Source organism: Eublepharis macularius, chromosome 3 (genome assembly GCF_028583425.1).
Source record: "Eublepharis macularius isolate TG4126 chromosome 3, MPM_Emac_v1.0, whole genome shotgun sequence".
Lineage (NCBI taxonomy): Eukaryota > Metazoa > Chordata > Lepidosauria > Squamata > Eublepharidae > Eublepharis > Eublepharis macularius.
The window spans coordinates 155,513,968-155,575,364 of record NC_072792.1 but is presented as its reverse complement, the minus strand read 5'-3'; the positions used below and the strand labels follow the sequence as shown (position 1 = coordinate 155,575,364).

General features: G+C 40.0%; 1 protein-coding gene across 2 annotated transcripts; it reads left to right on the top strand.

Annotated features, from left to right (window-relative positions):
• Positions 1-748: 748 nt before the first annotated feature.
• On the top strand, positions 749-57,065 carry CDK8 (cyclin dependent kinase 8). Of its 2 annotated transcripts, none has more exons than XM_054974768.1 (13): positions 749-1,135; positions 18,916-18,991; positions 20,506-20,616; positions 23,270-23,410; positions 36,463-36,520; positions 38,814-38,945; positions 41,852-41,995; positions 42,606-42,675; positions 43,449-43,521; positions 44,457-44,554; positions 48,552-48,630; positions 52,955-53,110; positions 55,806-57,065. In XM_054974768.1, the coding sequence occupies exons 1-13, from the start codon at positions 1,002-1,004 to the stop codon at positions 55,929-55,931; spliced, it is 1,398 nt and encodes a 465-aa protein (XP_054830743.1). In that variant the 5' UTR covers positions 749-1,001; the 3' UTR covers positions 55,932-57,065. The 2 variants fall into 2 exon arrangements, with proteins under 2 accessions (XP_054830743.1, XP_054830742.1); XM_054974767.1 differs by having other exon boundaries at positions 52,952-53,110.
• Positions 57,066-61,397: the final 4,332 nt, after the last annotated feature.

Below are 61,397 nucleotides of genomic sequence, written 5' to 3'. Positions count from 1 at the left end.
GCCCCAGTCTTCCTCGGTGGCCTCCCATGCTGCCCCATAACTCATGCGCGGGTTAAGCCGGGTTATCCGTGCTGCTTTCAAAGACAACACTGCTGCTAAATCCATGCACCTGACCTGATCACGGCATCAGAACAACTAGTCCAGAACCGGTGGTGCAAAGCGTCAAGCGGAAGCCGACTTATAGGAACCCTGCTGGGGTAGTTTGCCATTGCCTGCCACCCTTGCATTCTTCGCAGATCCCCCATCCAATTAATAACCAAGCTAACTGCAAATGCTCCTAATTAACTAAACGTTCTTAGTCTTTTAAGTAGGCACTGGACTTTTACTTTATTCTTCGCTGCAAATTCTTCTTTTCATTCCTATGAGGTTCGAAACCGCCTCCCCGCAACAACCAGGAAACACTCAGCCCCTCTCCCTTGCCCAAACGTCAGCTCCCGTCATGCATCGGCCAGGAGCGTGCCTCAGCCGTATGACTACGACTCCCAAAATGCTCTTGGGGAGAACCCTCAGGAACGCTTTTCCTCTTAAACTCGGACTACGTTTCCCAATCTTCCATTTGGCCTCTGCTGAGCAGTGCATGATGGGAGGCGTAGCCTGAGAGCCGGCAGGATTCCACGTGGTGCGCGCGCTCTCTAGTACTGAGGGAGAGATCCAGAGAAAGAGCGAAGGCTGTAAGGGGGGGGGGGTAGTTTTTGCGACGCTCTCTTTTTGCAGCAGCGTGGTCAGGCGCGGCTGCCGTATTCCGAGACACCGGCTGTTGTGCGGCGGGGCTCTTTAGCCGGCGAAGAGGAGAAGGCAGGAGAAGGAGGCGGCGACCCTCTCCACAGTCCCCGCGCGCGGCAGCCGCCCTCCCTCCCTCCCCCCCCTCGCCTGGCCCGGCCCCACCTGGATGGTCGGCGCCGCGGCTGCGGGGCCTCCTCGTCGTCCTCCCTGGTGCCTGCGGTGGCGGCGGGCGGGGGCTCCGCAGGGCGGGTGTCGTGTGAGGGCGGCGGCGCTGCTGAATGAAGATGGACTATGACTTCAAGGTGAAGCTGACCGGGGAGCGCGAGCGCGTGGAGGACCTTTTCGAGTACGAGGGCTGCAAGGTGGGCAGGGGCACCTACGGGCACGTCTACAAGGCCAAGCGGAAAGACGGGTGAGTGAGGGAGCGAGGGATCCGGGGGGGGGGGTGCGGAGGGTTGGCCGGCAGGCAGGCAGGAAGCCTCAGTGACCGCAGTGGTCGCCTCGCCCGCTCCCCAGCGGCGTTACCTCCCCCCTCCGGGCTTCCTTGCCTGCCACGCTGCCTGCCTCGACGCCGCTCGTCGCGGGTGGGCGTATGGCGCTCGAGCGCTTTCCAGGACCCGGGGAAAGTTAGGGGCCGTCTCCGGCCCCACCTCCCTAGCCCAGCCTCGTCTCTGACTCTTACTTTAAACACGCTCTTTGTGTGACTTCTGCGTTTGTCTGCCAGGTGCCTTCTGCTTTGGAAACGAACTGCGCGCTCCCGCACCAAATAAAAACTGGAGCCCAGTGGCACCTTAGAAGACTTGACTTCAAAGGCAGCTATCTGGTGAAATGAGCACCTTGGAGATCAACTAGATTTCCGGGGCTTTTGAGAGGCAAAGCTAATATTATACCTTACGCCTTTAGTTCAGATACTGCTCCTACCTTCTGCCTGAATAAAATCCTAGGTACATCCATATTTGAAAGTATCTGAAGAGGGGAGCTCTGACCCAAGCTCATACCCTGGAAATCTGGTTTAAGGTGCTACTGAACTTGAATCTTGCTCTTCTGCTGGAGACGCAACACAATTACCTACCAGATATAAATGATGTCAGCCTTTAAAGGCGTTGTGACAGACTGTCTCTCTGGAATGATACTACACCAAGTTAGGAGGGCTTAAATCAGAGTAACTCTTAACAGGGTTGTGCTGTGATTTCTGTTCTCCATGCCATAGGTTTATTATTATCTCTCAGCCCCTCTTCCCCGGTTTGTAAAGCCCTTGATCATCTTCTGTTTCAGCATTTTACTTCTCTTCCTTGGCCTTTAATGTGCATGAGCTCATTCGGTTGCGGGTTTGAATACTGGACTTAATTGCCATCGGAAAAGTTAATATCTACTGGCTGTTTCTGTACAGTCATTTGTGGTGACAGATTAGAACTGCTAATTGCATGCACAAGCATGCATGTGCAAAATCAACACTAAGATTCCCCTTATAATGAATAAAAAGTGGTAAGGAGTAATGGGTATTAAATTATCTTGTGTTGTATGCTCTGTTTCTTCCTGCTTATCTTCTTACAGTTGTTTTTTTCTGTGGCTTTCCCCTTAACAATATCTCTTGTCTCCGGTGTTTCCATTAGCACATTGTTAATCTCATACCTTCCCTGCTTGGTAACTCTAGTTTTATTCCTGTTTTTTTTATCATTTCTCATCTTGCATCCAACAGCATTCTATTATAATAGATCCTTGAAGTGACAGCCTGTATCCAGCTGTAGCAAACTTCTTGAATAATATTTTGATAAAGGAAGATTTCTGCATATTACAGAACCTCATGGTTATTGTTTTTGCCAAGCTGCAATGGATTTTCATGGCCTGCTCTATGATTTAGTAGTTTCTCACCATTTTGTAGTTCCTCACATTTGCCTTTGTGATAGATATACCCAGTCATTTTCAGAGCTTTTGATGATTTTTCTCTAAAACATGGTTATGCTTTTATGACATTGTGTGCGCTACTCCCTTACTATGGAAGAAATGCAAGTGGAAAGGCAGGTAGGACTGACTCACTATATGCCCCGATGATGAGGGCTGTAGTCCTTGAAGGTTTATGCTAGAACAAAAACTGGTTAGTCTTTAAGGTACCATAAGACTCTTGAATGTTTTAGAACAATACCTAGGGATGAAAATGCTCTGTCGCTGTATATGAGTCACTTTATGATTGGAAGTGAAAGGAAATTGTCTTTGCATGTGCTGTCATGCATACTGGCATCATGGACTTTAGGTTACAGGTTTGTGCAAACCTGGGATCTGTTTTGTGTTCTAAACAGTGTAGTTTCCTTTTTCTGTTCAGCTAAAAATAATGGTCAAAAAGTATGTTTCAGTGAAAAAGAATATACATTTGAATTATTAGAGAGAAATGGCAGGTAGTTACTTTTGTATTGCGTGTCCAAGGCAACTGCATGTTAAAAGGGATAGCTTTTAAGCATTTATCACCGCCGTCAGCATAAAACACATCAATGTTTTTGATTTTAAATAACTTAACAGTTCTAATATTTTGCCACTTTAAACAAAGTTTGTAAATTTCAGTTATTCAATTAGATTCAATTCAAATTATTCAGTTATAGATGAAAAGGTCTCTTGGCTTTAACTGTAAATTTTGAGCTTACTATCCTGTTTTTATTAATCTTCTTAAATCTCTAGTATTTAACAGTTTGAACATTTGGTAGTAGAGTTTCTAGTTGAATCTATAAAGATACCACTGACTGGGAAACAAACCCAAAGCTATATATTGGTCTCTCTTGTAGCTCCATCCATTTTAATATGTTCGACTTATTGAGTGTTATATTGTTGCATAGTTGTATGCATTTCAGGTTCTTCTATTGTATACTTTCTTACAAGTTCTTCAGGATCTCTTTACTCTCATGTAGATTACTCACTAACACACTTTTTTCCATTTTTGCCTGTAAGACTTTTGAAAGCATTGTTCATTGGTGTAAAAAAAAGACGTAACAACATTAAATCCTTAGCTTTTTGAAGTTCAGAATGCCATCTTGTACATATGTATGCTGGTACAGCGACTGCAAATAAAAGTAGAGTAGTTATGTATGGGTTTTTTGTCACTTCTTGTTTGTAGCTCTTATTAAATACCTACCATACTAGAGTTATGTTGGGTTGCTTCAGCATAGCTGGCTTTATTCTCCCTGTCACTCTTCCCTTTCACACAGACATGTGCTACTCCTGTTGGTTTTTTCTTCCATAGTAGTGTGATCCTGTTTTGGAGTGTATGAGTACGGGAGTTCGGAACCGCAGTTGTGTAACGTCAGTGAGTACTGAGTACATTGTCCTGAGGTAGCTTGGATTACTGTACTTTGATATGCTGGTATAGTTGTCCTCTCAGTCAATATTTGAACACCTCAGATATATTTAGGAGTAAGTATGAATGGTCATTTGCCTTTACAGGTCTGCAATGAATTTCACTTGCTGTTATGTTTCTTGTATTGAGAGCTTAGAGAGCTTTCTTAGTTAAGTTATGCTTATGCAAACCAGCAAAACTCAAAGGTAGGTGAAAGAGTAGGTTATCTCCTTTTCCTATCTATTTATAAAAATACATCGCTCAGTATTGAAAATTCAGAACAACTGGAATTTAAACTTTTCCATAATTTATTGCGGGAAGAGTGATTGCTCATCTCTCTTTTTGTGAACTATTTCTTAACTACCTACTCCCAATGATTTTGAACCAATTACTTACCTGTCCTGTTATCCCATAATAACAAAGAGCTTAAACTTTAACAGAAAGCATATTAAACTGCCGTATACTGTTAGACCATTTCCTGTACTGTTGATTCTGACTGACAGAAATCTTTCCCAGTCCTGCCTCCCTAGCTCTTTTAGGGAGCTGTACCAAAAGCTGAACTAAAATTCCTCGTGTTTCGCTTGTTTATCTATGGCCCTTCTGAGTTGGAGTGAAAAAATACTCTTGAAAGGTCACAAAAATTGAATCAATTTACCTTAAATTGTTGGTTAAGAAATGATAGACAGTAGCTCTCGATGCAATTACTTGTGCAAAACATCAAAATACGTTTGCATAAGGTCACCCCAGTATTTAAGCCATAAACCGGGGGTAGGGAACCCCTTGACACATAGCAGTGTGCCATGTCATCTTACTTGTCACTTCCACTAGGACAAGTGCGTGGGAGATGGGTGTGGCTTACATTTGTCATCATCTTCATGACACAGGTAACGACCTGCCAGTTCCAAGGCCACCTAGCGGTTAGTAGTACTGCTTTGGATTTGCTTATTCTCTGTCTGGCCAAGCACAATCCTTATTTCTCCTTTTCGTGTATTGGCATGCCAGCATCTTTGCAGGTCAGTGCACTTCGACAGAAAAAGGTTGATTACCCCTGCCATAAACCTATTACATAAATATTATGGTTTCATCCCCTTCACGAGAAGCAGGCTAGTTCAGTAACTTCTGCAACATCCATGAAACTAGCATGTTTTAGTGGCTGCTGTAAGAACACTACTTGAGTTCAGATCAATAGCCCATCAAGTTCGTTGTTATAGCTGATTGGATTTTGTCTCAGACAACTGGAGGCTACTCAGAGCACTACTGTTCTTCAAGCATTCTAATAACTTGAACCATTTAATGGTACCAGAAGATATATTATTAAAGTATTCTGGCAATGGTAATTAATATATCTGGCCATTAATATATCAATAGATATTAAGGTGTTTGTGAAACCTTTCGAACTGTCTCTGGTAGCATTTGAAATTTCAGTTGTGTGCAACAAGTGCTCCCTCCTATTCCTTGCAGATGTTTTGCACGTCTGCCTGTCATACATTCGATAGTGCTATGCAAGTTAGTAAACTTTTTTCACTCTGTAAACCATTCATATTTATCTTCCTCTTGTATTTACTTTTTCTAAGATGAAGAGACCTAATCCTTTTCCCTTTCTAGGAAAGGCATGCTTACCCCTATTTTTGTTACCAGACTTGCCCTGTACCTGCTTTGTATTGTATGTTGCAAATGTCTTTCTATGTCCTACAGTGGGACTTGTATAAGAGAATCTTGATGCTTGTTTTGTGTTAACTTTTTAAAAATGAACCATAAAAGTAGCTTTTTTGATGGGTTCAACTCATTACCCTCTTACTTCAGGGAGTTGTCACTAATGCTTCAAAGACTATTTTGATTTTCTGACAGGTGATAGCTTTGTCATCTGTAAATTGAACTCATTCTGAGTCAAACTCCTGGTCTGTCAAGGTCAATATTGTCTATTCCGACTGACACAGGCTTTCCAGGGTCTCTGGGGGAGGCCCTTCCTAGCATCTAGTCTTTTTAACTGGAGATGCTAGGGAACCCAAGACCTTCTTCATACAAAGGAGATGCTCTGCCGCTGAGCCATGACCCCTCCCCAATTGACCCATACACTTAAACCTCTCAGTGTACGTGCAAATGAGCTTATTTTCCAGGGAGGGTCGCTTCTATTCAGAATATAAAGTTTCATCTTGTAAGATTTTAATCATTGCTAGACTGCCCAGTTGGGTGCCTTTGTTCAAAAGTTAATTTATCTAGGCTGCCCTGAATACCTCCAAGTGATGGGGGCAGGGGTGGTGATAAAGGAAAAGTGTCTCGCCTGATGAAAGTTGACCTTGACCAGGGCTTGTTAATTAAAGGGTTGAGTTCTTTTCTGGGTAGGTGGTTGTGGAGTTTGCTGCCACATATTGCCTCTAGTGTGTTCATTTAGTGCTTCTGAAACCCTCCACCCACTTAGCACTTCCATAATTTACTTGCCTTGATTTCCTTTTCTGTCTACAAAGCATACTAGTTGCTGTCATGAATGAGGCTAAGACCATCATTAAAAAAACCTCCGCTGTGCAAAAAGAGTATGTGGAATGAATATGGAGTTTGTGCTGTAATCCATAACTGGACAAGTTAACTAGGTTCCAAGTTTAGAAATGCCATGTATGCTTCAGTGTATTTATGTAATTTATGTCAGTTCTTCTTAGAATAGCTGCACCTATCTGTATATTTTTAGGAAAGATGGATTTTTAGCAGGACAAATTCATATTTGCCTCTGTGCTCTGATTTGGGTAATTCTAGTGAGAATCTTCAACCTTCATTGCAAAATGCTTTTCAGAACCATTGCTGATGGTATTCTGGGCTTTTAGTGGGAATTAGAAGTAGGCACTGCACTGTAGTTAGTGCCAGTGTGGTGTAATAGAGTTTGTTACTATTTGGGCGATCCAGGTTTGAGTACCTGCTCAGTGGTGGTTTGCTTGGTAACCTTGGGACAGTCACACTCAACCTAATCTTCCTCACAAGTTTGTTGTGAGAATAAAATGGAGGACAGGTGAACAATGTAAGCTACTTGTGGTCCTCATTGAGTAGAAAGGTGGCATTTAAATGAAGTAAATAAAATGTACTGGCTTTGCTGTTTATTTATTATTAGATTACTTGCCACTCACCCTAGGTTCTTCAGTTGACTTACAGCTTTTAACATATAGCAAGTTAACTTGAAAGCAGCATGAGAACAGATAATATCAATAAAATTAAATTGAAATATTAAGATACATGGCTCAGCACCATACCACTGTCAAGACTAGCTCAAAAGCATATAGTTAACTTCCAAAAGCCCACCTGAACAATTCGGCCTTGCATGTCCTGTTGAAACTCAACAAATCAGAAAGAGCCCAGGTGTCATCAGAGAGTGCTGCAGCTGAGAAGGCCCTTCCCCTTGTGACAATTGACTGGGCTGTCCTGGAGCAAGGCATCTTCAAGAGGATCTGAGAAGATGACCGAAGAGGACACTTAGGGTTATAATGGGAGATGTGGGATTGCATAGGTATGAGGGTCCCAGACCATTAAGGGCCTTAAAGGTTAGTAGCACCTTGAAAGATTTCACAGGGTAGTTCCAGAAAGTGGTACTGGAAAAACTGCTCTCTTTTTTGTGGAATTGTTCTTGGAATATTTTAAAGTTCTTTTTTATCTCCCAGCATGGAAACAACAGATGAGGTTGTTCAAAACAGTACATTAGGAAAAATAAGAATATTAATCTATAAAGGCAAAATATTCTGCTAGTGTTGAGAAGCACCTACTCTAATGATGAAAACGCTATCTAAATAATAGTCTTCAGCTGATGAGAGTTCCAGTAAGATTCTCTGTGCTAAACAAGTAGTCTATTATAACATTAACCAACAGTTCTGCTGTGCTAAACAAATAGTCTACTGTAACATTAACCAACAATATCAGTCTAGTTCTAAAAATGTGATCCTGGCTTAAAAAAACACTAAACATAGAATAACAAAAAAAAAAAAACATGGAATAACAGTAAGCTTTCCTCAGTAATCACTGGCACTATTCAACCTAGCATGCAGCTTAAATGTTTTATATTTTATGCTATATTCAGTCTTTTGTTGAATATACTGAAAGGTTCAACATTAAGCAACTGTTTGTGTGTATATTTATTTAACCTGGCCTAAAATCTTTCTTAAATTACCCAGCAATTCTAGGAATGCTTTTCTACTAAGCCCATTGAATAGAATTGAGTACAAATATTATGTCCCTTTGAGTTGTAAATGGAGTACAGTTGGTGATGTAGTCGAAACAAAATACTTTCAGCATTTAGTGAATTACAGTGAGAGCTTCTGTTGTTGAAACTTCCTCCTGTTCTGATTAACAGTTCCATCCTTTTCAGAGGACTCAGTTAATGACAACTGGGCTAAATATCTTGCTGGATCAGAACACCAATTTTTGTTGAAGAGTGACTATATCAATTTATATTATTGCCAAAAAATAAAGATACTATGAAGTATAGTCTCTATCTGTCAAATAGAAGAGGCAAACCCCCCACTTCCTTGAACTTTTAGTCAGTGACTAAAGTTTCAAAAGTTTTTTTAAAAAAATCAGACTTCTATGCAGGAGAACTTTGCATTGCTGAGTAAAATGCTTACTTAACAGTTTTTGTTTTCTCAAGCATTAAAATGCACAATTTATGAGACTCCTGTTTCTGATCAGATTTGTTGAGATATATTTTTAAAACCATAGGGGCTTGCTTCATTTGAAAGTTGATGTGGAGGAAGTTGTACTTTGTAAAGGTAGCATAGTGGCAGGTGGAAGATGTATCATGCTTTGTGACCACATCCTGAGAACAGCTTCTAGTGTTACAACTCAGCTTATCTTTGATCACATTTTTATAAGGTAAAGAAGGGCTTTATGGTTGAGAGACTAGATCAGATATGCATAGATTTTGCAAACAAGACTAATTTAACTTTCTAAGAATTATCACAATGCAGTACAAGAAGTAATATACTCTTAACAGCCTGTTCTAAGACTTTGTATTTGTGTATTTTTCATTAACTGTATATTTACTGTGCTGCTCAAAAATACTGAGTCTCTTATAACATGTAAACATTTTGAGCAGGTCTCAAGATTAATTGCAAGTAGAGATGGGATTTATCTTCTGAGATGGGGCTTTCTTTCCCAGTAGAATCGAAGAGTATCTAACCAGATGACCCCACAAGTCCTAAAAACAGGGAATGGAAGCAAAACCCTTTCTTGTGTCCCCTAAGATTGGTATTCAGAAGGTTAATGCTTTTGAACGTGGAAGTTCTGTTGAGCTATTAACAGAGTTATTCTTTCTAACAAGTTCCCACGAATCAGTGAAGGATTTCTTCTGTTTAATGTTTTATTCCAGGGCGGTCCCTAAATTATTCCTACACAATTAAAAACGTCAGCATCTTTCTGTGATATGAACTATTCTGTGAAGCTGTTTAGATTCCAAGATGGTAGTCTTCTACTATTCTATATGTATGGGATTCCTGTGAAGCCAAGATTTTGGTAACTGATTTGAAATCCTGGGAATCTTGACTGTTATGGAGAAGGACCCTTAATAGAGATGGGCAGAAACTGGAAAAAAATTGAACCATGCGGTTCACGGCTCGTCGCATTTCATGGCGATAAGGATGTATTGTCATTGTTATGGTCTCTCACCGCAAATACATTCATTCATTCATTTCATGACCCACGATCTTTCACGAACCTGCCCCAGTTCATGAACTGGTTCGTTTGGTTCGTGAAAATGTCACATCCGGGCCAGCAAAAGGCCACTTCTGGGTCAGCAGAAGGTCTGCAGGAAGTCTATCCCCTGTTTCCTAGGAAACTGATTGATCTGCGCCAGGCTGTCTACAGTGACGAGCCAAAAAATGAACCAAACGAACCAGCCTAAAGTTCGTGGCAGCTCATCAGAAATGGGATCTGACGAACCACTGGTTCGTGAACCATTAACTTGCCTGGTTCGTGCTGAACTTTGGTTCGTATTTCGGTTTGGGCCCATCTCTAGTCCTTAAGGTTTCAGTGACTTGTTAAAATATGCAGCAGATATCTCATTAATCTAATAGACTATGTTCACATGACCAGGATCCATTGTTGCTTAAAAAGGTAAATTTCCAAAAGACACAAGCTATTGACATAGTCAGCAATGTGTAAGTTCCTCCTTTGCTTGTGATGCTCTGTAGATAGATACCAGTGCATCTACAAAAGGCTGTGTTATTCAGAGTGGAGTCCTCTGTGCCCTGAATGCCACCATGCTGTGCTGTTTCCTTGGGAGGACACTCAACCATTCATTACCATTGCCCTTCACATATAGCATTATTGTGCTAAACTTTGCAAAAACATCAGCTATCAAGTTTAAAATACGTGTATTGTACTGACTCAATGTAACCATTCTAGGTATGACACAGGAATAATTTAAAATACCAAAAAAAACCCCCCAAATTCAGAATTAAATGTGTAAAACATGGGGAACATCCCTATATTGTTACCAATAATTCCCCAGTTCTGAATTCAAAATTTACTCTGCTGTAATACAGAATAAGAATATAATTGATTACTGTAAAAATTTCCTCTGAATACTTAGTGTTATTTTTTTCTATAAAATCTTCACATAAAGGGGGGGCAATATTGTAAGAGGAAGCCGTCTCTGCAGCAGCTGAAAGAAACACAAGTGGAGCAAAGGTGTAGGATCTTAAGCATCTTTAGATTTATATAAGAATTATTCCAATAAAAATAATTTCCAAATAAAGCTTTGAATTTGCTTGAATATAACATTTAAACACAGATTTTTCCCTCAGTTAAGTATTTCATTTCAACTACTTGTTGCTGTTGGGGCAGAAAATTAACACTGAATAAATGTGCTAAATTGAATCATGCTCTACCTACGGCATTGGAAATTTTTCCAGGAAACTTCTTAGAATTTTATTCTCTGCAAATCTCACACCTTTTGCCTTTATATTATCTTGTTTGTTTCTACTGATATTTGCCAGTTGATCCTTCTAATTTCATTGTTGCGGATCTTGATGGTTTTATTGGTTTTATATTTTACTTATATTGTAAAAGGTGTTGGACAGCTTCATTCTGGAGAGGGACAGCATAGAAATGTGCAAAATAAATACAGATGGCCATAGCGAGCAATCCAGGATGTCTAAGAGTGGATCCACTTGACCCAGAAGGTATTATATAGTTCAGCAAATCCAGACCACAGCACTACTGTAGGATAACAAAGAAGGATGAGACAGTTCTAATGTTTGCTGGGCCAATCCTAAACAGGTCTACTCAGAATTCTGTTTGGGTCAGTTCAATGGGGCTTACTCGAAGAAAAGCACTCTTAGGATTGCACTGTCTCCAAGCTTGAAAGACCCAGTCCTTAAAGGACACAGCACTTGACAGACACTGAAAGAAAAGTGATTTGTTGTACTTGTGATTCAGAATATTTGTTTGAAAATACGAGGTGTTTGCATTTGTTTGTCAAGATGCATTGCCACAAAGTTCTTAAAAAGTAGCAGGAAAAGAAGATACAAGTTTGCTATCTGAAACAGTGGTTGAGTTTTGCTGACTCCTCCTCAGACCTCCTGATAACTCTTCTGGGAGTCCATTGTACCCCAACAGCAGCAGTACAGGGTGGAGACATTTTTGCACTGCAAAGAGGGAGGAGGCAGAATACAAGTCAGATGATAGAAGTCCTTTCTGTCAGCAGAGATTTCCATGGAGGTCCAAGCTACATTGAAAGGCAGGTAGATGTACAATGCTAGGTATTCTCGAAGATACCTGAGAATGTGTACAAAGAACATCTTTCAGTCAGGAATAATATCTTTGTTTACGAACATTACCCCTCCAAATGGGTCTTGCTTAATGTGTTTAGGATGCATTCTCTGCTCCTAGTGCAGAAACAGCAAGATGTTAGCATGTTAAGCTGCTGTATGAGTCCATAGTCATCATGGAAGATCATATGGTTTGGGTCTCTTATGCCATGCGCTGTGATGCAAAAAGACAAACTTTTAGGACAAGAAGTTTTTCAGATACTATCAAAGATCTGCTTATGCCAGTTATTTTAAGTAGCTAATCTGGAGTAATGTCATGTTACAGAAACATTAAGTGGCTTTTGGGGAACCAATACTACTTATTCCTCTCTACTTAGCACATAATGCTGCTTCTATTTGAAGGAAGTCTATTGTCCTGAAGCCAAGGTAGTAGCTTCTAATCAGTAGCTTCTAATCAATTTGTTTCTGCAGTGGGAAGGCATATAACTTGCCTTGAGTCATAGGATTTATTTTAGTCCTGTAGATTTATCTTTTACAATTTTATATTTAATTTAGTCTCCTTGATGCCATGGTTGTGTATTTCACAGTGGGATCCCAGTTGTTTCACAGACACAACACTGTATGCCTTTGTATATGCAAGCATGAATGTTTCAGTTCTAATTTATATAGATTCTTCTTCCCCTGTGTTTAACATGTTGGAGGGCTGTGGCCAATATTCATGCTCATAAGCATGATATACAAATTAAACTTTTGAGGGAGCATGTGATCTGTGCCTTATGGAGGTGTTTGTGCTGTTAAAATAAAATTGCAGATGCTAATCACATGTGATCTATAAGTTCTTCGGTGATCAGCTTAAATGTATATAAAACAAGCAAAGGGTTAATCTAATGAACATGAGATGCAAAGGTCATATTTTAATGTATCAGCAGGGAATATTTCTAACAGCGCGCATGCACACGCGCGCGTGTGTGTGTGCATGCGTGCGTGCGTGTGTGTGTGTTTCATTTTTTCTGTACCTGTTCGCAGGCCTTAGCAACTCTGGGCACTAATTCATTAGTTTAGATACTGCTCCTACCTTCTGCTTGAATAAAATCCTAGGTACATCCACATTTGAAAGTATCTGAAGAGGGGAGCTCTGACCCAAGCTCGTACCCTGGAAATCCGGTTTAAGGTGCTACTGAACTTGAATCTTGCTCTTCTGCTGGAGACGCAACACAATTACCTACCAGATATAAATGATGTCAGCCTTTAAAGGCGTTGTGACAGACTGTCTCTCTGGAATGATACTACACCAAGTTAGGAGGGCTTAAATCAGAGTAACTCTTAACAGGGTTGTGCTGTGATTTCTGTTCTCCATGCCATTTATTATTATCTCTCAGGTTTATTATTATCTCTCAGCCCCTCTTCCCCAGTTTGTAAAGCCCTTGATCATCTTCTGTTTCAGCATTTACTTCTCTTCCTTGGCCTTTAATGTGCATGAGCTCATTCGGTTGCGGGTTTGAATACTGGACTTAATTGCCATCGGAAAAGTTAATATCTACTGGCTGTTTCTGTACAGTCATTTGTGGTGACAGATTAGAACTGCTAATTGCATGCACAAGCATGCATGTGCAAAATCAACACTAAGATTCCCCTTATAATGAATAAAAAGTGGTAAGGAGTAATGGGTATTAAATTTTCTTGTGTTGTATGCTCTGTTTCTTCCTGCTTATCTTCTTATAGTTGTTTTTTTCTGTGGCTTTCCCCTTAACAATATCTCTTGTCTCCGGTGTTTCCATTAGCACATTCTTAATCTCATACCTTCCCTGCTTGGTAACTCTAGTTTTATTCCTGTTTTTTTATCATTTCTCATCTTGCGTCCAACAGCATTCTATTATAATAGATCCTTGAAGTGACAGCCTGTATCTAGCTGTAGCAAACTTCTTGAATAATATTTTGATAAAGAAAGATTTCTGCATATTACAGAACCTCATAGTTATTGTTTTTGCCAAGCTGCAATGGATTTTCATGGCCTGCTCTATGATTTAGTAGTTTCTCACCATTTTGTAGTTCCTCACATTTGCCTTTGTGATAGATAAACCCAGTCATTTTCAGAGCTTTTGATGATTTTTCTCTAAAACATGGTTATGCTTTTATGACATTGTGTGCGCTACTCCCTTACTATGGAAGAAATGCAAGTGGAAAGGCAGGTAGGACTGACTCACTATATGCCCCGATGATGAGGGCTCTAGTCCTTGAAGGTTTATGCTAGAACAAAAACTGGTTAGTCTTTAAGGTACCATAAGATTCTTGAATGTTTTAGAACAATACTTAGGGATGAAAATGCTCTGTCGCTGTATATGAGTCACGTTATGATTGGAAGTGAAAGGAAATTGTCTTTGCATGTGCTGTCATGCATACTGGCATCATGGACTTTTCAATATTTTTATCAATGATCTGGATGGAGTGGAAGGGCTGCTCATTAAATTTGCTGATGATACCAAATTGGGAGCGGTAGCAAACACCCAAGAAGATAGAATTAAAATTCAACAAGACCGGAATACTCTGGAGAAGTGGGCAGCTGTGAATAGGATGCAATTCAACAAAGACAAAGTGCACAGTATTACATCTGGGCCACAAAAATGAGAAGCACAAATACTGGATGGGGGATACACTTCTGGGCAGTAGTATATGTGAAAGGGATCTTGGGGTAAGAGTGGACTGTAAAATGAATATGAGCAGTCAGTGTGATGCGGTGGCAAAAAAGGCTAATTCAATCCTGGGTTGTATCAAAGGGGCCATAGTGTCGAAATCGCAGGAGGTCATAGTCCCTCTCTATACTGCCTTGGTCAGGCCACACCTGGAGTATTGTGTGCAGTTCTGGAGGCCTCACTTCAAAAAGGATGTGGACAAAATCAAGAGGGTACAGAGGAGAGTGACAAGAATGATCAGGGGTCTGGAGACTGAGCCCTACGAGGAAAGTCTGAGGGCCTTGGGAATGTTTAGTTTGGAGAAGAGGAGGTTGAGGGGGGACATGATTGCTCTCTTTAAATATTTGAAAGGCTGTCATTTGGAGGAGGGCAAAGAGTTGTTCCAGTTGGCAGCAGAGGGTAGGACGCGAAGCAATGGGCTAAAACTACATGCACAAAGGTACCGGCTGGATATTAGGAAAAACTTTTTCACGGTCAGAGTAGTTCAAAAGTGGAATCAGCTGCCTAGGGAGGTGGTGAGCGCCCCTTCACTGGCAGTTTTCAAGAAGAGGCTGGATGAATACTTGTCAGAGATGCTTTAGGCTGATCCTGCACTGGGCCGGGGGTTGGACTAGATGGTCTCTATGGCCCCTTCCAACTCTATGATTCTATGGTCATTGCAGCCTGTTTGCTTATAGCTCCTAAAGCTCCTGTGGCCCTCAGCTTGTGAACTCTATTACAGAGTTTAAAAGGAGGATGAGGAAAGGGGAAGTTGGCCCCTAAAAGGAATGCTCTGCAAAACCTCTTGCACAGAGTTTTTTAAAAAAATGTTATTTTTGAATTTTTTAACAATATGCAATAGTAAAAAAATAAATAAATAACCATATAAGTATATAAACAGTATGAATATAAACATGTGCTCAAGACAGCGTATCAATTGCCTTGGCAGTATTTACAATATATGTAGTAAAGACAACGAAAGAACATAAAATTTAATAAATTGCTATAACTTTGAGATTGTCAGATATTGACTTCAAGTATTTATTTTGCTTTTCCATATAGTCCAGAAAAGGCCACCATTTCTCATAGAAATTGGATTGGAAGTTCTGGTTCTCAGTGGCTGAGATGCAGTCTGTGATTTTCTCCATTGTGAGAAATTCCCATAATTTATTAATCCAAAGCTGTATTGTGAGTGGGACTTTGGATTTCCATGATTTTGTGATTATGGCTTTGGCCGCACTGATCATAATTGAAATCAGATCTTTTCGGATTATGGGGATGTCCTCCTTTCCCCACAAATTAAGAAAAACAAGTTCAGGACATGGTTGAATGACATACCCAGTTATTTTCCCAATCATGTTGAAGATAAGGCTCCAGTAACGTGAAAGCAAAGGGCAATTCCACCAACAGTGGAAAAAAGAGCCTGTTTGTTTGCAGCCACACCAGCATTGTAGGTCGTATGAAGGATTTATGTAGTGTAGCTTGAGTGGGGTTAGGTACCACCTGTTGCACAGAGTTAATATGTTGTTACGATATGAGGACTGCTGTAAATAACGCTCAGTGGCTGCTCTGGCTCTCTGTTGCCTTTGTTGGGAGCTTCTGCTTTTTCTTGCTGTAGCTGGGAGAAAGCTGAAAGCACGCAGTTGGCTATGCTTGGCAGGGAAGTCAAAGATGGAAGAAATTTTTTTCATTAGTGGGAGTGGGGACAGAGAAATGGAGGAACAGATTTTAAAACGGCAAATGAGATTCAATGTGAACCAATGTAAAGTGATGAAGGTGCAGAATCCAAACAAACTGTGGCTTTATCAAAACACAAAGTTCAGTACAGGCACTTATCTTAAAGCCGGATAAAAGCAGGAGCGACGCGCTGGTGTGTCTGCTCAGGACGCCATCTTGCCCCCTCCCCTGTAAAGTGGTGTATTTTAAACAAACCAGAAATAATACTGCTACTCAAATAGGCAGTCTCCTAATTAGTTGGGGGAAATTAGCTTAAAAGAGCAAGATGGGATAACTGGGATTCATCACCAATAAACCAGCCAATGTTCAGCCAGAAATAAATAAAAGGGCAAACCTACAATCGCACACAGAACACATACAAGGTTAACTAAGACAAAATCAGGGAGGAGAGGAGAGAAAGTAATTTGGGGGAAGGCTATAATTACCAATCTCGAAGATGAAGGTCTGCGGAGGCAGCAGTGAAATGACCAGTGTTGAGAAGGCTCAAGCAGATTTGGGGGTGTATGTATGGGTCCCAGAACACACAAACAACCTGATGGCTAGGGACTCCAGATATAAGGCAAAATATTCCCCGACATATTCATCCCCAAAACGATACCTTGATGGGTTTTTCAGAGGTGGATAGGAGGTGTAAATGATGCTTGATGACCCTGGGAGTACCGGATAGGAAAAGCTACCAAGTTTGGTGAATAGTGTTAACTGTTGCTTAATTAAGGTAAATGGGTGAGGGGATGTGAGGCCAGGTGTGGATGGTATTAGTTGAGAGCTTCTTAGGATAACCATTGTCCTAAATTATGCATCTCTCTGGGACATGGAGAAGCCATGAGTCAGTCAGGTACTCTGACTCCCTTCTAAAATATTTTCTCAGGCTCTCACCTGGCTGGCATCCATTTTTTTTTTCATTTTGGTCAGGCAATGTCTTGTACTTAAACTGCCCCTTCCAGAAGTGACGTCATTGCGCAGGTGCTGGAGTGGGCGTGCACTTTGCACATGTGTGAAAAAGACTTCACTGCTGGCATGAGGTAAGTGCCAGTTCCCCCTCCCTCCCACTGGGAGGGTATAGGGACCTGGCAACCCTACTTGTGGCCTAACAGGGAAAGACAGAAACTTTTCTTCTTTAACTGTAGTTGTATTCTTCACGAGAACATCTGTAGAGGGTTAAACACTTTTAAAAGAAATAATTCTCCTCAGCGTCAAAGAACAGCAATTGGAGATCCTATTTCTGTTGTGGCAAAAAGAGAATAGAGAGAATAGCGCCCCTCCTGGTCATGTGATGTTTTGGCGGGAAAACGCCAATGGTAGGAGGAACGCTCCTACTCTTCGAGAAAGCTCTGGAAATCTATGTGGCTGGCATGCGTGTGCAAAGTCCCAATGTGTGCCTGCACAGAAGTCACAAAGAAGAACTACATATTTATATAAAGTTGACATTTTGTGCCTATATATACTTCAGAAATTTATTGACAGATACATTTCAGATGTTTGATATGGACACCACTGGAAAGAAGTGCAGAGAACTTTTGAAATAAAAGTACATTGTGCCGCCTGGTTGAATAGTTCTCCATATTTTTATTCCAGCTTGAATCTCAGTGGGAAAAGCAGAGTATAAATGAAATAAAATAAAGTAAATGAAAAACAAGGCAAGCCCCTGCCCCAAGGAGCTTACAGGGTAAAATTTGAAACAAGGAAGATGACAGAAGTGAGAGATGATGGAAGTGGGGGAATACTGGGAAAAGGGGGGTTCATTCCAATAATGTGTACATGGGCCTAGTTCTGGTTGGGCTGTGCCTCTTCAGGAAAACATCCTCACATACACAACACATTTGCACTCCATCTAAAAGAAAAAGAGGAAGAAGCAATTCTGCCCTTTATTCAGGAAGGCATTCCAGAGCCTTGGCTGGCCAGCTGCAGTAAAGGCTCTGCAACTAACTGATGTTCTTACCTCTATACCTCTTAGAGTAGGTCCTGACTCGCTGAATTTAGGGTGGCCAACTGGTACAGAGAAAAATGCCCTGTCCCTTTAACAGAGGCTTAATGTGTGGAAATGTACTGCTGAAGTTTTTTATGGCATGGAGGTAAATAACATCATCTGAAAAATAGCATCTCATTAATCTTCTATTAGAAGAGCCCTGTGGCGCTGTGTGGTAAGCTGCAGTACTGCAGCCCAATACTGCTCATGACCTGAGTTTGATCCTGGCAGAAGCCAGGTTCAAGTAGTCGGCTCAAGATTGACTCAGCCTTCCATCCTCCCAAGGTTGGTAAAATGAGTACCCAGTTTCCTGGGGGTAAAGTGTAGATGACTGGGGAAGGCAATGGCAAACCACCCCATAACAAGTCTGCCAAGAAAACGTCGTGATGTGATGTCCCTCTACGCGACAGTAATGACTTGGTGCTTGCACAGGGGACTATACCTTTAAAATTCTATTAAAAGGACACAACGTTTTTCTCCAAGTCAGTTGGCAACCCCATTTATAACTTAGAGGCAACATTAAACTTGCTGAATATGACCGAAAAACTGTATTTGGTATGAGTATGGACTCCTTAATTTTTGAGCAGGCTCCTAGGTCCAAAGAGACGTTGTCAAGGCCTGCCTGCTTGTCATTGCTCCCCATTCCCAGTACTAATCTTCTGTGGGGGAAATGTGGATAGAGAATTCTAAACCATGCTCAACTGCTTTCTTTGATTGTACAATACACTTCTTGATGTTTGTTTTCTTCTTTCATAGGAAAGACGATAAAGATTATGCTCTAAAGCAAATAGAAGGTACTGGAATTTCTATGTCTGCTTGCAGAGAAATAGCAGTAAGTAATGTTAATCCAAAATGAATCTTTCTGGAAGTGAATACAGCTTAATTTATGGCTTAATGTAAAACATATCTGTTCTGTGATTGGTGTCCTTATGTATGCACATCTGTCTAGCATATATAGATATGTGTATGTCCAAGAATAAACAATGATATATTTATATTCTATATAAAAGTACCACCCTGATGTGCATAGCCCAGGAGAGCCTGATCTCATTGGATCTGAGAAGCTAAGCAGAGTCGGCATTGGTTAGTAATTGGATGGGAGACCTCCAATGAAGAGTTGCAGAGGCAGGCAGTGGCAAGCCGCCTCTGTTAGTCTCTTGCCATGAAAATCCCACCAGGGATCACCATACTATGTACTTGAGAGCAGGATTTCATTTCATAAAAGTATGCAAAAGATAGTAGCCTCTCTGTACTTGGGAAGGAAAAACTGAGTGTGATGGGAGTGGCAACAGCAAACCACACTTTCCAGCTCTTGTACCCTAAGCAACCTTCAGAGTAACATGGTTGCTATTGAACAAAGTTCAAAATTCAAGATGTTCTCACAGTTCAGTTATTTTTACTGAAAGATCATTTTTTTTTAAATTGGTGAATTTCTTAATCTGTTGAATTAAGTAGATAAATGTAAGCAGTGTGATATTAGCCATTCAGTTATTTTACAATATACATGCTTTAACTGCAACATTTTAGTTTGAATGCAAAGGATAAGGTTATGTTCAGTACAAAAGAACATTATATTTAAGCTTAGGCTAAACCTAGTATCTTTGTAGAATTATGTGGCGTTATACAAATGGAAATGCATACGACTGTAACGCTTCAAACAATTCCAAATATCTTACAATGTGAATATGTATTTTGGGCACTGAAATAACTTTGCAAGAGTATGTTTGTGCATGCATGCTTCATAAAATATTCAGGAAGTTAAGACCTGTTTTGTGACTTGTGCTATAATACAGCGGTTTTGAGTATTGGACTAGGATCTGGGAGACCCAATTTCAAAATCATTGAAGCGTGTTTGGAGCAGTCAGTCACTCTTAGCCTAACATACCATTCTGGTTTACTATGAAAATAAAATGGAGGAAGAAAATTATTTAAGCCGCTTTGGGACCCATTTGGAGAAAAGCAGGGTATAAATAAATGTGTTTGTGAAGTCTTATCCTTATTTCAAAAAAAGATACATTTGAGCTCAGGGGAACAAAATCTGTTTTGATTTTCTCATATGAGAAGTGCAGTATGCCTGGAATATAAACTTAAGATTTTTTAATTATAAGTATTTAAACTTAAATAGTACTATTTGCATCCTAGGGGAAATGCATTTGGCCTAGTTTAAGTCTATAAAGAATTTCTTAATTAAAATGAAACTCTGCTGCTTTTACTTGTGGATTTAAAAGCTTCAAAGATTAATTCTGCAAAACATGCTTATTTTTAGGGCTTTAAATTATAAAAAAAGTCAGTTCTCATCTCTGGTTTGTATGGATATCTTTCTAATGGATAGCGTTTGTTTTGCAGCTGCTGCGAGAACTCAAGCATCCAAATGTTATTTCTCTGCAAAAGGTGTTTCTGTCTCATGCGGACAGAAAAGTATGGCTTCTCTTTGATTATGCGGAACATGACCTCTGGGTAAGAAAGACTGTAGGTAATTGGATAAATTGTTCAGCAATAGATAAAACATGTACAGCAACAAAGTGCTTGTCTCTGAGGCATACTGCAATGAAAGGAAGTGGCTAAGGAAGTACAAGCCACTTTTTGTAGTGCGTCCTCTTCCATTAACTTTTTGTTCTTTGAAAATGCATGTTTGTCCTTGATTATGGCAGCTGTACTTATGCTCTCCAGACATGGCAACTGATTGTGCCCTTGGCTCCAATGACAATTTGAGCATATGGATTAATAGAACATAATAGAGATACTAGAAATTACTCCTCTCTCCAGAAGCTAGTCTTTTACTGGAGAAAGTTAGAAACTAGTCAAAAAGTTGGTTTGTGCAGTGTGTAATTGATGGTAGAGGTCTACCTTCTCTCCCCAAGTGTCCTGCCAGCAAGTCTTATTGCCCCAGGTGCCACTTCCTTCCCAGCCCCATTTTAACTGGAGATGCTAGGGATTAAATCTGGAACCTTCTGTATGCCAAACAAATGTTTTACCACTGAGGCATCGCCCCTCCCGATGAGGTTCACAAATATCTGTAAAATGAGTCTTTGGATACACTTCTATCTTAGCTTTCGAAGTCTTAGGTATCAGCATGAAATTTCTGGATGTCCAGCTCTAACTTATAGTTCAGAAGAAGTAAATGAGAAATGCTAGGCAGCACATCCGGTGTATGTCCTTGGACAATGTGTTTTCTGTATCTAGAAATGTACAGGCACTGTGAACCTTGGTGGATAAACTTCGAAGTATGTGTGATAGATGCTGCTATCAGTGACTGTAGGCGAGGCTGTCAGTCTGTGCAGAAGTTTAAAACTATGCTTCAAAACATTGTATTTCAGTTGTGCTCCTTTCAGATTTCTAAAATTTGAGTGTGCATGAAGCTGCCTTATACTGATCTAGACCATTGGTCTCACAAGGTCAATATTGTCTGCTCTTATCTGGCAGGCAGTCTGTAGGATCTTAGGTAGAAGTATTCCGCATCACCTATTGCCTTTAACTGGAGACACCAGGGATTGATCTTGGTACCTTTTGCATGCAAAGCAGATATTCTACCACTAAGCCACAAAAATCTGTTGAGCCTTGGGCTGCTACTGTGATGTACATATTCCTATGTTTATTTAGAGGAAAAATTTCTGTCCCTCTGCTTATTTGCATGACATGACTTAGAAATTAAAGCCATAAATATAAAACATCAAAACTAACAGTTAAATAAAATATCAGTACATCAAACAGCCTACAAAATTCCCAAGACAAGTGTGATAGCAAAAAATTGCTAAAAAAAACTAAAAAATGAGCTAGTGAGCCAATCAGTTAAGAACACAGTGAAAGTCAGAGCATTTCAGAGGCCTGAACAAAAAGGTATTAGTTGCCATAAGTCTGCTGGAATAGGGGCTGCCTTAAGAGTTTTTTAAACCTAGTCGGAGAGGGAACTCCGTGTATCACTTCTAGTGCGGTTTTCCGAAGTGGGAGCAAGCACTATAAAAGGCCTGTGCTCGTATAGGAGTTGGGGGCCGAATGCATCTCCCAAAAGGAGGGAATTGCCAAAAAGGGAGACTAGGGCAGCTATAAGAAGTAAATCAACAGTATCATTAGAAGCATGCAGTGGTCTTTGCATTTAAACGTTTTGTAAAAAAACATGGGAAATTTCAGAGAGGCAGCTGTGTTAGTATGCTGATGCCAGATTAAATCTGTGGCACTTTAAAAAAGTATGGCATAAACTTGTCAGCCAGAGCTGATTTTGTCAAGTGTATGAAGTGTTGGCAGAGAGACACATACCCAGTGCTACAAGAAATAGAATCGTCATGTTAGGGACTAATGTGGCTTTAGGGGCCGCTATTATAAAGAGAGCCCAGAAGGCCCAGTCTAAAGCATAAACAGTCAGATCAGAGTGGCTGTGGACCACTCTCAGCTGTTGATGAACCGATACATTAGGATGGATCCAAATAATATATATGAACCTATAAGAAGGAACAATCAACTCTTCGTAATAAACTAAACCATCCCAAATTCCAGTTGAATCTAACTTTGATAGTATCATATTTGCATTTGAGTTCCAAAAGAAGCTTCTCCTTGGAATTTCCCTTTTATATTTTCCTCGTTAATACTTTTCTGCTGAAGCACTGAAGCAGACAATTAAGACAATTATTGACTATCCAGGGAGATTGAAATGGTCCCTCATTGATTTCTGAGTTTTCCCATTGGAAATGTTTAATGCAGCCCAGAAAATCCTGAACAACGATCACATTTCATTTGTATACCTGATTGTTCTGGTGAGACTCTCACTTTGTGTATCTCATACTGGTGGTGTCTTTAAACTATGAATAGAGAAATGTAACTTTGATACCAACCCTTTGAATGGGGGAGGGGATGTGAAGAGTATATAATATGCATGGGGACAACGTTGCGATGAGAATATAAAAAACAATTGGCTGTTATACTAAGCATGAATACAATACCTACACTAAAGAGAGAAAGATAACTCTTGCAGTGGGAGAACTATGCACACGCCTTTGTTTAAATCCCAAGGGAATGTACCACTGGTTAATGAATTCAGAGGTGGTTTTGACTTGGACCACTGTGTCAAAATATTAGCATCTCGGTTTATTAGGCATGCTTGTTTTCTGTTTTTCAGCATATTATAAAGTTTCACAGAGCTTCTAAAGCAAACAAGAAGCCAGTTCAGTTACCTCGGGGAATGGTGAAATCGCTGTTATATCAAATTCTAGATGGTATTCATTACCTACATGCTAACTGGGTGTTACACAGGGATTTGGTAAGTAGTTCTATAATGGGGATTAGAAATAGGTGCAAAGCTTATATTTGGTAGTTTTACTGAAGATGTTAGGTATGGTGTAACTTATGATTTTATTAAATGTCTAGCCAATAAGCTTGTGTGTGTGTTCAAATGAAGCCTTTTCTATCTGGTAAGGGAAGTGATTTTCACCTGTAGCTGCTCTTGCATGGTTGAGTAAAAGCAATGCCTCAGTGAGAGCAAAATTATGTCTCATTGCAAAGTTGTGTTTCTCCATCACATAAGTGGTGTGACTTTTGAAATTTTAAGTTTAAATTTTAATGTATGCTTACCTTTCAAAGATGTAAGGAATTGTGTTCCCATATCAGAGCAATGATCCATTCTAAGCCATCACTATCTTTGGTAGCAGCCAATCAAAAACTCTTTGGAATTGGTCATACCCTGATATTTGCCCTCACTTGGCCATAATCAGAAGTTTATTGGCTGTGAACATAGACATGGTTAAAGTTATACTTAATAATCACTGATAGACCCTATCCTCCAGAATCTTGTATAGCCTTCATTTAAAGCCATCTAATTGACTACGTCAACTCATCTTGTAAGCAGTCTGTGTTGCATGATAAATTCTTCAGTTTCCTGAATCTGCTGCCAGTCATTTTCATTAGATAATTTCTTATCAAAATAGTTTTTTAAGAGATGAGCTGTCTCATTCTGTCTACTTGCATAATCCCCTCTCATTTTCTCACATCTCTAAAAAGCCCCAAACTCTTCAGGTTTTCTTGGCAGGGAAAATGCTCCAACCTCCAAGCACTTTCATCATTCCTTTTCCAGTTTATTATGTCTTGAGGAGTGACAAGAACTGCAAACAGTACTGGAAATGAGAGCAGATGTGGTATACTGCTTTTATTTTATTATATTTATAACCTGCTCTCCCCTCAAGCGGGGTTAAGAGTGTTGGACTAAGATCTGACCCCATTCCGCATGGCCCACTTTGCTGGTGCTTCTGGGCATTTATGCGGATTGGTGCTGAATTGGCTTGGTGTCCCCCCATTCTGCACTGCATGGTGTTGAAGTGATTTGGCATCTGCAGACATGTTGAGATGTGTCTATTTGGAGCCACAGTTTGAGAGACGACGATGCAGCATTATGGTCCTTCCCTTGCTTAAAGAAAATAAATAGGGAGCATGTGGAGAGCTGGGGATGGAGTGGTGTCCGCCAGGTGACCAACCAATCAGCGCCCAGGGGATGGAAAGGGGAGGGGGGAGCAGTTAGAGACTAAGAATTCTGCACTCACATAGGATGTATCATCAGCGGCTCAGTGACGGCTTTAAAAAAAAGCTGCCTTATGTGCACATGAAAAAAAGTCGGAGAAAAACCAGGGAAAGGTTGAATCCGCATCTCATGCCTCCTTTCCTCATGTGGAAATCTGGAGATCGAGCGAAGCAGAATGGAATCTGAATTGCCCTAAAATGACCATGTGGAATGGGCCCTGAATAACTCAGGCTGAAATCCCTCTCTGCCATGAAGCTCACTGAATGACCTTGGGCCGGTCGCTGGCTCTCAGCCTGACCCCTAGCTTACAGGCCTCTTGTGAGGATGAAGTGGTGGAGGGGAAAATGTGTGCCACCCTGAGCTCTTTGGAGGAAGGCTAGTATTAAAACGTACGTAATAAAATAGTAGATATATTATAACGTCATTCTGTTCCTTTCTGTAGTATCTCCCTAATAACGTTAGTCTTAATTGCCCCCTTTGCCCTCACCTGAGTGGTTTGCGGGGCATGTTAGGATCTGCTGGTAGAATACTGGACTACTGAGAGACTGAGGTTGAAACTCCCACTCTGCCATGAAGCTTAAGTGGGAGGAAGACCCTTTATGTGAAAACATTCTGCTCTGAAACCACAACATCCCACTAGTTTGTATTTCCTTCAACTGCTGGATAAGAATGCAATCCAGCCAGTATAAATGTTGACTTAATCCTGAAATCCAAATGATAAATCAGTTACTGAAAAAATATGTTATTCTCTAATTGCATATGTTCGTATAGGACATTGCTGGCTCAGGGTTCAAATCGATGTGGTTTTTCACGTTACAGAGCTTCAGGACTATTACTTCAAATGGGGAATCTCAGAAGGTCTGGGGCAGATGTTTATAAAGATAATGGCACCAGATTACCACAGAACATAATCCTCCCTCTAATCTAAAGACCCGTTAAGTTTCCAGATAATTGGAGCAAGGGGTTTGATTTTACAGACCCCCGAATTAGATGCCTCTTAGCACAGCTGCAGTTCTTTCTACTGACTCTTATCTGGAGACAAAAATGCGCATTCAAAAGCTCTATGTTCATTTCATTTTCCTACTCTTTCAGTGACTGATGATAGCAATTTACCTTTCCTCAGAAAACTGTGCTTCCTTGTTGTGGTCTGTTGATTTAACAAAATGAGGAAGGAGATTGACAGCTTTTCTTTTATTGCCAGTGGGGAACTTTTTCAGGGAGGGGCTGGAGTATCTGTTTCTCAGCCACGTGGCATCAGAATTGAAGGGGATTGAGTGCTGCATGTCCGCTAAAGATGACACAGATGTTTCAAGTAAATTGGACCAAGAGTTCCAATAGTACAGTCCCCACAGGGTTTCTGCTTTCATCGGGAAATAAGTCTCCACCTGCCCCCCCCCACACACACACACAAAAGAGGGCAAGAACTTAAGCTTTGCAATTGTTTCCTGTTGGGGACTTTTGGGGGGAGGGCTGGTGTGGCAGTTTTTCAATGAAATTACACCAAAATTGCAGGGGAGTGAGTGCTGCCTGTCAACTAATGACCACCCAAGTTTTAATTGTATTGGACCAAGGGTTCCAGTTCTAGAGGCACTCCAGCCATTGTATTCACAAAGAAAAAATAGCTTGCTTTATTGGCTGGGAGTGCTTTGAGTTCCTCCCCTCTGTAGTTTTGATACGTACTGTCTTGATTATCAGCAATAGTAATGGGATTGCTTTTTAGCTTAACAACTTTGATCTGTAAAACAATGCTGGGATGCATAGTTTACAACATACATCGCTTATGAAAAGGCTGGTCTTGCACATTTACACACATCTGGAGCTTTAGTTTTCCTTTATGTTTTTAATGCATTTGTCAGAGCTTTTAAAACAGCAGCTGTAGTGTTCAGGTCTTTCATCTAGCATAATGATCCTCCATCATAGATCATTTGTCTTTCATACCTTTGTACATCAAATGTTTCTGACACTGCCTGCCAGTGTAAATGGCTTGCAACTTACAAAACATTAATCTTTTGGCTTGATCATTGGAGTAAACAGTAGAATAGTGTGGGTTCAGTTCAGTGTGTTGCAGATGCAGCACTGACATGTGCAGGGGATCTTACAGACAACTAAATCTTCTGCAGTTAGTTTGACTCCCTCGTGAGTTGCTTTGACCACTTGGGAAATCATTATAGAAATGGGGAGGGGGGTTGTTGTTTTTACAAAAGAACCTCATAAAGAGGGTTCAGTGTTAAAGAGAAAAAGGCAGGCATTGGATGAACTCATGAAAATAAAATCTGTGCAAAGCTATTCTTGGCAGACTATTCCTAGCACTGTTTGCACATATGTTTGAAGCTCAAGGATGCATCTTCCTGTCAAATGCACAGCTGATGTTTTGATCGTGAGTGTTCATGTAGCACTGAAAGCAGAGAATTGCTACCATCAAGAAATTTTTCTCACGTTTAGAATTCTCAGTAGTAAAAAAAAATGAGTCAGACGTGGTGAAGACAAGTAAGAGTGTTGCATATCTGAAATGGATGACTCTGGAGATGGGTAAATTCATCAAAGCTATGTAGGTTGGTTACCTTAAACTTGGTCTAGATGAGGGTTCCTCAGTCCTATTGAATCTGTAGGCATTTGAGAATTTTGAGGATAGGGAGCATGCACCGCCACAAGATAATTGCCATTGCCGGCAGGGACTGTTCACAATTTTTTAGGAGATAGAGGCAATGGAGGCAGCTGTTTCTTAACAAGTGCTCCCTGCAAACTCATAGATGATGCCTTCTTGTAGAGGAGAAGAGGGAAAGTAAATAGGGACTAGGAAACCAAGTAGCAGGCACCATGGTGCCCTTTGGTATCATATTGGGGCATCACCAAGCCATCTCCATATTACTGTTTGGCTGTTTGGAAATGAGTTGGTGACCCCTGTTAATCTTAAAGTTGTGGTTACAATTTGGCAAGGTTTAATTGGCAGCAGAAAACCACCAGCTATTTAGGGGGTACTTGAATTGCATGGCCAACCTCTGCTGTATGGGGGTCTCAAGTAGCAGATGTAGCAAAAGGTTTTTTTGTTACCTGGACAACTCCAGGGGCCTTGGAGGCTTGGCTGTGATATACTGCTGTACTGCTGTTCATGGATTCTCGTAGTTCAGTACATTAGAGGCAAATCTGTAGTTAGCAGCATCACTAATATATATGTATGTAAAATGCTTTACCCTGCTTTTTAGTGTTGCTCTCCAGAGCAGTTTAATAATATACCTAATAGACACTCTGAAAACAAAATTTAAAAATTAACAATGTAAATTTTAAGGAAGAAAAAAAATACCAGTGGCAAACAGTATCAGGAATATAAGCTGGACATTTGTTCTGCAGAAATGCTAATTAAGGCAAAAACACCTTTAAAGCAAGTACATAATAAATTATTTCCTGGAAATCCACAGAGATGGGAGCTGGATTGCCAAGACTCTGTCCTGCATTTGCAGGGTCACTGAAACTTCTTCTGTTATAGGCTGTTTCCACATGGAGATTTTTTTCCCGGAGGAACACAGCACACCTCCACTTTATTGGGGAGCTTCCACGTGATTCCATCCCCTTAGTGACCCTGTAAAAGCCCCCAGTTCTTGCAGTAAGCCACCACTGTATTGTGACTTTGTTCATTGCTGCGTAGAAAGGGCTTTCAAAAGTCCGTAGTCTGAGCCAGTGTGATGTGGTTAGAATGTCAGACAAAGGTCTTGGGAAACCTGTGTTCAAATCCCCGACTCAGCCAAGAATTTTGGTGACTTTAGGCCAGTTACTCTCAGCCTAACCTACTTAACAGGGCTGTGGAGATAAAATGGAGGCATGGAGAGCTATGTATGCCTCTCTAAAAATGTGACAGATTTTTATCTACTCTTATTGTATGACCATTGCTATGTGCTGTGGTGTTAGTAATGGGAAATGTTCCTATTGCACAGCACAGCTACTAGACAAGGGTCTGCAAAGGCAGAATAGGCATGCTTTGAATAACAACTCTCTAAGCATAAGCTGGTCCTAATTTAGGGACACAATAGATGCCCTCCTAAGAGTGGGCAGTGTCTGTATTCATTCTTTTAGATCACATGTTTTGCTCTTTGGATTTCTGAACCCTCCTAAGACTGTGGTTGAGCCAGTCTGGCAGCTATATCCACTTCTGTTGGTGTTCACAAGTGACAGCATGCTGCTTCTCCTTTGGTATTGGCTTCTGCAGTCAGGGAAACAAAAGGAACCAAGTTGTCTGGTTACAGTGGTATTCTCATATACAGTATTCTTGGCTGCAGTCCTCTACAGTGGTGCTTAAGCTGTGCTATGGAGACTTCATCTTCAGTTGTTAGTGGTTGCAGTTTGTCCTGTTTCTGGATACATCCCAGTCAGTGATTTTTTTAAAGCAATGCCACAGTGGAATAGGACAAGAACATAGGCACTGCCCTACATAGATCTGCTACTAGATAAAAATTAATATAGGTCACTGGGCAGCTAAATCAGTCCTGTTTCATTATCCCTGGTAATATATCTTGAAGTTTGATCCCTTTTTAAAAACCTCTCCTATGTAACTTTCTTCTAATAATGTAATCTGAACAAGAGAAGCTAGATTAGATAAATTCCACGTAGCTGCAGTATGAGCAGAAGTAAACCCATATTTTTGGATCTCATGTCATTCGTAGTAAGCATGAAGTAAGAATAAACATTAAACATGAGATTCTTTAAATGATATTCCCTTTCTATAGCAATTAAGTACACCATGAATGTACCTCATTCAGTCTTAATCTTGATCAGAAATGGTGATTCATAAGTAAACACTGCCAAAAAAATTGACCATGAGATGTATTGATTCAACTAAACATTCCCCCCCCCCAAATGCTTAATTTGCCACTTCTTGGCAGGAATCAAGTAGAACTAGGTTACCTAGTAGACTATGTAGATATCGTTCATGGGGCAAGTTACAGAAAACTAATTTGGTAAACATATAGTGGCTTCAGTGTCCATTGTGCTGGGCTCTTCCAGACAACCTAAAAAACCTACTGGTTTGAATCCTGAGGGGCAGTCTTCTAGTGTAGTAAAATCACAAACTGGTGTGTTTCTGTAGATACTAATTCATATATTTGGAATGTGTATGGCCTGCATACTCACAGCTTCAGAGGTGGTTTTATTGTACTATTTTACATAGTGAGTAACTTCTACCAGGCCTCTGAAGAGGCAGCAAATACATTTTCTAAACATTTTGTAATAAAAGTGTTGTATGACTACATTGTATGCAAAGCAAAGTTTAGGATCCAAGTATAAATTGTTTTCTATGTTTTTATTTTCAACAGTTGATTTTATAAACTAAAAAAAACCTCTTCCACTGTAATTGCATGTTGAATATGTATGGAAGTTTTTGGTTAAGTAATTTATTATTATCTGAATTGATGGGAAATTTTCTAAGTTTAAATTGAATTGTAATTCATTTTTTTTATTTTAAATTTTATTTGAAAGGAAAGAAACAATAAGCAATGGATAAAATATAAGCAAAATATATAACAATACACAAAGACAATAAACACAGAATATATAACAGCCTGTTACACTACAAAACTATTTCTCTTCCCCATCCCCTTACATACACTCAACATTTTATATTCAAAATTTTAAAATGTAAATTTTACAGTTAGTCTATTTTAATAATAGCTATTCTAATTTTTTAATTTTCAGCTACATAGTCAAAAAAGTCTTTCCATTTTTTCTGAAATTCTAAGATTGATCTATTATGTATATAAGAAGCTAATTTGACCAAATTGTAATTCATTTTTGATGAATGACAGGTTTGAATTTGAACTATATTGACTTGGTTAATTCAGCCACCTTTGACACAGTAGACCATGCCATCCTGCTATAGAATTTGGACATAGAAGTAGGTATGCGGGGATGTGCCTTAGAATGCTTTAGATTATTCCTCATAGGATGGACTCAAAGGGTCGCTGTTGGAGACCAGCGGGAATTATCCTGTGGGATTCCACAAGGTTACAATTTTATCCCCCATGTTATTCCACCTCAATGTAAAGCCTTTAGGAGAACTCATTTGTAACTGTGGAATTGGACGCCATCAGTATGCAGATGACACCCAGCTCTGTATCTTATTATCTAAATCCCTTGGTGATGCAGTAGAGGTGTTGATTCGCTGCTTGACAACTGTTGTCAATTGGCTGAAAGCAAACAAATCAAAAGTGAACTCAGAAAAGACAGAAGTGATGCTAGTTGGAAAAGCGTAGATCTTGAAGGACATTGTGCTTCCGACCTTTGATGGGGTTCAGTTAAGTGCTATGAGGTTATACAAGACCCAGCACTGCTGCCAGAGAAGCAAGTAAATGCAGCTGCAAAAAAGGTCTTCTCAGAACTCAAACTAGCCTGGGAGATGGCCCCTTTCCTTGATGTGGCCAATCTGGCCACCTGGTTTCATGGCACAGTAACATTGAGGCTAGACTACTGTGAGGCACTCTGCATAGGTCTCTCCTCAAAGTTGACTCGGAGACTCCAGCTAGTGCAGAACGCTGCAGTTTGTTTACTTTCAGGCACCAGATAAAGCATGCATATCACTCCCATTCTGCAGTCACTCCATTGGCTTCGCATCAGTTACCAGATTCGTTTCAAGGTCATGATTATCACATTCAAAGCCTTTCATGGCCTTAATCCCTCATATCTGGGCAACCACATCTCCCCCTATGTTCTGCCATGGCAGCTTTGCTCATCTGGTCAGGACGTTCTGCAGATACCACCCTGCAGTTGGGCAAAATCAGTAGCTGCCCACAGATGTGCTTTCTCTGTGGTAGCTTCCATCTTATGGAATGGCCTGCCTGAGGAGATCAGGAAAGCTCCCACTCTCTTGGCTTTCCGCAAACTATGCAAAACTGAATTATTCAAGAGGGTATTCTACCCAGATTACAGGACTGCATCATAAGAAATAGGTAGAGAGACGCCTTGGTAGGGATAGGAGCTAATTGCTACATTATTGAGTTTTGTCTGCTAGTGTAGATATGTGCCTGCTAGGAGATTTCCATGCTGCTAAACATGCCATGGAAATTAGTTGTGCTTTGTTTCAGATAGATTTCATCTCTGTGCTCAGCTTTATGCTTGTTTGAAATTTTCCTGCTACCATTCCCTATTGTATCTGTTTCCTTGAATGTCCTAACTGTTGTTAATTATTGTACGTTGCCAAGTGAATGCCCTAGCTGTTGATTATATTGTATTTTCACTCACACTGCTGTAGTATTAGTAGTAGTAGTAGTAGTAGTAGTAGTAGTAGTAGTAGTAGTAGTAGTAGTAGTAGTAGTAAAAGGTTTTAACCTTACTCCTAGCAGGGAAAAAAAGTAGGAGGATGCTAAAATGCCAACTTTCTGTGGGGAAAAAATGACTGCTCAGTCTTAAAAATAAGAGTCAAAGGGTCAGAATCCTGCAGATCCATTCTGCTAACAAGGTACAAGGTGATTTCCCTTGATGCAAGAGGCTTCTCCTGTGGTGGAAGATCCTCTTAGGTTAGGGGAAAGGCTACTTCCACTGAAAGCAATTGCTGCTCTTAGGAGAGAGGATCTGTGGGCTCCAGCTCAATACAACAATCAGTAGTAGTGAGGGTGCTATGTTTGAAGAGCTCTTAGTTGAAATTGATAGGTTAGAATATCATATTGATAAAGACTTAGATCAGTTGAGCAGGATGAAGATTGAATGATAACATTGGAAAATTGGATACTCTGGAAAATAAACTAGTTAGCAGAAAGGTAGCATACAGAAAGATCAGAGTAGAACAACAAAAAGGCTTGAGTGATCAACATGCTCCTGTACTTAAATTGGAAAATGAAGCCACATAATTTCTGAAGTGTTGTTGGACAGTTTATTCCAGAATAAGCATTTTGTGAGTCCCAAGTTCACTTCATGCATCAAGTGTACTTTCATAAGGCCAATGAATTTATGTTCCTGAGGAGTGTGGTATGTGCTCCATGGAAAATTTAATAGCTGATTGGATTGGATATTGGTTTGTCAGTGAAAGAATTTTAAGTTCAGAAGTAGTATCAGTATTTAGACTGGTAACATTATATTTGTTCAGATAAATGTCCTAGAGATATTCTTACAAAAATTAAATAGTTTGACAGTGGTTTTAAACCTTGATATAGCCTGAGTGATTGGTAATTGCTTAAATTGGCAAGTACTAGGTTTATCTTCTGAAACTTTAAGGAAGCATATGTTTGTAAAAGAGTCTGTCTCTGTTGCATTTGAAAAATATTGATTACCAATGGATTTCTTGTTTAAAATATATTTGTGCATATAAGGTAGCATGGGGTTTTTTTTAGAAGAAATTGCTGTCAGTCTTTTGTATTGCTACCTTGGTACTTTTTACAATGTAGTAGTTTTTTCTTATATTTTGTTGTGTGTAGTCTGGATCTTTATACCTGTATTAATGTTTTGATTGGAATATTAGTAGTTAAGAGTTTATGAGAACTCTAGCAAGTACAAATGTCTGAAAGCAGTTAGGGAAGGGTAAAGATGTGCACTTGAATACCATTAGGAAGATTTTCTATTTGCCAAGCCTGAAGCGTCTCTTGATTGCGTAAGAGATTTTTTTTTCTTGTTCTCAAAAGCCATATCCAGTGAGTAGTGAGTTAAAGTATGATTTCACAAAGTAGGAATTTGTTAGAAAAATGCCATGGCAGCCTGATACTGTCAGTGTAAGGTTCTGCCAGGTAGATTTCAATACCTTCACTACATGAGTCCAGAACTGCATGAGTTTAAAGCTTTATTGATAACCTACTAGTTCAGCAATCCATTACAGGGTCATTGCCAGGAATGAAATTTTGCGCCAAGCCACAAGCCTGTATTGAAATCTAAATACAGCCTAGTTCCTTCCCCCCTAGCTACCAGCCTAGCCTACGTCCCCACTTCCCATCCCCCAACAGGTACGGTGTATGTAAGGCAAAAGCGAAGCGACTATGAAGGAAAGTGGTGAGGATGTTTTGGAAAATTCAGAAGTTCTAAGTTATGTATCCAAGACAACGGTTCCTCTTCCCAGGCTGAGCGCTGAAGGTAGGCAGATAAATTAGAGACAGATAAGCTCAGTAGGGCCCCCTCCTTCTCTGCACACTTTCACGGAAACATAGGAGACAGCCGTAGCTGTCTCTAACCTAAGAGCACAGTGTCCTTAGAGTCCAGTCCTTGGCCCAGGCCTTTACTAAGCAGTCCCTGAAGTATGACAGGGGATGCGAAGACCCTGACAGTCAGAACACTCCCCAGTGTCATGCAGCTAAGTTCCACAATTGCAGTTCCTCTTATACTAGTTGTATCCAGGGCTTGTATTCTTTCACTCTCTTCAGCAAGAAGCCCTTCTATATTGTGTCTGGCTGATGAGGGAGTGTAAGAGAAAAGCTCCCATCAGTTTCTCAAATGCAGAAGTTCATCACTTTGGTACAGGTTCGAATGTGATTCTAGCAGTGGAGAGCCCTGAAAAATACTTTCTTTGAGACTAGCTTTTATATTTATAATGTGCCCTATCCGTAGGCTCTTATTTAATTATTATTTAATGTATTGATATGCTGCAACTTTTCCTGAACTTCTACTGCCTAGAAGGCTGTTTTGATAAATGGACTTTCTGTACAAGCCCCTTGACATGTAACCATTTTAAACTTTATAGCTGAAATATATAGACTTAAATGGAAAGCCTGAACACTTTGAACATTGTAGCTGTACCTGATTCTCAATTCTAGCGCCAAGCCATGCAAAGTGGACGCCAGAGTGGTGTTTGGCCTAACTAATAGGAAGAAAAATAATAGCGAATCCCCTAGTTGCTCTGTCCTCCTTCATTCAGTAGTTTATTGAACTCTTCTCCTTTTGAATAGAATTTAAATCTTGAGAGCTCCTTCACACGCAGTGGACCTGATTACATGCGTAAGAAATGCTTATTTGTTTCACATTGGAGAACTGCAGAGCCACTTGTATGTGATAAAATGCAGTTATCCCTCATGTTGTGAAGTTCAGTCTAAACTATCTGAATGTCCCGGAAGTTCACTAATATGCAATAGACTTGGTTTGCTTAATTCCTGATGTTTACAGTTAGGCCATGTTGTAAAAGGTGGCTCTTGGCCATGCTCTCTTTTTTTGAAAATCCAGAATATACATACTTAGGTTGCAAAACTCATTTCCATCCAATCCCATTGGCTTGGTGGGATTCAGATAGAGAGAGACTGATTCAGGCTAGAACTTTGCTATTTTGCCTTAGGCACTCTTCTCCACTAAAAAGGGGAAAACAGAACTGTGTTCATTGTCATGGCAGCGGAGCAGATGTGATGGGGGTTGATAACAGTTGCTGAGCAGAGTTGGATGGCTGATCATCCCCTCAATTATTAGTAATCAATTCTCTGTTCTGAAGGAACAGAGAGGAAATGAAAGGCACAAATTATGCATCTTCCAAACGTCTCAGAATGGATCCCTTTCATTTAGTAATGTGTTTGATAGCATCCAGCCACCATTTATATTGGTATTTCAGCTTTCTGTGAAATGCTTCTTTCCTTGCACAGCATCTGCAGATTTGGAACTCTGTGCTGATGTTTGTTAAATACCTGTTGTACCACTACTGCTAATCTAATAGTGCCATACGAATTTCTAGGCTTCCTTAGATAAGAGGACATATTTCAATGAAACTGTATTTCAGCCATTTTTAAACCTTTCCAGAGTCATGCATATCCCTTTTCAAATCTACTCTTCATTAATCCTTCACACATTTATGCTGCCCCTGTAATGATGGCAGGTTACAGTTGTGTTCATATCAAAGGCGTTTTCATCCATCCAAAGCTGCCTTAAGCTACTTCTATCTAACATATTTATGCTGTCTTAAAGTTCGTAAATATGTGGCCACATTGCGGTTTCACAGTTGTGACAATATTGATAGGAAAAAAATGCCTTTATGAATATTTAAATGGTAGCCTACTTTAAAGCTTTGTGCACTAGGTGGTTGATGCCAGACTTTCTCAAAAGAACAATAGTAATTTCTTCTTGAAATTAGTTGCGGGGAGCGGGCAAGGGCTGAGAGCTGGATATACTACTTCATTTAGACCACTACAGTTAAAATCACTTGATACAAACTTAACATCACGACATATTAGTATTGTAATTCTGCTCTTTCAAAAGTGTCTAGACTTTTTTGTCATTTGTAAACACTTCTAAATATTATCATTAATGTTACTGAGGAAGAAAAAACACTGCCACAAATGGGGTGATAAAGACAAGAAAATTGATTTAAAAAGATGTCTCTGTTGCAAGCCTTTAAAATCCAGAAGAGGGTCAGCAATTTAGAAGAGGGCGCATTTGCAAAAAAGGCGGCATCTGAAAGGCAGTGTGTTCAGGAGGGCTAATTGCCTGGATTTTAAAACTACCATTCACTCTCATGATTTCAGAATCTCCGGCTTTGTTACAGAATTATCATACAGCGATCAGTTCATTTAGTCTTGCAAGATTATGCAAAATCAGGAAAAGATTATGTTCAGTACTTGGCTAACTTTGGATATTACAGAGGCAAGGAGAAGCAAGCAACAGGTTTCCTGAGTGAACTTTGAAGCTTAGTTGAGATAAGGGGATTATTGAAAGGAAGCTCTGTAACAGAGTAACTCCAACTTAGCAAGGAAACTTATTAAGTTCGCTCCTTGTATAGCCTTATAATGAACTAATTTACAGGCACAATCTATACATACTCCATTGCATTTTAATTTAAAATTGGAAAAAAATCTGCTAATTTCAGGCACAAATGTTTAGGTTTATCTTGGTATATGTATTGTGTATTTATTTTTTTTCCACAGAAACCTGCTAATATTTTAGTTATGGGTGAAGGTCCTGAGCGAGGAAGAGTAAAAATTGGTATGTCTATATCTTTGATAAGTCCCAGTGTAGCATTTAAGAGAGAATGTTCTAAAGGTTTAGTTGTTCAGGTCTATAGTACTGTTAATGTTTTCTGGATCACAGACGAAAAACTCATCAAATGGAGAGGTAAAATCTCTCGATGGGGGACAATGTAAAACAGCTTGGAGGGATAGAGGATAAGGAAAGTCCTAAAATTTCCTTCTGTTCCACTGAAAATGTTACTTCACTGAAAATGCTGAGCAATAAAATCTGGTGCTAGTGAGGGCTGCGTGAAGTATTGTTAAGAGGGGTAGGCTGGTTCTTCAGTTAGAGTAGACAAAGGAAAAAGCCCACAAGCATTAATGGAGGGAAATAAACAAAACAATGAATTTTTAAAACAGAAGACATAAAGCTGGAAGTATTTGGAGAAATTTTGGTTGTGAGAACTTCTTGTAATACAGAAATTCCATATTCTAAAAAGCCTCTATAAAAAGTAATTAAACGATAGTCTGACAGTAAAATCCTCCTTATGGTGTTAGTCTGCACCTCACCAAGGCATTTTGGTGTCCTAAGGACACAAGTGAGTTGCACCGAAGAGATGCCGTATGTCTCTTGCATTTTTAAGCTAATATAACCAGAAATCAGTACTGAATAAAGGTTTTTTTTTCTTTGCTCTGACTCCAAGTTTAAGATGTTTTGTTTTTGTAATTTATATAGTATTTCATGGTTACATGTTTTTTGGTTGTACAAGACTATTGATCATTAATCTGCTAACCAAGGGAGCCAGTTTTTGTACTTATTGCAGGCTTTTGGCTATATCCAACTGAAGTCAATGAGTGATTCATCATTTAGTTCAGAAGAAATAGAATTAAACTCGTGCTGAGCACTCTAGACTCTTCTAGTTTTGTAGACACACAGCAGCACTAACACTGGCAGGTTGAGGTCTCCTTGTCAGCGAAGGGTAGGTCATTGTCTAAACGTATTTAGTATTAACTGTGGTGGTGTTGCTTGTGATCTGGCTTATCCATTATTAACTAGAAATTGACCACCCACTCATCATTCTGCAAGCAATAGCTGTTTGGAACATTCTGAAAAATTTGATTGTTCCCCAAATCGGTCACACTATGTTGATGGGTGTGAAGGAGCCCTTCCTCCAGTTCCTGTGAGTCATCCAGTGTCAGTGGCAAGCCTGATTTCCATGAGCATGATTAAAGCTGAGGACTCATTTTATTTTGACCACCCCTCTCCCATCCGAAGTACTAGACCTCCACCTTTGAAGCATTTTTAAACACAGGCGTTTGAATATAAACACCGTGTTTCCCCCCTGTAGAGCCATAAAAGATTTGTTAGCTTGTTTTCCTCCAGCAACTAAATGCTTTTTAATAGAGAAACTTGTAAATTGTTTCTGATCTTTAAAATGAAAATAATAACAGTTTTAAATAGGCCTGTGTATGGAAAGAAGTGCTTTCAGGTTATAGGACAAGTTAAAGAAGTCTCTCCTCTGGTGAAAATATGAGGTCTGCAACCTTTGCTCCATGATTATATAATCTTTATATCCTTAAAGATGGTTCATTTCTGTTTGTGCCCACAACTGCAACATCAGATTTTCATGTGTATAATAATTTCCAAGCAGGAATGCATTTTTGATCTATGCTCTCAAACAGGAGTAATTTACAACAGCATTAAAATATTTCCATTCTGTACAATCTGAATCATCACTTAATTAGATAGTACAGGAAAAAATGTACTGCTAGAGTAATCTACTACTTGAGAGCATGGATGTGAACGCACTCCAACTTTAGTATCCAAGTGAATGAAAACTATTGAAACAAGAGAAAGCAATGGAAATTGGCAGTACTTCCATTTAAAGGAAACCCAGCTGCAGTTGGTACATCTGTCCAGCCTCTCTAAGCTTCTTGTATTAGAGATGAAATGTACAAGGTGCCTAGACACCAGGGAGTCTTATAATTTTAAAATTTTCGGTCAGATTAATATGTCACCTACCCTGTTATGCCCTCTCTTTATATTTAAAAAAAAAATCTTTGCGGCATGTTCTGTTGGGTTGGATTTTCTTACGAGTCTGGGTTTCACAACTTTCTGAGGACTTGCAGAGCCTTGATTCAGAACACTGGAGAATCCTGTATTAGCTATGACTTACAATGCTACATTCTCTTGATAATATCTCTCAACTTGTTTAAAAGAGTCTGAAAAGGAATTCTACCAGACTCTGTGTGTTTGAGCTGAGTCAGTTCATAGCAGGCTGTATGCTACAATGTAAAGCACTTTCCCCCCCACCCTCATCCTTTTGCAGCTGACATGGGCTTTGCCCGGCTATTTAATTCACCTTTGAAGCCTTTAGCCGATCTGGATCCAGTAGTTGTAACATTCTGGTATCGTGCTCCAGAGTTGCTGCTTGGAGCAAGACATTATACCAAAGCTATTGGTAAGTAATCTAATGTTGGTGCAACAGATTATATGTGAGCTATCAAAATGGCATATTTATGTTCTCGTTATCCTAAAGAGACTTCGTACATGCAAAAAACAAAGTTCTGCTCTTTGTTTCTGAGAGCCTATAAGCAACACTTTCAGTATGGAGAAAAAAATTGTTGAACCTCGTTCTTTCCTACATCTTGTTGAATCTAAAATTTACAATGCTTATTTTAACTGCTTTGATGGCCCTGATGAAGGCAGAGGGGTGGGGTATAAATTTTGTAAATAAGTTGCCCTAACTTGTGAATAACTGCACAAAATAAATGTGAAATACTATATTGAATCATTAATTTCTGTTGAATATGAATCTCACTAATTAAATGTCTCTGATAATGATTAATGCCCGTTTCTACAGTATAAGCTGCAGCAGGAATATTTTTATTCTAGCAGATGCTAACTAGAACTGAAATAATCTCTTGTTCTAGTTTTGCTAGGGGAGAAAAAACACATATCATTCATTTATATACTTGTTCAGTTTTTCCTCTTTTGTCCAGAATATGGACTCTAAAACTAGCTATGCACAAGCCCCACAGAAGTTTCCTGTTTTTGTTTCATCTCTTTTTTTCCTGTGTACAGGCCATGTATATAGCTAGCAACTTAGATCTCAAGAATAACTTTAAAATAATTATTCCTTGTTAACTAATTCATAGGTAAATCTGATACTCCATTGTAAAATATCACAAATTTAATTGAAATTGACTAAAGGGAAGAAACTAAAATGGAAGCATGTTAGTTTGAACTTTTTTCAGCACTTACGAAGTTTTGCACACTCCCAAAATAGAATCCTGGTTGTACTTTTTAAACCAATGTTTAATAACAAATATGGCACGTGGCAGCAGAATAGTGCTGTCCAAAGACTGACTTAAGACTTTGGGGGGCTATGCTGTCCCTAAGCAAGTCCAAGGCCTAGTTCATAGATCCTTTCAGGATTTAGGAGCAGGAAAGCCTTGTGATTCCTTATCTTGTCTGATCAGCCTTGAGGATGCTTCCCAACTCAACAGGTGCTAAAGTAGGAGACCTCCTCCCTGCCCAGCCCATATGATTTAGCAATGTTAGGGGTGGAGGAAGAACAAGGTGGTTATGATTCAGATCTCTCATTCACGCTTCTCTCCTTCTTCAAAGAAGCTTAGCGCACTATATTTGATTCCTTCCCACTTCCATTTTATTCTTACAACAATCCTATGGGTAGCTTAATCTGCAAGAAACTGACTGACCCAAAGTCACCCAGGGAGCTTCTTAGGTGACTGAGGCTTTGAACATGGTCCTTCCCTTTCTTAGTTAGGCACTGTAACCACTGCATCGTATTTACACCACATAATCCACCTTGAGTCTCAATGAGGTGATTTATGATTTTAAAAAACTATATTAGTTGCGCATTGGGCTTGGAGAGTATACATAAGCGTCCCCAGTCTTGCTGCGCTTGTGGGTGCTTCTGGAATTTTGAGGACAGGGAATGGACCCCACCACAAAATAAGTACCATGAGCATGAGTTGCAAAATGGTTGCCATTGAGTGCCAAGACCAATCATAAAATGCTGGGAGGCCATAAGTCAAGCATCTTTCCACACTGGAGGCAGGTATTTCTGAATGAAGTGCTTCTTTGGATTCTTTTGAGTATCATCTCCTCCGGTACAATAGAGGAAGGTAGAGGACTTGCACTTTGCTTCGGGGAAGAGATGGCTTGTTGAAGGAGTAAATAGGCACCAGGAAACTACTGGCAAGCGCAGTGGTGCCTTGAGCATCCTGTTGAGGAGCACTGGCTTCCACAGATATTCATACTTTAGACTGTATTTGCTTAGGAAGTATTTAAAGGCAGCAAGATGAGGATTGCATGGCTCCTTCCCCCTCTCCTCCCCAGAATTGGGGGCTTCCTTGGGCTTTGTCCTATGAACTAATGCATACAGTCCCCCAAAACCTTAAAGATCAGTCTTTGGGGACTTTTTGGCCAGGGCTTGGATAAAAATTAGTAAAATAGTACAGCTTGGATAATTTGCTTAGTGGTTCCATAAGCAATTTCCATAGAACACATGCATTTGGTGAACCCGTACTTGTGCTTTACTGTATGTAAAACTAGCTTGGAAAGCTTCACAAGTATTAAAATGCTGCCATTTTATAGACTATTTGTCTTAGAATGTTTGCACTCCAGTTTGTTAGGGCAAACTTGAAAATTACTTAAAAATGAAGACCAAGCTAAATACGGTGCTAAATGCTTCATAGCTGTCAAAAATGGAAGTTTTACATTTAGGTGTCACTTCTGTAACATCTAGTAGAAGTTACCTGTATCCTGACATATTAATGATGCCCATTGCGCTCTCACCACTCCATATTATTGGTTGCTACTGGTGGCATGAGAGGCCAAAGAAACACAAAATGTTGTGACATCAAGACACAGGTAATCTATACTGGAGATGACAGCTAAATATTCAGTTGCTCTTCATTCAGAGCTGCATTTTTAGAATAACATAGTTTGACCCAAGGTTTCCTAGTGGAACCAGTTTTGAGTACATAGTGGCTCATGCTTAGAATTTTGAAAAGAAAGGGGGAAGGGAGAAAACAGTGTTAGAAGAAAATTGTTTCCTGGTTATAAGCTTTAATAGCGTTTGTTTCTTATTTCATACAAAGAAGTGAAGTATTAAATCATATATTGATGTCTTACATTGTGATACGTTGCATATCTGAGATTCAAGGGCAATTTTTGAAATACAACATGGTTAAGATGAAAATGTTAAGCTTTTTCAAATCACTTTAAAAGCAGATTTGTTTGCTGTCAGAAGCCATATAAAAACTATGCTGCTGTTTCTAATACCATGCTTTCTCCTTTTAGAAAAATATATGATTTTCCCCCTTCCTTTTTGTAAAGATATTTGGGCTATAGGGTGTATATTTGCCGAACTACTAACATCAGAGCCAATATTCCACTGCCGACAAGAGGATATAAAAACTAGTAATCCGTATCACCATGACCAGCTGGACAGAATATTCAATGTAATGGGATTTCCTGCAGGTATATATTCTATTTCTTCACTTGCTGCTACCGGGATAGACTTCTTTGTGGTAACTTTGTCGAATGAACTGTCAAAACGAACAATTAAAATTAGTGCACTGTAAAAGCTAGGTTTGAAACAATGTAAAGCTGCTATAGCTAGCAAGTAAGTGGTCTTTCTGTTTAGATTTCTTAACCAAATATAAGTACTTGTCTTGAAATAAACAAAGCAGCATAATCTGGAGGCAGAATTCATACATTTTCAGCACCTACTTTTGTAATCTTAATGCTTTATAACTACTATAGAACTACCACAATATCTTGCTAGATACATGTGACTGTTGTCTTTTTTTTAAATTGGAGAGCAACACTCATTCATTTTAAAAGGAACACTTTATAAATGTATAATAAATGCATGTTCCATATTTGGAACTTTGATTCAGATACTGTGGACAAAATGAGAGAGACTTTCTCCGCTCTAACAGATTCATCAAAGGTGAGCCAGAAAGAAGCAGAGTTAAACAAATGGAAGAGTAGAGCTAAGATAAGAGTTCTGAACGTGCAAGTGATTGTCTTCTGTTTTCTCTGTAAAGTAAGGCAAGCTAAATACTAATAAATGCTCACTTCATAGATAAAGATTGGGAAGATATTAAAAAGATGCCTGAACATTCAACATTAATGAAAGACTTTAGAAGAAACACGTAAGTTCTGCACAGATTCAGTAGCCCACATATTTCTTTTCCTGTTAACCTGGACTCCCTCATAAATATCTTTCCCCTAATGTTCTACCTTGAAGACCTTGGAAGGGGAGAGGTGTGTCAGTTTGCACTGTTTTTGCAGACAGAAGCAGCTTTTGCAGACACACTGTGCAAAGTGAACAGATCCACCCCCCCCACCCCACCCCAATTCTCTGTTCCTGCCAGAGAAGTTGGGAAGAAAAGGAGAGGAACATGGCCTGTGATTACCACAAATAAGTTGTTATCTACTGAGCCCACCCCAAAGGTGTGGATTTTTCTGCAGCATGTTTTCTGAAGCGGTCAAAAAGAAACCATGTCTGGATAACTCTGAAGTTACGTAGTAGAAAATACATGTCAAATTATTGTGGCTTTGTTAACAGTAATTTAACTTCTAGGTGCCGAGTTCAAATAGTTAATTTTAATGGTTATCAGAATCCTGACTACCAAAAATATGTTCCTTATGTTTAGAGGAAGTGAATGAAATTATTGATTGCTAATAATAGCTTCTCAGTTTTTTCTCAATTTTGTGCCAGATGACTGGTCATGGGAAGCCATTCCATTTGTAATATATAAAATGAGTTGGTAGTCTCCTCACAGTACTAGCACCATTTTGAATCTCCTGTGAACCAGACAGTTCAGAACTGTTAAGCAATTGAGGAAAAGTTGTGGGTTTTATACCAGTCACCATAAATATACTTCCTGTTCAGCGTGGTATTATAAATCAACTTTTTTTTCAGGTATACCAACTGCAGCCTTATCAAATATATGGAAAAACATAAAGTTAAGCCAGATAGTAAAGCATTCCACTTGGTAAGCTTTTGTTAAATATTATGATGTTCATTGGGAAACTCTTAATGTTTCCAGAAATAATAACTGGAGATTCTTAAAGTGCTGTTCATTGTATCGGAATATAGATGCATTTACTTCCTAACTAGAACTAGAAGTTTTCAGTATTTATTAACTGCCATTCTGAAGTTCTGTTGCAGCAGACTTAATTCTGTAGTCTGTTTTATGTGTCTACAATTTTTTTTAAAAAATATAAGGTGGAAATATTTGATATTGAGCACTTCCTTATTCATCACACCAAAACAGTATTGCTGACATGTGAGCCTTTGAGGAAATAAAAATGCTTCAAGGTTTTTGAGTATTTTGTAGCGATACTACATTTCCAGTGTGTTGACCCTGATCCTGGTTTTGGAATAAATACCAATGCTCTAAAATATCATTAAAACGTGTGATTATCTTTCCTTTCCATTGACATAAACTCAGCCACCAAAGCCAACTTAAGGAAGAAGATCTTGTGATAAAAGAGTTAAATACATATTTCTCCGTATATAGGCTTGGATGTGTGAAGAGGTATGATATTAAAATCATCTTGGAATCGGAAATCGGAGAATGGCAATATATAAAGCTTCATGGGTCAAAGTTGTTTAGGTCTTCATAAGTCACACAACTCCATGCTGTATGTTTCTAGAGGAAATTAAAACCATTGTGTAGCTCATATCATAGATGTGATGTGCTCTTCAGTTTACTTCTGTGAGCAGGTACATCATTGTTGTATAATGCAGTTTCTTCAGTACAGCCCATACTGATAGTCAGATCCTCAAGAGTATGAAGTATATTACTGTGCTTCACCATGAAGAGGCTTATAAAGCAGCTTCATATATTAAGCTTCATTAGCATAATGCAACAAATATTTTTGTGGTTAATTTTACAATACTGTTTTTGTGTTTAAATCTGTTTAGCTACAGAAATTGCTTACTATGGACCCAATAAAGAGAATTACCTCTGAACAGGCTATGCAGGATCCTTATTTCTTAGAAGATCCACTTCCAACATCTGAGTAAGTGGTCAGTTTATTAGCTGCTATCCATGTTTTCCAGTCTACAATGTCCAGAGGAAAATATGTACGGAATAGAGTTACGGCAGCTGAGAATAGCAGTGAAATAAATTCAAGCAGTAAAATAAATAATAAGCTTTACTGTGCCATTTGCCATTTTTAAGTAATGTTCTCAGTAATCTCTTGTTTTATGAATCTTTGATCCTGTTAATCATAGCACGAATCCTGTTATTCACTGACAGGTTGATTATGCATGCTACAGATCTTCATAGACCAACTATGAATTGCCTGCAGGTCCAGTTCTCTCTGCTCAAATACCAGATGACACTAAGTAATTAGTTTATTTTTCTTTGTAAGTTTAGCAAGTGGAGAGAAGCAAACAATGTCTTCAAACAGCAAAAACATAGTCTGAATTGGAGCATAATTACACTGTTTTGTAACCTAAAAACTATTTGTACCATTAGGAACAGTGAATTATTAAACTTTCTAATTAATACTGGCAAGATGTATTGTCGAAGGCTTTCACGGCCGGAGAACGATGGTTGTTGGGGGTTTTCCGGGCTGTATTGCCGTGGTCTTGGCATTGTAGTTCCTGACGTTTCGCCAGCAGCTGTGGCTGGCATCTTCAGAGGTGTAGCACCAAAAGACAGAGATCTCTCAGTGTCACCGTGTGGAAAAGATCTTTTCCACACGGTGACACTGAGAGATCTCTGTCTTTTGGTGCTACACCTCTGAAGATGCCAGCCACAGCTGCTGGCGAAACGTCAGGAACTACAATGCCAAGACCACGGCAATACAGCCCGGAAAACCCCCAACAACCATCAATACTGGCAAGACTTAAAATTAAGTGACAGTCCTGCATAGCCTTTTTGTCGCTAAGACCTAGCAAGCTGACAAAAGTCTGAGTACTGATTTGACTCATACCACCCAATTTGCTTCTTACAATGAGGAAATGACCTTTACTTTGAGGATAAATACCATTATTTTGAACTTTAGAGTTCGCAAAAAAAAACCCTCACACTTTGTTTTAAAATTTTTCTTTCCTTGGCAGACGATAGGAGGGATCAAGGAATTTTGTTTGGTCTCAGGTACAAGAATAAGGATTTAAAGCCATTTCTGAAAATGAACTTCACTGGCGCAAATAACACTTTGTAGTTAGTCATCAAATGGCCGACTTGGTCTTGTTTAAATTGCTCTTAGCAAAAGAATTTTTCTCTTTAAATCTTAAGTTGGCATTTCAGTCTGATAGAAAAGTAATAAGCCATCAAAGTAGCATAATGAAATTTTTGACTTGGACTAAAAAGATTATAACCTTTATGGCTATGAAGATACGGTCAAAAGCATCTTAACTTTATTATTATCATTCATTCAAGTACCTTTAATGGCATACAACATCTTAACATTTTAACTAAAAGGACAAAAACATTAATTGTGGGGTGTGTCAACCTATTGGTATCCTTCTAGATTTTTATTTAACAGGTACAAGAGGTGCAATCAAAGAAAATGTTCTTCGTGATGGAGAAGATATAGTCTGGTACTTCATTAGTTGCATATATAATAAAAATTTAGATATTTAGCTCATATGCTAGGTGTTGGCTTATTTATACAACTGATTTCTGGTGATACAGAGCAAAAGGTAGGATATAAATCTGATAATAGTATACATGTCTACAAGAGCACCATAATAATTATTGTCTAGTTGGAAATCAAAGCTGCTCTCTGATCCCTTGGCAAAGGACTAAGGCTTGGATTCTAACCAAACATTTTGACCCAGGGAGGGTGTATGTGCAGGTCTTGACAATTCTCGTTGTACATGGACAAGATTTCGGAGTGCAACAGGCTATAGTAGGAGAAGGGGAAGGCTTGTGTTAGATAGTAGAGGTGGTAGTGATGGTACCCTGAAGACACAGCTGACTTATGGTGACTCCCCCTGATGGGGTCTTCATGGCAAGAGACTAACAGAGGTGGTTTGCCATTCCCTGCCTCTGCAACCCTGGTCTTCGTTGAAGGTCATCTATGCAATTATTAACCAAGGCTGATCCTGCTTAGCTTGTGAGATCTAACGAGATCAGGCTCACCTGAGCTATCCAGGTCACAGATAGATAGTAGGGGTGTGCACCCCCAAAAATCTGGTTGACCCAGATCTAGATTTCAGGGATATCAAAAAAATTAAGTATCCTTGAAATTCAGATCAGATTCTCTAGTCCAGTTTAGCAAGATTGGAGAATCCAAAATTTATCCAGCCATTATAAGGAGTGGGAAGGAGGCATTTTTCAAGAAAACTCCACCCGATTTGCAGGGAACCTACTTCTTTCTGTCCACTAAAGACCTCCCAAGTTTCAAACACCCAACCCCAATTCTGTGGGCTCCTGAACAAGGTGCCTTCAGCCACTCTCCATTGTTTCCCATGGGAGAAACATTTCCAAGGCTATCCAGGCTGAAAGAAACCTTAAACAAAGGAACCCCCTGGCCAAAAGCCAGTCCGAATGCAAGTCCCACTCCAGTTTAAGACGAACCAACAAAGCTCAACCGAACCAAACTACTGCAAGTTAACCAGAGAACCCCCAAATGAAGGGGGGGGGGCGCTTGCCAGAAGCGGCTTAAAGGGCTTTTTAGAGCTCACCTCAAGACTGGAGGAGCAGTGGGAGGGCAGTGGTGCAAACTAAAGAAGTGGCCAGCAGGTGGCTCAGACTGCTGCCAACTCCAGGGCCAGCTCCAACTATGGTGGGAGACAGGAGGTAGCAGCAGGCAGAGAGGCTGGGAGAGGAGCCAGCTGGGAGTGTGGGGAGCCATGAGGGCAACAGGCCGAGGGAGACGCTCTTGCCTTTCCCCTCCATGCCTGGAAGTCTGTGAAAACTCGTTTACCAGATTAAACCAAATGAACTGTTTAAGCAGCTCCATCATATTCTTGCATGTAGTCCGGTATAGCTGGATTGTGCCTGATTAGCATAAATCCATTATATAACCGGATATGAAAAGCCTGATCATACACCCCTGCTAGATAGAATCTGCTTTTAGTGTGATGTTTAGCCAGCATATGAAGGGTCCTGGTGGATCAGACCACAGTGGCCCATCTTGTCCAGTGTCCTGTTCCATTGTGGTCAAGCAGTTGTCCCGTAGTCTCCAGAGGGCATAGAGGTCAAGGCCTTCTCCTGATGTCGCTGCCTGTCACTGGATTTCAGAGGTTTATCGCCGCTGAATATGGACATTCCTTTTATTAACCATGGCTTGTAGCCATTGATGGACCTGTCGTCCCCGAATCTAGCCAATTCCCTTTTAAAGCCATCATATTTTTGCTAGTTCAAAACTGAAGATATTGTGCCTTAGAAAAAGGTTATCTGAAAAGTAACCTATGGTGCAAAGTGATACACAAAATAGAAGAATATGCCAGAAGGGCAGAGTTCATGTAGTAAAGGCTGCATTGCATGGAATGCTATAAAAAAAGGGAAGGAAGAGACAGAGGACCCTAAAGCTCAGATGTTCCCAAAGAACAGAGTCCTTCTAATACTGTGAAATAGGACAAGACATACCAAAGCTTGTTCTGGCAGGAAGATCATGGTGACTTGCAGGTGTCTGGAAAAAGTCAGGAGTTAGCTGCATGTGACCTGGCTCCCTCATGCAGAAGACAGTCAGGCCTCTGGAGACATGGATCGGAAGGTTACACTTAGTATAATGAAGTACATAACAAACTGCCTGACAAGTAATATAAGTAATTCTTTATATAAAGTGTTTGTCTTTATATAGAAGATGCTTCCCCAAAGTCAGAGGAATAATCTCTTGGAGGGCTGCAGTCACTATCTTCTAAACCATAGCACAACTCTGACAACTGTAAAGACCATTTACTGCTGTTATTAATCATGGGACACAATGTTTTATTTATTTAAATAAAATAAATGTTAAAATGGAAATGCATCATTTAGTAGAGGTGGGGGACTAATGTAGTTCTAACTAATTTAATATGCTAAATATGATTGCATTTTTTCTCTCTTTCTTTTTGCAGTGTGTTTGCAGGTTGTCAGATCCCATACCCAAAACGAGAATTTTTAACTGAAGAAGAGCCAGATGACAAAGGAGATAAAGTAGGTATTGAACTAATTGCTGTGATAGAAGAAAAAAGTTTGGAAATATATGTTGTTAAACAGAGTGTGCTACTTTACAGTTGTCTGATGTTTATATTTATGATCATGTTAATGTTTCTCTTTGCAGAGATGAAATACTTCTTTATCAATATATGTCATTCTCAGCATGGCCATATCTATGGATCCCTAAATCCAGAGACTGAAGCCATGAACAAACAATACAGATCTTTCTACAAACCTGAAAAATGCCCTACCTAAAATCTTTTTTTTAAAACTGGGCAGGTTAAACTCCAAAATAATAGAAGCAGCACCAGTGCCTTTAAGAAATGCATGCCCCTCTGTCGCCATTCCTAGGCAACCATGACAGGACTGCCAGCTTCAAGTCTTGGTTTCTGTCAGGAAAAGGCAAGGGGTGGAGAACCTGTTTGCAGGCTGTTTGGGCCAGGCCTGGCAGCAACCACCTGGTGACTTACTACCATGTGACTCACTCACTGGCTGCTTACTGTCCAACAGCAACCACCCTGCAAAAACCAGTGCGGTGTAATGGTTAGTGTTTCAGCCCAGGATCTGGGAGATTCAGGTTCAAATCACCACTCTGCTATGGAAGCTCAGTGGGTGACCTTGGGCCAGTCAGCCTAACATATCTCACAGGATAAAATGGAGGAGAGGAGGAGGATGTAAGCTGCTTTGAGTCCCCATTGTGGAGAAAGGTAGGATATAAATGAAGTAAATCAAAATAGAACTGAAGATTGGGAGGACAGATAAAAGGTGTAGGTTGGTGGATGAGAAGGAGAGAAAGAAGCCAGGAAAGTTGAGGATATGGGTGTCTGCCAGGAGGGGCGAAAGAGGAAATCATGTGGGAGAGAGAGATTGAGGGAAATGAGGTGCCCCTCCCCAATTCTTGTGTGTTCCCCAAAGGGCCCTAGTTTTCCCAGGGAAAGGCTGCCAGAGGGAGGGAGAGAAGGCTGAAGACAGAAAGGCAGATAAAGGGTGGGTGGGTGGGTATGAGAGAGAAGGAAGCAGGAAAAATAAAGAGGCTATGGGTGCTTTCAGAGTAGGGAAAGAAGAAGTAATGGGGGAGGGTTAGATGAGATGTCCCCTGCAAGTCCTACTTGTGCTTCTATATATTGTTTGTTTGCTGGTTTTTTAAGCCTTTTGCTGCCATTGAAGAAAATATTAGTTCATATGCAGTCTTGTACAGAACTGAAGAAATCCATAATCTAATCAAATATTGGAAGAAATTGAACTTTCAAAAAATCAGTTTAGAAAAGCAATGATTAATGTGTGTAGTCCATAGGCTTGTTATATCTATTGGCCACGCTTTGAAATAAAATAAGACCCAAGTTTTTCTTTGGTACCTAATTTGGATGTATTTTTCATATGATGCATCCTGATGGATTCACTTTGTCACACTTACGCAATGTAATGAGCTGCATAGCAGTCAATTCTCTGTGAGCACAAGTATGCAGTGAAAATGCAGAAAACACAGTATTGGTGGGGAAAACACAAGTAAAATGCAACTTTTTGGAGAGAATGTAAGCAAAGTAGTAACTTCTGTTGTATATCATTTATCTTATTCTGAGATAAGATACTCAGATCCAACTGTATCCTGACGATTGTGATAAAATGCTAAAATTACCAAGGTGTTTATAGGAAACAATTAATAAAGAGAAACACAATGTAGGTGATCTACTGGTGGGGCGGTCTTCAAGGAGCAGCGCCTCTTGATTTCATACAAGGGAAGCAATTTGTTCACAGTTTGGTTCTGCTCATACTGGAATATTTAGAGCAGCAGTTTATTTCCTCCAATTCTCCCTTTTCTTAGGGTAGAGCAGTTGGTGACTTTCCTCTTTGCTCTGAAGCTCAAAGAGGAAAAGCACCACAGAAGGAAGCTGCATTGCTCACTTGCCTCCCTGTCATTGCCAGGAGGAAGTGTTATAGCAGTGACTAGAGATAAGCCGTTTCTTTCTACTCTCTGTTCTTCTCCCCTCCTTTGCCCAGGAGGAAACACTATACCAGCTCTGTCTGGAGTTTCTGGCAGCTACTTCATGGAAAATTTCAGTGTTCCTTGTTCTTCTCTGTGCCCCTAGCTGGGAAAAACGAAGAGCGGCAGCATTCTGAGGAATTTTAATTAGGCACAAAAAGCAAGAACATACAAATTAGTCCTTTTCTCTCCACTTTCCCCGTGCTTCTCACCACTTGCCAGGAAAGAGAAGAACATCAGTAGTACTCTGAAGGATTTAATGCTAGTAATCTCACTACCATTCCCTCGAGTTGAAAAAGAGGCAGACAAATGCTTTTTCCTCAGAATAACTTTGACTATGGAGACCACTTTTCCTATCATCATCATCTCAGAGGCAGGAAGTAATTGAAGTTTTCATTTTCTCCTCGGATCGTCCTCTTAACCCTTAGCTCCTTTCATAACTCCACTGTGCATGGAAGAAAAGAGCTTTGCCTCTTTTCTTTCTCCTCCTGCTTTATGTTTATGATTCCAGTTGCAATTTCTTTGTGTCATAAAGGAAGTTCATTATTGTCCACATCTTTCCCTCATTTTTCTTACATGCTTTTCTACTCATCAGCTGAAGAGATGGCCAACCAGCATTCTGTTATTTGGGGTCCTAATGAATGAAAATTATTCTCACACTATCCTTACATTTGTAGATTCCTTTGGGGAGTACCATCAGTCAGACTCCATAGAATTCACATTTTTTTTTCCTCATGGATCCTTAATCCAGTTCAGTCAGCACTAACTGAGTCTCCTTTTGAGAGTTTGGCTGCATGTATTTTTAAAGTTCTCTCACTTAAACTTCTTTCTTAATGTATATCACATCTGCGTGCACACTGTCTGTTGACAAAGAGCTGTGTGTATGCCATGCTGACATTGGTGCTCTGGACAGATCTCTAAAGTTAACTGTTTTTCACAGAGCAGAAAAAAGCATCCTTCCTTCTTTTGATCCCAGCCCTGCTTAGCAGAAAGGATATGAATAGCACAATCTTGATGTCTGTAAAGATTTTTAGCTACTACATCTATAGGACCAAAGAATCAAAAGCCCTTTTTGTTTCTTGTTTTTTTTTAGTCCTCTCTAGGAAGCAGGGTCTCTTCCTCTTAATCCATCTGGTTAAAAGGATGCATTTGCTATTTGAAACAACCTCCAGAAAGCATAACAGCTCATTCTGTTAGAGGAACATCAGTATGAAGTTAGTTCATATCCTGAGAAGTGGTTTGTACGGCAGCTACATGGAAATCCTTTCATTCACTTAAGTATTACTGCAGATTCATTGTCCTCAGCAGATGCATCATTTAAAGGGGCTCTTCAAAAGTGTTACAAATTTCAGTTTGAAACTTCTCCATCTCTGGAACTACTGAAGAATAATAAATTGGTACTTACTGTAAAGTTCCATTCTCAACACTTCCATAGTGTGGTAGTCCTTCCGCCCAGTATAGCTTTTCTGATTTTAAGGCTCTCAGAGTTGGCTTTCTTCTTTTTTCTTTTCTCTCTCCCTGTTTTTTGAGATCATCAGTATAAATAGTGGCAAGCTTAGTTTGAACATGGCAGAATCTTTTTACCTTCCATACTCTTAAAAAAGCCTTCTGCAGTTTTTTTCCCCTAACTGTCTCAGTTTTTAGGTTATGAATATAGGGGCTTTTTAAGACTTGCCCTTAGTCTGGAGTTTCAGAGGAAGTCCCTCCCCTTGTTGCTGCACTCTTGACCACTGTCTGCAAGTAGGAGGAGATGTCTTTCCATCTGGAAGACTGCTCCATTCCTCAGACACTGAGAATGAAAATTCACAGTAACCTCATTTTTAGCCTTACAACTGCTTTTCCATCTTGAGTGAAATCAATAAAAATTCCAACAGTAAATGATTTTACAAGCTTATCTGCAAGGTCAGAGAAAAACTGATGATTCTGGTTAATTTGTTTTTTCAATTTTATGTTAACAATACCTAAAAGAACTCAAAATAGACATGAGGGGGGATTAGTGATCGCCAGCATTAACAGACTGAGATGAGTTATAATTAAGCATTTGCTAAAAATCAAATTTACTCAGTTACTCCTATTTGAACCGAAAAGGATCTCCGTAATAATTCAAGTTGATGAGATACTTTGTAAATTATTTTAATTCGTTTTAACATTGGCTAATTTTGACTAAGACTGTGATTTTAAACATGTAAAATAAGGACTGTATAAATGAATTGGAGTAAATATGTGTAGGAGAAAGTTTGTGTCATGAAACCTTTTAAGGGGGAGCGGGGAGTTGTATGTTCTCTGTGTGAACTGGTTCTGAGTTATTACCTTATACTTTGTTTTCAACCAATTGAGAAGAACCAACAGCAGCAGCAGGGCAATAACCATACAAATGGAACTGGTCACCCAGGGAACCAAGACAACAGTCATACACAAGGGCCTCCCTTGAAAAAAGTGAGAGTTGTTCCTCCTACCACTACCTCAGGTGGACTTATTATGACCTCAGACTATCAGGTATCTTTTCAACTTTTGCATTTTGGTTTTCTGTGTTATAGTGTAAATCAATATATCTAGTTCTCAACATGGCTAACCCTGTGGATACTTAAATCCAGAAACTGAAGCCATGAACAGATTTCTACAACCCTGAAAAAAGCACCAGGTTTGCAGAACAATCTGAAATCTTAAAAAACTTTTCGGGGAGGGGGTAACAGAATCAGCACCTGTATTTTGGCCTTGAAGGAGGACTTACTGTGGCTTGACCTGCCAACAACCACCTGTCTATATCACCCAGCTTGCTCCTGTTCCACAGCAGCCACATCATGAAAGCCCAATGTGGTGTTGTGGTTAGAATTTCAGACTAGAATCTGGGAGATCCAGGTTCAAAACCCCACTTTACCATGGAAACTCACTGGGTGGCCTTTGGTCAGTCACACATTCTCAGCCTAATCTACAGCACAGGCTTGCTGTGAGGTTAAAATGGAAGGAAATGATATCAACTGCTTTGGGTCCCCGTTGTGGGGAAAGGTGGCATATAAATGAAGTAAAAATGTAGCTGAAGATGGGTTGGGGAATAAAAGGTATTTGGAAAAGAGAGAAGGAAACGGGGGTTCCCCACTCCTCCACTTGAAGCCAACTGGGTGACCTTGGGCTAGTCATGGCTCTCTGGAGCTCTCTCAGCCCCACCCACCTCACAGGGTGTTTTGTTGTGGGGATAATAATAGCATACTTTGTAAACCGCTTTAAGTGGGCAGTAAGTTGTCCTGAAGGGCGGTATATAAATCAAATGTTATTGTTATTATTATTAAAAGAAGGAAAGAAGCTAGAATGGGGAAGGAGAGATACTCCCCACAAGTTATTGCAGCTTCCCTACTGCACAACTGGGCCAGGTAGAGGCTGCTATGGGGTGAGGGGAGGGAAAGCTGAAGATAAGAAGAGTAGAAAAAGGCAGGTTGGTGGAGACTGGGAAGAAGAAAAAGAGACAGGGAAAGGAGATGTTGTGAGGACTTCCTTAAAAGGAAGAGAAAATAGTGGGGAAGAAATGAGTCATATCTAGTCTAGGAATATGTTGTTTTTCATCCATTTTAACTCATCTTGATCATTAGTGACAAAGTTCTCCAGAATACGTTGAAATGCTTGCTGAAAAGTGTGTTAGAAACAGAAACAGAGCAGGAAGTGATCCCAAAGGTCATCCAGTACAGTCCCCTGTACAATGCAGGAAATTCACAGCTATCTTCCCCCCTCACCTCCCCTAGTGACCCTGGCTCTGTGCCCAGAGGAAGGCAAAAAACCTCCCAAATCCCTGGCCATTTTGACCTGAAGGAAAATTCCTTCCGAACCCCAAAGTAGCAATTGACATTACCCAGGGCATTTAAGGAAGGGCCATGGGGGGGCCTAGCACCAGCTCATCTCTTCATGCACTTCCTCTCCTGATCTGTATACATTCATATGCCATAAGATCACAGAATGCGTATCACTATCTTTGCTAGGATGAACGAAAACTTCACTACTGCCAAGATACCATTTCCTGCTGTTAGTTGGCTTCTATATTAATGGCACTTCTTTTGCAAAAACAAAACCTCTGCATTATTGGGTCATTTCTACTCCTCGTGGTGAGAGAATTTGGAAACATGATAATATATGCTGCAGACAAGATGGCAAATAGAGCTCTCAGTGCAAACAAAGGCCCATCCAACCTCCAGATGGGGCCACAGATCTCCCAGAATTTCAACAGATTAGTTCCCCTGGAGAAAATGGTTGTTTTGGAGGGTGGACTGTATGGTATTATACCCCGCTACGGTCTCTCCCCTTCCCAAACCCAGCTTTGCTAGGCTTCACTCCAAATCTCCAGAGATTTCCCTGTCCAGAATTGGCAACCCTAATGGATGCCTATTAGACGCTCAAAAAAAGCAATTTTATATTGAGTACTATTTTATTTTTAAGTAGGTAGCTATATTGGTCTGCAGTAGAACAGCAGGTGCCACGGGACTCAAATCCTGTTATTTCATTGACTTTTAAAAGGACTTACTTTCTTTTGATTTGCCTACTTGTTCCATCTACAAGTGTATTCTGAATGAGTTAAGCATTGCATAAATTTCAACCTAGAATATACCTCAACTCAAGGAGCAATAAATTAGATTCGATGTTATTAAACATCTACTTCCTAAATCTCTAATTAATTAAACATCTACTTCCTAAATCCCTAATTCTAAGTGAAATTAAGTACTCCACAGAAGATGTTATTCTGTCTCTCTTGAAATGGCTTTAGAAATGGCTTTGTGGGAGATGAAATGACTTTGAATCCAGAAATGGGCATTAGTGAGGTAGGAAGCATCCAGAACACAAGATGAGTACCTTTATATGCCCCCACCCAACTGGGTGTGGCATTCATATCCGAAGGAGTCTGATAAATACCAGAAGTGGTGGTTCAGAGCAAGGGGTACATAATACTTGTTGACAATTTCACTGCAGGCTTCCAAATGTGCAGTTGAATTTCAACAGAATAGAACAGTATTGTGTGTGTTATGTGCCGTTATGTGTGTTATGTGTTTATGGCGACCCTATGAATGAAAGACCTCCAGGACGTTCTATCTCTAACAGACCTACTCAGATCCTGCAAACTGGAGGGCGTGGCTTCTTTTATTGAGTCCAGCCACCTTGTTTTAGGTCTTCTTCTTTTCCTTAATTCCCTCTTTTCCGATGTCTCTTTCAGCGTTCCAATCCCCATGCTGCCTATCCAAATCCTGGACCAAGCACATCGCAGCCACAGAGCAGCATGGGATATTCAACTACCTCCCAGCAGCCTCCACAGTACTCTCACCAGACGCACCGGTACTGAGCTGCACCTGAGTAAGTCAATGCACTGTTGCTAAGGCTGCAGGACTGGCCGTGCTGCTGTCTGCCTGGAACCTGGCTTGGGCTGCAAGAATGTACTGTAACTATCGCATCTTCAAAATGTCTGATAGCCAAGTTCCACTACTTTTCACAGGTTGGGGGGTAGTGGCCGCCTCAGATTGTACCCGTTTAAGGAGTTAGACTTGAAAAGAAAGTACTAGCACAGTTTGTGTTGTGGATATGCTACTTCCATAGTTTACTTGACATGGTTCAGACTGACCAATGCATTGTTTTCAGTGACAGTCTGTAGCAGTTGAAGCTGTGAAATGTGCTAGGGGCAAGCATTTTTGTTGTTGTGAATTCTATTGATGTTAACAACGTTATCTGACCAATAGTACGCAAAATCTCTTCACTGGTATTTGAAGCATACAGTATGTGTTAACAAGATGAAAAACTAACTGTGGCTCCAAATGAGAGGATTTTGATATACATTGATTTTTAGTGACTTTTTTTGTGGGTTGATTCATTTTCCACACCGATCAATGTTTTATGACCAACAAATTTGCTACAAGGAGATTTTTAAAAAAAACAATAGAAAATGAGCATTTTCCAGCAGATTTACAAGCCTCCCAAAGATTAATTTTCAACATACGTTTATTTCGTTCTCGAATCTATGACTTGACTGGTATTAAAGCTGCTATTCAATAGTAAATGAGTGTGTTATTGAGATAAACCTGTTTGGTCCAGCAAACAAACTAAAATGATTGTCATAGACAGTGTTTTATTTTTCCTGTTGGTGTTACTGATTTGTGAGCATGCTTTGGAATTTTAAAAAGCATGAATAATGTTCCCTGCAAAAAAACAAACAGTGCGGCATTCATTCAGATTTTTTGTCATGATTTTTGAGAGCTGGCTTGATGTAGTGGATTTTAAATTTTGTTAATTATTTTTAAATATGTTCGCACGTTTGTTTAGGGGGCACCCTTATTAAAGCAAAGGATTAAGGCGTTAGGAGAACCTTAGAATTTGAGAAGAACTATACCATACAATGTACTGTATCAAAACTATTTTACATGAATGACGCAGGTATTCTGAATTTTAAAAAAATCAACATTGTTAAAAACAAGGTGTTACGTAATAAAATTATTTTTCATAAATCTGCATATGAATTTTGTCTGTGTCTTTGTTAGCTGACACTAAAATATATTCCACATGTATATTCCTTGTAGTTTTTTTTAACTTTTTATTTTATTGAAAAGGGTTTTTTAACTTTTTAGAACAAAGTTAACTATTAGATTACAAATTTACCTATTTGTTACAAAGAAAAATAAGTAAAAATAACAAAATTTTAAAAAACAGATATCATATACAGAGGGGAAAGCACATATAGTATTTACATTAATAGAATAAAATAGGCATAGATGGGAAAGGGTTTTGAAGATTTCCTACACTCTAGCGTAGGATCTCAGATATTGAAGGAGTCCATTGGATATAGCTTATTCTGTTGTGAAGTTCTCCAGAAAGGAGATTGATATTTTTTATGTTATTAAAAATACATATAGGGATGTGTGCGTTCAATATGGTCTTCTGCTGAAAATGATGTGAAACGGGAGGAGGTTCTCAAATTTTAACCTCATTTTCGTCATCAAAAAGTCTTAATCGCTCACAAACCATGTTCAACATTGGTCTTGAGGAAGGGTATCAATAAACCATTCTTAGAAGTTTAAATTTTCAATCTTCAGTTCAAATTATTCTTCATTGTCCTTAGTTGCTCAGCCAAGAATATTTATTTGTACATGGAAACCAGTGGAACAACATGCATGGTGTTTGTATGAGGTTTCAGGATCAATACCTGTCAGCACCAGAGATAAGGGTTAGGGAGACCTCTGCCTGGAAGAGCTGCTGCTAGCAGGCAGCACAACTACATAAAACAATGGTCTGATTCAATATTAGAGAGCATCATATGGCACGAGTTCTTGACTTACGGGTTTAAACTCATACAAACTGATGATCTCTTAACTTATATCAGAGTTGTTAAGAAGGAGGCATACATGCCATTCTTTTTGTTTTTAAAGACTTTATTAATATAATAATATATTCATAACATGATAAGAACAAGAACATTAACAACTAAGGTGATGTGCAAAAGCCATTAACAACTATACATCTGATAACTGTCTTCTCAAGAAAGGGTAAGCAGAGGTCTATAAAGTAGGCATTCAGAGCAGTTCCTATGAATTATTTAAATAAGTCTTGACCAAGAAGAATTGTAAGTCCAGATTAATAATCATCTGGTATGGAAGCTTTGTTAATAATTCATTATTTGACAAAAAGTCCAGAAACAGTTTCCATTTTGCATAGAAATTAGTTGTGCCGTGTGGCTTTTCTTTTGGTTGCAATCTATCAGTTATTTTTTCCGTAATCAGTTGCTCCCAGATTTTGTTATGCATATATGCCATTCTGAAGTCCTTAGAGGAAAGGTGGGGAGAAGTATGCTTCTGGTGGACTGTAGCTTCAGGAATACAGGAAGGCCCTAGGCATTTGGAAAGCAAAAAGGATTTCTTTTAGAGGACAGATGCCAGTCAATGGCAAACTGCACTTTTAAAATTTTGGTACCTCTTTTCCCACTGCTCAAAACAGTGTACTGTATAAAAATAAACAGGAATAATTAGCAGTAATGAGTTTAACATTAAAAACCCAACTGCTTGGCTTATGCCATTCAGGTCACAATCAACAATAACTTAATCAAAATCACCAGGTTTTCGCCTGGAACCTAAACACAGAGAGAAAAGGTTTTAAATCAATCTCAATAGGAAGACAATTCCACACTTACAACAGCCTTAAAACCAGTAACCACACAACTTGCTTTAGAAGATGGGAACTAGAGAAAGGCTTCTGTAGAAGATCCTAGTGGTCAGGCAGGCTCCTGCAGGAGTAAGTGGTTCTTCAGATAACTACACCCAGATCATATTGGACTTCTAAGGTAAAAACCAGCACTGAGAACTTCCATAAGCCAAATGGTAACTGATACTTTTCTTCCAACACGTGAAATGTAGTCACTTCTGCATGTCTTGTCTGTGTTTTCGACCAGCTGAAGTCAAACCAAACAGAATTTGTAAAAAAGTCCTTTGAGGCATGGATGCCACTTGGGATTTTAAAATATCTCCAAGCTTCAAATTTGTTCGTTAAAATGGTGGGGGTGGGGGGGAGAATACCATTCCATCAAGAATGATTAATAAGCAAAATCAGGGTGTAAACCTCTAGCTAACAGCACCTTGTTTAGATTCAGCCTTAGTTTGTTCACTGTAGTAACTTCTTTGAGCACCTGTTCAACAGTTAACTGTACTGAAACTAGGCTTTAGGTCCAATTGAAATGAATCTAGAAAACCACTTTTCCTCCATTACTACCTACAGAAGAACCACAGGCTCCCTACTGGAACACCTGGCTCAAGAAGGGAAGATTTGTGATCAGCTGACCATTGGAACTATCTAGAGATTTCAGAAAGCTGTTTTCAGGTGTGGCCTCCTGACTGCCCAAAGCGGTTGGAACCACCCTCTCAAACAGGAATACATGATCTAGACTCAGCCATCATTTCAATTAGCTGTAATAAATAAAGAAGAACAAGGGTAGAGCAGACAAGATGCAGGGAGAACTTCTCCAACCACATCTTCATGTTGCAGTAATTGAACTAATGGTCTATTAATACAGTGATGTAGTAACATAATGCAACTATTAATTTTTTCAGTTCTGAACAAATGTGAACAATTTTATTTGCAAAATGCTTTGCAGACATTTCAGTCAACTGTCAAAGATTCCATAGCCACCTTGTTCTACCTTGTATAAAAGGAGTATCTCACCACACAGAACAGTTCCGCTGAGTAGATCTGAATGGTAAGTTGGTTAGAGAATAAATTCCTTTGTTGCCATCACCTCTTCAGAGTAGGCTGTAGTCTATGTTTAGTTGTGTTCATTCCAAATGTTCCTCCACCTACTGTACAATCATAGTCCCTGCTGTTTCATTGTCACGAGTCCCCAGGATACCAGTATGCTGAACAGGCTTATTTGGATGGAAGTAAACATCTAAGAACAATTGTGTCAGCTGCCTGGTTATCTCATTCTAGTGGTACTGAAAGGCTTTGATAGAACTATCCACTGTTTTTTGTAATAATAAACCGAGGGCCGGTTGTAAATAGCCTGGAACTCTCAGTCTGTAAGGGCAGATCAACAAAATTGGTCTACCACTCTTACAGAAGTAACAATCCCACTAAAACCGTAATAAACCTTACCAAAGCTATCTATGACAGTGGAATAGTAGAAACAGTCACTACTAACAGATAACCATCCTTAGGTAAGGCAGAGAACCCTACATCAGATGTATGTGTTGGGCCTTTAACAGTTTGGGATATTCCCACAGTTGTAATGGGGATCACAAGTCCAGAGCTAAGCAGACAAGGGAAATTTAGCATGAATATTGAAGTTCTCCCAGGACCAACTTCCTAGGGGTCTCCATCACCAATGCCTAAGACCACCTCTGCTAGCTCAGGTAAGGAGATTTAGGCCCTGGGATGATCAATATATCAACAGAACCACTGTTTCGCCATTAGTGGCCAACATGGTGGTACACAAAGCTAGCCCCCTCAAGGGATAGGTGGCTGGTAGAGAGAGAACTCCTGTACACAGGGCCAGCGCATACATAGAGGCAGGTCTGGCAGCCACCTTGAGCACTGAGGTGCCAGAGGGGCCGCTGGGGGTGGGGGGTGCGCACCGTGAAGCTGGTGGAGGCAGCGCTGGAGGGCCAGGAAGCCACCCGTGCACTGCCCCAGCCGTCTGCCATGCCTGACCCGCAGGTGCTGCAGCCTCCCAGTCCTCCAGGTCAGCTGCCCCGTGCTGCCACCACCGCTGCCGCCAGGGCGATGTGCAGAGCAACTGAGTGGGACAGCTGGGAGGACGCATGCATGCCGTCCCAGCTGCCTACCATGTGACATCATGCAGTTTAGGTGTGCGCGCGCATGCGTGTAGGGGCAGCAACAGCGCTGAAGCTGCCCCCAACCTCAGGCGCCAGAAAACCTGGCACCAGGGTTCCACCTCCGGGGTGATCAGTCCCGTATCAAGAACACGGGTGGCTGTAATTGAGATAGATCAATATTGCCCACCTCATCCACTCATGGTAATTCTTACCAGGTCAGCCCATTCATCAAGGATCAAGTCCAAAATTAATAGGGTTTTATCATGAACTAACGTGACATTGAAGAATAGCAGCCCCTAGCCGGACAGTGTGATGACGTGGTAACCAAGTTGGTTTTGCAGGGAGATTACTCGGTCGAGGGGGGAAAATGATAGATGGCTAGGCTTTCATTTAAGTGCCTTTAGCTTCTCTCACTGCTAGAGACAGGTTGTTTACCTGTAACTGTTCTCTCTCTTTACTCATTAGTATTGTTATTGGGGTGCTACATCTCTTCCCTAAATATG

Coding starts and splice junctions, on each gene's coding strand:
- CDK8 (XM_054974767.1), top strand. CDS start 1,002: ATGAAGATGGACTATGACTTCAAGGTGAAGCTGACCGGGGAGCGCGAG. Junction 1,136..18,915: donor AAGGCCAAGCGGAAAGACGG/GTGAGTGAGGGA, acceptor CTTCTTTCATAG/GAAAGACGATAAAGATTATG. Junction 36,521..38,813: donor GCGAGGAAGAGTAAAAATTG/GTATGTCTATAT, acceptor ATCCTTTTGCAG/CTGACATGGGCTTTGCCCGG.